The 70,181-nt window shown below is 41.4% G+C and overlaps 3 protein-coding genes across 3 annotated transcripts; 2 read left to right on the forward strand and 1 right to left on the reverse strand.

Annotated features, from left to right (window-relative positions):
- The first annotated feature begins 20,886 nt into the window (after positions 1-20,886).
- agt (angiotensinogen) lies at positions 20,887-24,263 on the forward strand. The gene is made up of 7 exons (XM_030106928.1): positions 20,887-20,906; positions 21,819-22,270; positions 22,356-22,722; positions 23,120-23,244; positions 23,393-23,541; positions 23,654-23,810; positions 23,910-24,263. The coding sequence occupies exons 2-7, from the start codon at positions 21,854-21,856 to the stop codon at positions 24,084-24,086; spliced, it is 1,392 nt and encodes a 463-aa protein (XP_029962788.1). The 5' UTR covers positions 20,887-20,906; positions 21,819-21,853; the 3' UTR covers positions 24,087-24,263.
- A 2,274-nt stretch (positions 24,264-26,537) lies between these two features.
- On the reverse strand, positions 26,538-33,208 carry cog2 (component of oligomeric golgi complex 2). Its single transcript, XM_030107367.1, has 18 exons — positions 33,058-33,208; positions 32,357-32,518; positions 31,914-31,979; positions 31,743-31,823; positions 31,482-31,585; positions 31,208-31,316; positions 30,796-30,975; positions 30,464-30,588; positions 30,118-30,244; positions 29,819-29,958; positions 29,071-29,132; positions 28,837-28,988; positions 28,557-28,742; positions 28,303-28,375; positions 28,055-28,197; positions 27,569-27,708; positions 27,288-27,471; positions 26,538-27,159 (listed from the first exon to the last, which is right to left on the reverse strand). The coding sequence occupies exons 1-18, from the start codon at positions 33,112-33,114 to the stop codon at positions 27,061-27,063; spliced, it is 2,190 nt and encodes a 729-aa protein (XP_029963227.1). The 5' UTR covers positions 33,115-33,208; the 3' UTR covers positions 26,538-27,060.
- Positions 33,209-35,307: 2,099 nt separating this feature from the next.
- On the forward strand, positions 35,308-54,517 carry pgbd5 (piggyBac transposable element derived 5). Its single transcript, XM_030106868.1, has 7 exons — positions 35,308-35,843; positions 41,544-41,974; positions 45,907-46,041; positions 49,540-49,720; positions 51,320-51,517; positions 52,882-52,987; positions 53,194-54,517. Exons 1-7 carry the CDS (start codon positions 35,483-35,485, stop codon positions 53,387-53,389), a joined length of 1,608 nt encoding a protein of 535 aa, XP_029962728.1. The 5' UTR covers positions 35,308-35,482; the 3' UTR covers positions 53,390-54,517.
- The last annotated feature ends 15,664 nt before the right edge of the window (positions 54,518-70,181 follow it).

Consider the following 70,181-nt stretch of genomic DNA (forward strand, 5'->3'; position numbering starts at 1 on the left):
AGTGCTCTTCTGTACCTTTGTGCCCTTCATTCATGCCATTGACATGGTTATCTGACTGACATCAGCTGTTGAGAACAGGCATTTCAAATTCATGAAACCATGAGTAGGATTTCTATTGCAACAACACATCATCACGCTGATGGATCTAAAGAAGTGCACTGTCAAAATAAACATATATTTTTGGCTTGATACCAAATGATCATGGTGCTTGGGGACCCTTGGCGTAAATGATGCCAAGTGGACAGCAAAATTCCTGTCCTTGCTGGTTAGCAGATGCAGCAGTTCAATGTAATGTTCCCAGTTTAATGAACTTACAATTTTGTTGTTCCCATTGAAAACCAGCGTTTGTTTATTGAAGAAACACACAACATCTATACTCTTCAGGATTTCTGTTCTTTCCATTGACTGTATGTAAAAGTTGGACAGAGCTTATTTGACATCACTCCTAACATTCTGAAATCTCATTTTTAGGTTTCAAGGAGTTTCAAGCATAATGAACACTTGAAAGTGGATGTAAATGTGATTGGTTAAGCCTGGCACGTGACCGCATCACATGGACAGAGGAGGAGCTATGATCCAGTAATTTATACAAAACTTTAACTAATAAAAAAAATCAATAGATACATTTTATGGAAAATGAAGTCTGGTCCAAGCGGCAAACCTCAGGTGGTAAAAAATTAAGCCTACGTGGAAGTGCAGAAAAGCTGTAATTCCAGGGAAATTCCAGCAAGGGGCAATGAAGTTCTTAAGGAATACAAGTCCCATTAAAAAATTCTGATTTCAGAGTGCAAATAAACATAAAGCCTGGTTTCAGAAAACGTTTTGATCTCTATCACTAGTTTCCACAACTGTGTATTCATATTTTCAGCAGATGCTGTGGTTTTAGTGTGCTGCGGCTCCTTTGGGCCAGACTACTTACAGTGATAATCCCGGCAGCAGTTTCCATAGTATCGACAAGAGCTCGAGCAGGAGCAGTTCCCCATGTTGTAGCCACAGTTGTAACGACAGGAGGGCTGAGCTGAGAGACACACGTTGATGTTGATATTATTCTCCAGGCATACCAACGCATATGAATTACTTCAAGATGAGTCAGTCTTCAGATTCATGTACCTGTCGTTGGAATATGTGGAGCCCGTGTAGTAGTTGTAGTGGGGCAATAATCTGTTTGACAAAGAGACAAATGTAAGGATTTAAAGGAACAGTAAGTAAGAAATGTACTATTACCAGGGGGACCCAAAAGTCCCTGGACTGTGGTTATAACTTTTCATTTTTTTATTTTCACATTCAATCAACACTGTCACCTTCAAAGTACTCTCCTTCAGCTTGAATACAGCGCTGCAGCCGGGATTTCCATTGCTCAAAGCAGTCGGCAAACTCGTGCGTAATGATCGCTTTAAGAGCGTTCTTCGATTTTTTCTGCACCTCTTCCTCATCATCAAATCTCCACCCCTTCAGTGTCTTTTTCATTCTTGGGAAGAGACAGAAGTCGCAAGATGCTAAATCGAGGGAGCCACAGCACTTCGACTTAAAAGTCCTGGTTGACGGTTTGCCCCAGCAGCACAAACTCGCTGTGAACCATCCCTTTGACGTCAAAAAAGCAGATCAGCTTCGATTTTGCGGACATTTTCCTCTGTGCGGGAGGTGGAGGGTCGGCCGGAGCGAGGCGGGTCTTCGATGGACATCTGACCACTCTTGAAGCGCCCATAGACCTGTGTTCTCCCCAGAGCCTCATCTTTGTACGCGGTGTGGATCATGGTGAGTGTTTCTGTTGCCGTTTTTCCCAGTAGAAAACAAAATCGGGTTCTGCCATTTTCGGATTTTTTGAAGAAGGGAGCAGGACTGTAATAACATAAACACTGCCTGTGAGCTGCCTGTGCGTCTTTGGGAGGTGAAAATGTTCACAGTTATGCTTAAGGCTATGCTATAACGACATATAATGGCCAAAAGTCTGAAATCTTTCTTGTTTTTTTTTTTGTTTTTTTTTATAACCACAGTCCAGAAACTTTTGGATCTCCCCTCGTATATTACTTAAAATCATTCAGTGTTTTCACTTGTCATTGAAGAAACACGCTGTTGATGTACTCACAGTTGTAGTTGTGGCAACAGTTCCCATAATATCGACAGTTGCTTCTGCAGGAGCAGTTTCCCATGTCTCTGCCACAATTGTAACGACAGGAAGGTTGATCTGAAAGACATTTTTCAGTTTTTTATTTGAATGGAATACACAAACATACAAATAAAATAAAGTGTTTGCTGTCCACAAATCCATACCTGTGGTGAAGTCAGGGGTTGTGTGTGATGCTTCAGTAGAACTGGTTGTATTGCTTTGGTCCGGCTGACTAGTTGTGTAGTTGCAGTGAGCTAAAAAAGAAAAAAAAAATCCATAACATAGATCAATGAAAAAGCTCACACATCTTCATGTTTGGAACAAAATCTATCCCATGATGAGATATATTTTGTTTCAAACATGAAGAAAAGTCCCCACAGACAGATGGGATTCCTATGTGTCTGTGTGGACTTCTCTGGGCTTTCTGGTTTCCTCCAACCTTCCAAGTAAAGTACATATTTAGTTAGCTGGTGAGTAAAAATGCATCGAAGTGTTAATCCAGTAAGTGTTTAACTGTCTCTCTCTGTTGACCCTTGGTGTGCACCTTTTCCATTGAATATCCATATATTGATGGATGAGTTTTCTGTTTTAGAAGAACAATGAAAGATACAAAATTCCAACAAATTAATGACCAGTTTCTCGATGTCATGTGGGACCCTCTATGCTTCCAATGTGCAACAAACTGGGATATACTGAATTTTTTTATTTTTTTTTCCAAGAGGAGCTTTTAAGTATAAAGCTTCTCTTGTTAACATGCTTTTTTTTTTATTTCATTTTATATTTATTTGAGTACTGATACATATTATTGCTGGACCTGACAGGGGGACAGAAAGGGAAAGAAAAACAAGTGAACAGACAAGCCGACAACAAGGGGGTGAAGAGAGGAGAAGGAAGAGTGCAAGGACAAGACAATCTTTTCTTTTTTTTCCAGACAATCGACTACTGCACGTATATAATGATATGAGAGAGGGCATCTTACGGACTTTTGTTGGAGAATATAGCTGGTAGCAAATTAGGGCGTGCAAACTGAGGATTCAGGTATGAAATTACACCAGAGCATTCAGGAGAGATCTGCTACAGATCACCATTAGTCTAACCCACCACAAGAAAACAAGGTAACTGAGTCCACATGTAGAGTGTGAAGAGTAATAAAAACATCAGCGTGATCATGCAAATGTGATAGTGATAGTGACCATTCATATATGACCTCTGACCCCTGACAAGAGCAGAAGCAGGACAGAGAGGCCTTCAGGGCCCAGATAACCGGCGGCCATCCCAGAACCCAGAGCCAAGCTGCTCCCCCAGGCAGACGTCCACCGTCCAGAAGAGGGCAGAGGAAAGTTACTGTATATAATGAGCTGTGTTTTTGTCAGCAACTATATTTCTGTAATGTGTTTCTTGTGCCATACAATCGGTGGCATAGAAGCATTAGGAAGGCCGACAATTCTCCGGCCTCATGTTAGGGGGGTAATGATGCCAGGCGGTGGCAGTAGAATAAGCCATTTAAGGGTAGCGTGTCAAGTGCTGAGTCGTCAATTTTTTTCTTTTCACCTTGTCATACATTCCGGATGGAGGATTATATTCAGAAGCAAAAACAATTCTCAACTTTGGTTCTGTTCAAAGGAGGAAATAATAGCGAAATGAAGACCGACGCCAGAGCGATGAAGCATTGTTCAATGTCTAATTCTGATTTTTACCTCAAAATTTTCTGAATAAATTCATAAAAATTTGAGAAGGAGTATAAATGTGTAAAAAACATATGATGTGGATGGAGACAGTGAAGCAAAATCTCACAACAATCATGGTCTTTCATCTTCTTCCTTTTTATTATTTTATTCTGATGAATTGACTTATTTTTTATTTACTCCTATGCCTTACACTTCGTTTGCTCTAAGCATAGAGGGGAAATCATTTTGTGAATATTTTAATATTTTTTTCCGAAGTGACGTTCAAGAAAAAAATCAGAAATTGTCTTCATCTGGCTAACCTGTGTGATAATATTAGAGTGGCTAAATTTGTGAATAAAATGACTTTCTCACTTCTGAATTATTTTTTGTGTTATTCAGTATAAAAGACAAAGACTCTCCAGCATGTCCGAGGTCTTCCCCAGGGTCTCCTGTTAGCGGAGATCTGCTTTCCCGAGGCTCCCCAGGGAGGCGTCCAGGAGGCAACCTCAACAGAAGACCAAGCCACCTCAGCTGGCTCCTCTTCATGTGGAGGAGCAGCATCTCTACTCCGAGCTCCTCTCTGGTGACTGAGCTCCTCACCCGATCTCTGAGGGAATGCCCAGTCACCGTACGCTTGTATCCACGACCATGTCATTTTGATCATGACCCCAAGCTTACAACCATAGTTGAGTGTCCAGATTTTCGCCTAGCTATCTGTCGTAACTAGCGAACTCCAAGAATGTACGGCAGATACAACTCACACAGGAAACACACTCAGCTGCACTACATAGTCTGCTCCCCATGATTCCTGCACTACTAAAATCAGATGATAAACGCCTTGACTCTCTCTAATAGTAACAGTTGATTTTGCAGGTTGTAAACCTAAAACACAAACATATATTCTAGCATCAGTCATTCAACATTACACTTCTTAAGAACATTATTGTTTTCAACATTAACTCACTGACACCATGTACAATCTTGATAATGAACCCACACTAATGAACACACCACGAAGCAACCCCCCTTGCAACAAACTTCAATATACATCCCTCATACAATTCCAAACACACACATTAACCATTTTCATATGTGAAAAAACAATGATAATCAAACACAAATATGCAATCTTTCTCATAAAAATAACATAAATAATATTTCCATCTCTTTCCTCACTGGCAAGTTATTTAGTGAGAGTATTAGTAAAAACTGACCCGTAAATCTGGCACTTTGCCTTTCGGCTCAGGTCCCTCTTCACCACAAAGGACCAATACAACAATTGCATCACTGCCGCTGCACCAATCTGCTTGTCAATTTCATGTTTCATCTCTCCCCCACTCGTGAACAAAACCCCAAGATACTTGAACTCCTCCACTTGGGGCAGGGTCTCTCCACTGTCCTGAAGAGGGCAGACCACCTTCTTCTGGTCAAGGATCATGGCCTTGGATTTAGAGGTGCTGATCCTCATCCCCATCGCTTCACACTCAGCTGAAAACCACCCCAGTGCATGCTATAGATACGGGTTCAATGACACCAATAGGACAATATCGTCTGCAAAAAGAAAAAGATAAAACTAGGATTTCAAACTTGGTGATATAAAATAATGCATCATGTCTGTGTGTCCCTGACTCCTTTTGTGAGTAAGATGGCAACTGTGTTAGTGCTGTCGATGTACTCACAGCTGTAATCGGAGCAACAGTCTCTCATGCGTTGACATGCAGTGTCGCACCAGCAGCTTCCCATGTTTCTGCCACAGTTGCCACGACAGGAGGGCTCAACTGGGAGACACAGGAAAGTAATTTGTTGAAGTCATACATACACAACAGGGGTGGACTGGCCATCCGGCATAGCGGGTTCTGTCCCAGTGGGCCAGTGCCTCCATCGAGAGGGTTGATCAGCAATGACTCTGCCTCAACATTATGTTTAGTTAATTACAAAGTAAACCAGAACTGTTCAGTTGGCGGCCCTCCCATGATACATTGCAGTCCAGTAAAAGCAACCAGCTCTGTGATCGCCACAGTACAGTGAGGAGCAGTCATCAGAAGCAGATGAAGCAGAGCCTCAAATGTTTCAAAAATGTTATCATGTTTGGCCTGAATTTCCAAACTTTAGCCGAAGTGCAGAAACAATGGAAAAGACAGGCAGCCAGTTTGTCTGTATCATGGTCGAGGGCGCTCGACAGTCACTCTTACTCTACAGCTGCAGAGAAAGACACCACCCGATAAATGTGTATTTACAATCTCCACTTTTTACATAATAAAGGATTGTCAATTCAGGATCAAACTATTTTCTAAACTGGACTTTCTCTTGAAGCAGGAGGTAATAATGTAAGGGATCTTTCTCCAGAAGGACTTTCATATGAATTCCATTTCATTCCATTTATAAGTAAAAGTCAGACCATAAGAACTTTTTTTTTCCACGTAGTCAAAATATCTAACTAGCGAAGTTGGCTGAGAGAGACAGAAATTCTACAGGCACTCTCTGGTTAAAGACTAATGTCCAAAGGCCGACTCATTTGTTAACGTGCCTCAACAAACCCGTTAGCAGTCCCATATCTTTTGCTCACTTATATTTTTTGTTGGCATCTTCAGTTTGATCGTTCCACTTTAATGTGTATTAATGATGTCATAATGCCATGATATTGAGCTGTGTGTTTCTGATACCTTTGTCCAATCCATTCACGTTCATTAATGGAGAAAAATTATTACAAACGTTTTTCAAAGTGCTGCACTCCAGTATGCCACTGCAACCCATAACAGCCTCAGTAACAAACATCAAGTAAAATCCAACTTTTCTGCCAGTTTTAATCCTTACGTTTCAGAAATCAGTGCTTGATGGAGTCAGCTGATCATGTTGTGGGCTGGCGTGGGCCACAAATGCCAGGGATGATTTTTTGCCATAGTCCACCCCAATATGTGTCATGGTATTATAGATATCTTTTAGTTTTTCACATATTGTTAGTGAAGGAAATCCCATACCTGTTGTGAAGTTAACTGTGGACCATTGACAGAAAAACAAAGAAAAGACAGATTATTTTTTTCGATTTGTGAATGACTTCACTCTAAAATTATGCTTGTCAAGTCAAAGTTAATTTTAGAATATCTTCATACACAGAAATACTTACCGTTAAATTATATAGCTGGTCAGATATTACTAATTAGGTGGAGTTTTTTATTCATACTAACTGCGACATGGTTTATTCTTTCAAATATACAGTTCGAACATTTGCTTTTATGTTGACTGACATCACATTACTTAACTCTGGAGCTCTCCAAAACTTCCCTGTTTCTCACTGGGAAGTTTCCAAATTGATAGCATACATATATATCTTTCCCACTGCACAGTTGGATTTCTTTCACTTACAAGTTATTCATCATGACTGCATAACACATTATCTTTTCATTACACAATCTCCTTCAAAGACATTTTTCAGTTTTTTATTTGAATACACAAATATACAAATAAAATAAAGTGTTTGCTATCCACAAATTCATACCTGTGGTGAAGTCAGGGGTTGTGTGTGATGCTTCAGTAGAACTGGTTGTCGTGCTTTGGTCCGGTTGACTAGTTGTGTAGTTGCAGTGAGCTGAAAAAAAAAAATCCATATCAAAGATCAATGAAAAAGCTCACACATCTTCATGTTTGGAACAAAATCTATCCCATGATGAGATATATTTTGTTTCAAACATGAAAAAAAGTTCCCACAGACAGATGGGATTCCTATCTGTCTGTGCAGACTTCTCTGGGCTTTCTGGTTTCCTCCAACCTTCCAAGTAAAGTGCATATTGAGTTAGCTGGTGAGTAAATTTGCATCAAAGTGTTAATCTAGTAAATATTTAACTGTCTCTCTCTGTTGACCCTTGGTGTGCACCTTTTCCATTGAATATCCATATATTGATGGATGAGTTTTCTGTTTTCTGATGATGTCCACCACCACGGCAGTCACGGGAGAGCTTACGACCACAGCTCCGAGCAGCTGCTTTGACAATGGAGGTTGAGAACACGGTCCACTCGGACTCAATGTCCCCAGCCTCCCTCGGGATATGAGAGATTTTCTCCAGGAGGTGGGAGTTGAAAGCCATGCTGACAGAGGTTTCCACCAGACATTCCCAACAGACACTGACAACACTTTTGGGCCCACAGTGAGAAGTGGCATGGTGTGGGTTGCATCCCTACACTTTTGGATTGGGGATAGGTGCCTCACAGCTATTTCAGCTTCAGGGAGTTTTTTCCTTTCCACAGTCGCTTATGCTTGCTCACGTGGATCTGTTGGGTTTTCTCTGTAAAAGTGTCTAGAAATGACTATGTTGTAATTGGCACTTCATAAAGAAAAGCTGAATTGAAAAAAGCTGAATTGGGCCTAACAGCAGTGTAGAGTACAGGGCCTTCTTGGAGTCCCTGGGAGGGGTGCTGGACAGCGCCCCAACTGGGGACTCCATTGTTCTACTGGAGGACTGACGCCGGGAACGCACTGGACGCGGAAGCGTAGCGGAGGCGCCGCGCGCGCCGCGCGCGTCTCCGCGCCGGCGCTTGGCTGTTCGCACTGGAGGCGCCTGCGCTCTCCGCGCTGGTCACACATCGGCTGCACTCGGCTCGCTCCGTCAGCTCTCGGTTTTCACGTTTGTTCCCTGTTCCCTCTGTCTCGCTCTGCCAGTATGGATGTGTGTGTTTTGGTGACCTGTGGAGAGACTTTTTCTCCTCCTGTCTTTTTTTCTGCATCAAGTGAATGTCTGTCGCTGTGTGTGTGTGTGTGTGTGTGTGTGTGTGTGTGTGTGTGTGTGTGTGTGTGTGTGTTTGGGTGCGTACATGTGTATGTCTGTTTGTGTGTCCATCTGTCTTGTGATTAGACCCAAGTGACAAATTATAGACGGACGAGCAACACCGTCCGTAACTAATCGTTATTTAATTTGTTATATTTTGAAAATTGACTGGATTCTCTTGCCTTTTCTGTTTCCGACTTCCTGTCTGGTCCGATCTGCTTGATCCAGCTTGACACATGGCGCTCCCGGCGCTCGCGGCTCGCGTGAAAAATAGAACGAAGCGGAGCGGGCGCGCTGCAGAGCGCGAGCCGCGGCGTGCGCGGCGCTCCACTGCGCGTTCGGTGCGGCCGGTTAGATAGGTTAACATGGGAGGCGATCAGAAGCGCAGTGCGCGGCGCTACCGCGCGCGGCGCTTCCGCGTCCAGTGCGTTCGGGCCGTTACACACCCACGTGGGCAGCGACAATGAGACCTGAAGGGGGTTGATGGAGAGACACAGCTTCCTCTATCTGAACGAGAGTGGTGTTCTTGGACAATGATAAATTTTGCAAGTCATTTGTCCAATAGGTCTCATGTGCATCTCAAAACAACACGACACATTGAGGAAGAGTGTCACAGCTGTGAAGTATCCAAATGCAAAATGACAAAATAATCCAAAAATCCTTTGGCCAGAACATGTAATGAGAAATTGTGCAGAAAACCAATGAAGTCTTCATATTCTTCCACATTAAAGGAGAATTATGCAACTTTTGCTCTCGCGCTCCCCCTACTGGTCTCCTGGGAAAGCTCACAGTGAAAGTGTAAAAGTTCTCTGCACCCCCCCCCCCCCCCCCCCCCCCCCCCCCCCGCCCCACCGCATGCGAAGAGCGTCCCACTCCTGTTTCCTTTTTTTCCGCTCGTCAGACAAACGTTTTCTCTGTCTTTTGGTTCGGCTATCCGTGATTACCTACAGGTGGTGTTGCTAATGCTAGCGAGGGTTTCATGTTTGTTTTCTGCGCTTTTATGCTTGTACTTATGAGCGCCGTAAAGCAGGTTTGTTCTCGCGAGATTTACTCGGGTCTGATCCTCTGAAAGTTGCAAGTGCTGTTTTCAGGAAACAGACACCGGGGGGAGAGGAGGGACCGGCCAATCACCACGCCAAGTCTTTGTTTACCCAACAGGGACTCTGAAAAACATTTATTGAGGTAAAAAAGTTGCGCAGTTCTGCTTTAACTGAGCTATTTGACAGAAAAAAGAAAAGATAAAACTTGGATTTCAAACTTCGTGATATAAAATAATGCATCATGTCTGTGTGTCCCTGACTCCTTTTGTGAGTGAGATGGCAACTGTGTTAGTGCTGTCGATGTACTCACCGCTGTAATCATGGCAACAGTCTCCAGCGTTTTGACATGCAGTGTCGCACCAGCAGCTTCCCATGTTTCTGCCACAGTTGCCACGACAGGAGGGCTCAACTGGGATACACAGGAAAGTCATTCGTTGAAATCATACATACAAGACAGGGGTGGACTGTCCATCCGGCATAGCGGGTTCTGTCCCAGTGGGCCAGTGTCTCCATCGAGAGGGTTGATCAGCAATGACTCTGCCTCAACATTATGTTTAGTTAATTACAAAGTAAACCAGAACTGTTCAGTTGGCGGCCCTCCCATGATACATTGCAGTCCAGTAAAAGCAACCGGCTCTGTGATCGCCACAGTACAGTGAGTAGCAGTCATCAGAAGCAGATGAAGCAGAGCCTCAAATGTTTCAAAAATATTATCATGTTTTGGTTGAATTTCCAAACTTTAGCCGAAGTGCAGAAACAATGAAAAAAGATAGGCAGGTAGTTCATCTGTATCATGGTCGAGGGCACTCGACAGTCTGCACAGTCTTACTCTACAGCTGCAGAGAAAGACACCACCCGATAAATGTGTATTTACAATCTCCACTTTTTACATAATAAAGGATTCTCAATTCAGGATCAAACTATTTTCTAAACTGGACTTTCACTTGAAGCAGGAGGTAATAATGTGAGGGATCTTTCTCCAGAAGGACTTTCATATGAATTCCATTCCATTCCATTTATAAGTAAAAGTCAGACCATAAGAACTTTTTTTTCCATCTACTCTCAATATCTAACTAGCGAAGTTGGCTGAGAGAGACAGAAATTCTACAGGCACTCTCTGGTTAAAGACTAATGTCCAAAGGCCGACTCATTTGTTAGAGCAAGTGTGCCTCAACACACCCGTTACCAGTCCCATCTCTTTTGCTCACTTATAGTTTTTGTTGGCATCGTCAGTTTGATCATTCCACTTTAAATGTGTATTACTGATGTCATAATGCCATGATATTGAGCTGTGTGTTTCTGATACCTTTGTCCAATCCATTCACGTTCATTAATGGAGAAAAATTATTACAAACGTTTTTCAAAGTACTGCACTCCAGTATGCCACTGCAACCCATAACAGCCTCAGTAACAAACATCAAGTAAAATCCAACTTTTCTGCCAGTTTTAATCCTTGCATTTCAGAAATCAGTGCTTGATGGAGTCAACTGATCATGTTGTGGGCTGGCGTGGGCCACAATGCCAGGGATGATTTTTTGCCATAGTCCACCCCAATATGTGTCATGGTATTATAGATATCTTTTAGTTTTTCACATATTGTTAGTGAAGGAAATCCCATACCTGTTGTGAAGTTAGCTGTGGACCATTGACAGGAAAACAAAGAAAAGACAAAGATTATTTTTTTCAATTTGTGAATGACTTCACTCTAAAATTATGTTTAATGTTAATCTTAGAATTTCTTCATACACAGAAATACTTACCGTTAATGGTAACGCTTCCGTTTACGGTACTGTAATTACCATGTATTAACATGGTAATTGTAAGGTAAGTACCATGTAATAAGGAGAAGTTACTGTAAAGTTACCATGTGATTACAGGGTACTATGTAGCTAATTACCTAGTACTTTTAGAGTAATTACCAAGCCAAATCCAGGCAAATACCAAGTAACTACCTGGTAGTAAGTATTAATTACTGGGTAATTATAATGTATATAGCAACTCTGTTGTTAATTGCCAAGTACTTACTAAGTAATTGCTAAGTAATTACCATGTAATCACTGGGAAATGGAAGACTTTTTACCAGGTATTACTAGGTACTGCTAGGTGTGTACGCTATGTATTTCCCTAGTAGTCAAGTGGTTTTTACTACTTACCCGGTAATTTCTTAGTGTTTCCCAGTAACTACAACATTTACCTGGTAATTACGGTTGAACTGTACTGCAAAATGAAGTGAGGCCTGTTTCTACGCTATTATCTGGTAACTACTTGTTCGTTACCCAGGAACTGCAAAAATACCTACCTCGAAATTGCATAGTTATTAAAATGGATTTGTACTGTAAAAGGAAGTGAGGGCTGTTTCCTTGTTATTACATGGTAATTACTCATTTGTTACCCAGTAAATCGAAAAATATCTACCTGGAAATTACATAGTTATTAAAGTGCAACTGTACTGTAAAAGGAAGTGAGGTCTGTTTCCATGTTATTACCTGGTAATTACTCAGTATTTAGCCCATTACTAGGAAACTTTCACATTACCCCACACACTTGCACCAAAAATGCAGCAAACCCGATCAGTATCTGTGATACAGTCTCTGAAAAGCACACTGTATCTGTCAGGAGATCAGTTTCCAACAAAAACCACCATCACCAGCCATTGAAGTTAAACTCCATTTGATTAAAATGTTTATCTTTGGAAGCTCTCTTGTTTTTGCATGTCTGTCACAGTGAGGTGCTTGGAGTGAGGAAGTGTAATAATAATGCGTTCATCTTAATGTAATGTGATGGCTGGTGATGGTGGTTTTTGATAGAAACTCTGATCTCCTGACAGATACAGTGTGCTGTTCAGCGACTGTATCACAGACACTGATGGGGTTTGCTGCATTTTTGGTGCAAGTGTGTGGGGTTATGTGAAAGTTTCCTGGTAAAGGGCTAAATACTGAGTAATTACCAGGTAATAACATGGAAACAGACCTCACTTCTTTTTACAGTACAAATCCACTTTAATAACTATGCAATTTCGAGGTAGGTATTTTTGCAGTTCCTGGGTAACGAATAAGTAGTTACCAGGTAATAATGTGGAAACAGGCCTCACTTCCTTTTACAGTATAGTTCAACCGTAATTACCAGGTAAATGTTGTAGTTACTGGGAAATACTAAGAAATTACCGGGTAAGTAGTAAAAACCACTTGACTACTAGGGAAATACATAGCGTACACACCTAGCAGTACCTAGTAATACCTGGTAAAAAGTCTTCCATTTCCCAGTGATTACATGGTAATTACTTAGCAATTACTTAGTAAGTACTTGGCAATTAACAACAGAGTTGCTATATACATTATAATTACCCAGTAATTAATACTTACTACCAGGTAGTTACTTGGTATTTGCCTGGATTTGGCTTGGTAATTACTCTAAAAGTACTAGGTAATTAGCTACATAGTACCCTGTAATCACATGGTAACTTTACAGTAACTTCTCCTTATTACATGGTACTTACCTTACAATTACCATGTTAATACATGGTAATTACCATGTTAATACATGGTAATTACAGTACCGTGAAAGGAAGCGTTACCTCCAAAACTTCCAAATTGGTCACAAACATTATCTTTCCCACTGCAAAGTTGGACTTCATTAACTTACAAGTTATTCGTCATGACTGCATAACATATTCTCTTTTCACTATACAATCTCCTTCAGTCAGACACTGGTTGAAACAAACATACACAGTGAAAATTACATTCCAGCCACATGCGTGATGGTGACAAACATGACAAAAAAATATATAGGATGTAAAACACCTTTCCATAAAGAAGGGGAAAAAACAGAATTAAACACTGACTAGTTTCATGCTTCCTGGCTCATGTTGCAGCTATAAATTCAAAAATATGACTGGTATTTTGGATGGAAGCCAAACACAGCAAAAGTAACAAGAGACAGTGACATACTGGAGGGCAACATATTGGAAAGCGTTTGTAATATTTTATCTCCATTTATGAAAGTGGATGGATTGGAAACTGACGATGCCAACAAAAACTAAAAATGTGCAAGATTTGTAAAACTAGAAATTAAGGCATATGAGTTGTATTTGTTTGCATTAGATTGCACAGGTCTACCTGATGCCATGGCCAGTGCCTTAATTTCTATTTCTACAAATGTTGCGCATTTTTACTTTTTGTTGGCATTGCAAGTTTAATCATTCCACTTTAATGTGTATTTTTGATGTGACAATGTCATTACATTGAGTTGTGTGTTTCTGATACCTTTGTCCAATCCATTCACTTTCATAAATGGAGATAAAATATTACAAACGCTTGTCAAAGTACTGCACTCCAGTATGTCACTGCAACCCATAACAGTCTCAGTTACAAACATGGAGTAAAATCCAACCTGGCCACAAATGCCAGGGCTGATTTTTTGCGATAGTCCACCCCAATATGTGAAAGTGTATCATAGATATGTTTCAGTTTTTCACATATTGTTAGTGAAGGAAATCACATACCTGTTGTGACGCCAGCTGTGGACCATTGACAGGAAAACAAAGAAAAGACAAAGATTACTTTTTTTAATTTGTGATTGACTTCACACTAAAATTATGCTTGCCAAGTCAATGTTATTCTTAGAATTTATTCATACACAGAAATACTTACCGTTAATTCATTTCGCTGGTCAGATTGTACTAAGTAGGTGGAGCTTTTCATTCACACTGACTGTGACATGGTTTGTCCTTTCAAATATACAATTTGCACATTTGCTTTTATGTTGACTGACATCACATTACTTTACTCTGGAGCTCTCAAAAACTTCCAAATTGATAAAAAAAAAAAACAAAAAAAAAACATATCTTTCCCATTGCAGAGTTGGACATTTTTCACTTACAAGTCATTCATCATGACGACATAACATATTCTCTTTTCATTATATAATCTCCTTCAGTCAGACACAGGTTGAAACAAACAGTGAAAATTACATTCCAGCCACATGCGCGATGGTGACAAACATGACAAAAAAAGGTCATAGAATATATGTGAAACACCTTTTCATAAAGACTAAATATGAAGGCGGAAAATAACGGAATTAAACACTGAATAGTTTCAATGCTTCCTGGCTCATGTTACAGCTATAAATCCAAAAGTATGCCTGGTATTTAGGATGGAAACCAAGAAAACCAAAAGTAACAAGAGACAGTGACATACTGGAGGGCAACAGATTGGAAAGCATTTGTAATAATTTGTCTCCATTTATGACAGTGGATGGATTGGACAAAGGTATCAGGAACACATAGCTCAATATAACAACATTATGACATCAATAATAGACATTAAAGAGGAATGATTAAAATGACGATACCAACAAAAACTAAAAATGTGCAAGATTTGGAAAAATAGCAATCAAGGCATAGGAGTTGTATTTGACTGCATTAGATTGCACAGGTGTACCTGATGCCACGGCCAGTGCCTTCATTCCTATTTTTACAAATCTTGCACATTTTTACTTTTTGTTGGCATTGTCAGTGAAATCATTCCACTTTAATGCATATTTTTGATGTCATAATGTCATGATATTGAGCTTTGTGTTTCTGATACTTTTTTCCAATCCATTTATTTTCATACATGGAGATAAAATATTCATAGCGCTTTTCAATATACTGCACTCCAGTATGCCACTGCAACCCACTGCAGCCTCAGTAACAAACATCGAGTAAAATCCAACTTTTCTGCCATTCTTAATCCTTGAATTTCAGAAATCAGTGCTTGATGGAGTCAACTGATCATGTTGTGGGCTGGCGTGGGCCACAAATGCCAGGGCTGATTTTTTTGCCATGGTCCTCCCCAAAATGTGACATGGTATTATGGACATGTTTTAGTTTTATCACGTATTGTTAGTGAAGGAAATCACATACCTGTTGTGAAGTTAGCTGCTGAACATTGACAGAAAAACAAAGAAAAGACAGATTATTTTTTTCAATTTGTGAATGACTTCACTCTAAAATTGTGCTTGTCAAGTCAATGTTAATCTTAGAATTTCTTCATACACAGAAATACTTAACGTTAATTTATATAGCTGGTTAGATTTTACTAATTAGGTGGAGCTTTGTATCCATACTAACTGCGACATGGTTTGTTCTTTCAAATATATAATTTGCACATTTGCTTTTATGTTGACTGACATCACATCATTTCACTCTGGAGCTCTCCAAAACTTCCCAGTTTCTCACTGGGAAGTTTCCAAATTGAGAGCATATCTATATATGTTTCCCACTGCAAAGTTGACTGCATAACATATTCTCTTTTCACTATATAATCTCCTTCAGTCAGACACGGGTTGAAACAAACATACACAGTGAAAGTTACACTCCAGCCACATGCGTGATGGTGACAAACATGAAAAAAAGGTTGGAGAATATATTTAAAACACCTTTTCATAAAGACTAAATATGAAGGGCAAGAGCCCAGAATTAAACACTGAATAGTTCGATGCTTCCTGACTCATGTTGGAGCTAAAAATCCAAAAATATGACTGGTATTGAGGATGGAAACCAAGCAAAGCAAAAGTAACAGGAGACAGTGACAACAGTGTGAAACGAGGGGACAATACCTTGCACTCCATGTCGGATCAGCACACTGCAAAGAAACAGGAGAGTCTGCATGATGAGTCTCTGCTCCTTCCGACCTGCTCCAGGTCTTGGACCTCACAGCTTTTATACTCACACAGCAACATTTGACCCCTTGTTATGGCACCAGCAAAGACACCAATGTCAACAGACGTTAATGATACATTTCTGAGTAATCAATGGGCATAAGAAAGGAACACTTGTGTCACTGTAATAAATGACATGTCATACTTTCTTAAGTTACAGATACAATACAAAACAGTACACCACGATGTTATCGGGTTCAGTACACATTGAATACTGCTTTGAAGTTTCTGTTGAAGTGTGCAACATACAATTGTTACACAATCACTTATGTAACCATCTCATCGTGATGCTTAAATTAAAATAATGTTATGCTGATATACTGTTCAAAGAAAATGTGTTTCAGTCATTCAGTTTTTGATAAGTAATACACTTATTTAACTGCATTTAGCTTCGTCTTTTTTATTTTGTTCAATGAAACGAAAAAGGTAGAGCCTGGTCACTGTGGCAGTGCTGCTGTTGTCGTTAACCGCTTCTGGAGATGAAACAAATGCTTTATTAAGGTGCTGATGCTGGTCATTCAGTTCATGAAGCAGCTTTAGTTCACAATGACAGCATTTGAAATGTGAAGCAGATAGTCGCTGTGTTTTTATCAGTAATTTTTACATTCCTTTTTGTGCTTCATGCTTGTGACTTCTGGCCTGTTGCCACTACTTATGATGCAATGCTTAAATAATGTTCTGTTACCAACGTAATCTATTGCAGGAGGGTTCCATCTGATGGGCTAAATATGCCAACAGTGTGTACAAATAGACAGTATTTTTTCATGGTTCTGTCAATATTTTGTTATCTGTACATTGTGATTATTGACATTGCAGTGATGATTAATTTGTCAGACATCCTTTTTTCCCAACAATTGCTGCCTGTCCTGGGCTTGCAGCAGGGCTGCACTGTCACTGTCTCTGTGCACTTGGCATCCCTGCAAACAACTGTTCTCTGTGGCTGCTCATGTGTATTCACACCCCAGTCATTGTTGGAGTCGCCGTGGAGTCCACGAGGATACATCTCCAGCATTAAAAGTACACAGAGCTGGTTGTGAAATTCCTCAATTGCTTTAATGAGAGTATAATACATGGAATATTCTGGATGAATATGGTAGAAATGTGAACTCAACAGTGAGGACTGACAAGTCAAGAAAGTCAGCTTCAAATCCAGTATGTCTGTCATAAACGGTACAATTTTCTTCAGTGCTTTGAAAACTCTGCGAGACGATCTGTGGTTTAAATTTGTCGTAGTTACTCTGTCAGTGATCGTCACATTTTTGTCGTGCAAACATCTGAGCATCCACAAACTGAAAGCCCAATACAAATAACATGGGGACAGAGGAGAAAGAAAGCTTTAAAGGAAGTTTAATAAAACAAAGTCAAACAACTTTTTATCTTCATCAGTGTTACGAAATGTCAAGTGTGAAGTTTAACCTTTTCTTAACTGAGTCATTCCTGCCACTAAATATTGATGTAACCATGTTTGCAGAAGATAATGCCAGGATTGTAGAACTTTTTTTTTTTAAGTGTGTTTCTCTTCCTCATGATAAAATCTAATGTACACCGCCCTGTTGAATCAGGTGTGAACACTACACAAAGGACTTTTTTGTCGTTATTGTTTTACGTAAGAGTACACTTGTAACACGTGTCACACGGTGTTTGAACATTTGACAAGTGTTTTCTCATTTCCCAGAACACACTGAGTGGTTATTTGATTTTCATTTTAATATACAAACATATTTGAAATACAGGGCATTTTTCTTTTTCATGATCAAAAAAGGAAATGTGAAAATCGAATAATGCTTTGAATTTCATTTCAAATTAGAATAACAAAAAAAAAAAGAAAAAAAAAGTCAGACAGAAATGAAAAAAGTTCAGGATTTTTTTTTTCTTTTCATTTTCTAAGACCAAATGTTGTCATCAGCAGGTGTGGCAAGCGTACAGTGGGTTCCGGCAAGATGTCCGAGTGTCGCTGTAACTTAACAAGCTCTCGGTGCCAAATTTGAGTTTATCTTAGTGATTTTATTTTTGTTATTCTAAATATAAATTCAAAATCAAAGCATTGTTAGAATTTTGTATTTCCCTTTTTGATCATGAAAAGGAAAAATGCCCTGTATTTCAAATATAATGTTTGTATTTTAAAACAGACTTTCCAGCGTATTGTTACGACTGCTCGTCTGTTATGTGTGTTTGTGTGACTGAAGGTGTACCTGTGCATTTTTCTGTGCTGTGTGTGTGTCTTGTGTTTCCCCTCAGTTCAACATGCAAATTGAGCTGTACTGTACCAAAGGCAGGATTGGCTGATTGGGAGAAGGCTGGTTACTTAAAGCGATACTTCAACATTTTGGCAAATTGGCCCATCTAGGGCAATTCGGTAGTCATTTAGAACAGCATACTTACTTTTTTTGTGAGGGCGAGCTGTTGTTTATTCAGCGGTGCGTCTGAGGAGAGCTTCACGGCGGACATAATGGAAGTGGACGGTACAGTTGCTTCCCCTCGTCAAACTCATCAAATACACAATCCAACAACCCCAAAACACACTTTGGTGGACACGTTATAATCCGCACATTCACTACGCTGTGAAACACCAACAAATAATATTGTAGCGTTACGACATTGAAGCAAATATTGGGAACTACTTTTTCTTTTGAGATCACTACGCCCAGACGCCATGTTTAGTAAGTAGTTCCGTCTTAGCAATCTTCGCAAAAAAACGCTCAATCTCGTAATTTTGCATTAATATTTCACAGCGTAGTGAATGTGGGGATTATAACGTGTCCACCAAAGTGTGTTTTGGGGTTGTTGGATTGTGTTGGATTGATGAGTTTGACGAGGGAAGCTACTGTACCATCCACTTCCATTATGTCCGCCGTGAAGCTCTCCTCAGACTCACCGCTGAATAAACAACAGCTCGCCCTCACAAAAAAAGTAAGTATGCTGTTCTAAATGACTACCGAATTGCCCTAGATGGGCCAATTTGCCAAAATGTTGAAGTATCGCTTTAAGGTGGACTGCTGACATTGTAGGCGTCAGAGATTTAAGGTGGGCCCTCTTTTGCTGCTTTCAACCAGCTGCTGCACACTGCTGAGCTTTGCTTGTGTCCCATTAGAACACTCAGAAATATTGGTGTGAGTTGCTCCTTTTGGGTTTAAAGGTTTTCTGTTGTTTAAGTTTGACAGGGACGCCAGATTTTTGTGTTTGTGTGCTTGTTTAATAAGTTTTGACCCTCTAAGAAAAGTGTGGATTGTTGATCTGTTTAGTAGCACTCACTACTGCTTTAAATGTGTTAATTGCTGATTATTTCTCTTTAATATTGTGAATAATATATTCACTTTCTCTTTGAAAATGCTTTCGGGTGGCTGTTTTACAGAGTAGTGGATGGCATTTCATGCTGCATCCCAGTAGCTTCGAGACTGGAGCCTAACAACATCGTAGCAGGGTGTAAGTCACAAGCAGGATCAGTGTACGTTGAGAGTCATGGCCAAGTGACTGGGATAGTGTATAGAAACTCCCAGGCCTGTGGTAGAAGAAGCAAACTTGAGGGTGCATCAGATATCGATGGAAATTACCCGCTGGATAGTACAATGGCCCCTGACCTCCACCTTCATCAGTACAAAGTTGAAATCCTGATGTCGATTAACCTCTTCTGGTGTGGGTCCTTAGACTCGTCCTGCTATGACAGTCCACCGAAAGCAACATGACGAAAGTGGAGTCATACCGGTTCAGACGTCACCCGGCTCAACAAGGTCAGCAGCAGTTACTAGGGAACCACGGCAATCCAGTGACAAATGGGTTACTGGAACAAGGCAAACATGGACAGGGGTACACAATGCAGAACTAAGAGAGCATTCACCCATTTTGGATGCATTTTAAAGATATATCGAATGGGATTAAATTGATATGCATTCATGTCTTCATTTTATGTTTTGGTAAAATGAAAATAAACTGACAAATTGTGCATTAAACCATTTTTCACCACATTATCTGTGGAATAATAGGCTTTTTTTTAATCAAGTTTATTCCACAAAACTATAATTTTAATCAAATTATATTGAATGGTTTGGAAACTATATACAAAGTTATCCAGATAAAACAACAACACAGATATATTTTCCTTTATTTAATACTGGTTTGGGACTTCCTTTACTTCACTCTTGCATGACCCACCAAACAGAGTGAAATCACAGAACACCTGTGATCAGTCCAAAGCACGAGTCCCCACATTCACAAATAAACATCCCTAACAGCATGAAGATATCAGTGAGTCACTAAAAAGTGGCACACACACACACACACACACACACACACACACACACACACACACACACACACTGAATCCCTGTCATCTGTGTCCTTTGTGGAAGTTGAGCTCTCCCTTTCACCCCCTCCAGGATGAGCTTACATCATCCTCCCCTAAGTCAACATGAAGAGGGACATTGGGTGGTCTCTGTCTTCTCTCCGTCAGACCTATTTATCTTCAGGGGGAGTTTGTCCGTACAAAGCGAGCCGTGAGTCATTGGCAGCGGAGCCCCTGATTCAACGCTGCTTTGGTTAATCAGTAACCTGAGTGAGAGCACTGCGGTCGACTGGGAGGGTTTAAGTAAAGGAGCAGAGGAGTCGGGACCTCACTGAACAGCAGCAGGCGCATCTGGTAAGAGCACATTTTCACTTTGTCTCTTTTAATCTGAATTGACTGCAATTTTAAGAGTTAAGTCTAAATTTGTCAATTGAAGGCTGTACTGTATAGTTAGATACATCTTTTACGATCTGTAAGAACCGAAACAAAAAGTTCTATTTGTTTCAGCTTTCATAACTGTTTGATTAACACTTGATTTGTGGTGATGTTTTAACTGATAAACTGACCGCCGTTTAAACGTAGTCTTTTGTATACTGGGTACTTAAGAGGTCATTTGTGTGAGCTGCTTTTATTGATCAGGGCCCAAGGCCATGTCCTGCAGGACGTGCAGCATTTAGTGTTTGCTCACCTCCTCTGAGAGTTCATCAGTCCACTTTTCTGCATGTTCCAGTAAGGGTGATAAAGCTCTAATTTTGCGTAAGAGAGGCGTCACTGATTCAGTTCTTCCAGTGATTGCAAAGGATAGTATTTTAGATCCCCAACTTTGAGAAAATTGTGTTGGATGAGGGGTCTGCGTGTGGAAAATCCAACTTGTATGAGGCTATCTGGAAAATAGATACAATGTAAAGCCAAACTTTCTAACTAAAATCCTATTTTGCAAAGCTTTGGTCAGTAAATACATGCAAATGAACGTACGCACAGTGGCGCACGTAGATGCATCTTCATTATCTGTGTGACCCCTGTTGCAGGGGGCAACGCCTGCTCCCATTCCCTGACCAGCAGAAGAAGAAACAAACAAAGAGAAATCAATCAATCACTGACATGTTGGTCCGTCTCCAGTGTTCCTGCAACCAATCCCATCAGAGGCACAAAAACCAGATGGATTTTCATGAAAACATAGAAAATGTTTGGCAGACTGATACACTGAAGATAGTGTAATTGATATTTGAAAAAATATATTGATATATCTGTCTCCCCTCACAACAGGGTATTGATCGAAGTAACCACCACTCAAGGATAAAATGCAAAAGCTACGCTCACTTCTCGTAGCCCTCCTACTGTGCTGCTGCCTCTCCGGGAGCCAGAGCAACCGGGTGTACGTCCACCCCTTCTATCTCTTCGCTGCCGAGAACGTCAGCTGTGTGAGCCTGGACGCCGCCACGGCCAAGGCGCTGGAGACGCTCCCCGTGGCGACGCTTGACATGGAAGTCCTGACGCCAGACAGCAGGGACCTATCAAAGCTGGACACTCAGAAGCTGAACGTCACGGAGAGGACTGGGGTCCTGGCAGAGCTGCTGAACTCTCTAGGCCTGAGGATGTACCAGGCTGCCAGCGCCAAGCAGCCGGGCGCCAACACCCTGCTCTCTCCAGTCAACACCTACGGGTCCCTCGCCACCTTCTACCTGGGAGCTTCCACCAAAACAGCGAGCTTATTCCAGGTCTTTGTTTATGATTTGTTGAGATAGTTAAATATAGCAAATGGAACAACGAACTAATCAAATCTTTATTTTGCTTTTCTTTCAGGAATTACTAGGCCTTAGTCGAGGCACCATTGAAAAGAACTGTGTGTCTTTGGTGGACGGACACAAGGTTCTTCAGACCCTACAAAGCATCAACTCTTTGGTGGATGATGGACCCAAGGATGAAATCGTCACCCAGGTCTGGGCCTTCACCCCTCAGGACGCTCAGCTGTCTGACGACTTTATCCAAGGCACACAGGACTTCTCCGACACGTCCTTCGTCCGAGGCGTGGACTTCTCCAGAACACTGGAGGCCGAGCAGCTGCTGAACAGCTTTCTGGAGAGAACATCTGGAGAGAAGGTGAAGGATCTCTTCAAAGATCTGAATTCCAGCAGCAACCTGCTCTTCGTCTCCTTCTTCCACTTCCAAGGTCTGTCTCAGTTCAGTTCATTTTACTGAAAATGAATAGAACCAGATATTTTTATTGTTGAAGTCCAAGATTTCAGTTGATTCATCAAATATTCCAACCTTTTACATCCTAGGCGTGAGAATACAGTGAATTTGTGATCAATACATTTATGCAGGTTGTAATTGTTTGAATCTATTTGATTTTACACAGAAGTTTTAAAGAGAAAATAAAAATATTGACTCCATGCACCTGATATTTAATGCACTTACTATGGAGTCTAAACATCACTGTTTCTGCCCGTGACTTGAAAAATTGCAGCTTTTAACAAATGGACAATCTGTAAATACCACTTTACAGACACTGCTTCTCTTCACATCTTAGGTCTGCCTGACAATATAATGTTACTGTGTTTGTTTAGGCAACTGGAAGACAGCCTTCCAGCCTGATAAGACTTCCATGGAGGAGTTTCATGTGGATGATACAACCACAGTGACAGCTCCACTGATGACCCACACGGGTCAGTTCTACTACCTGAATGACAAGGTGAATCCTAAATGTTTCATTTTCCCTTATTTTGCGGTTTTGGACCAATTTGTTGCTGCATGGCTCATTTACTCCATTGAAATGAGACCTAAAGTTGACTCGCAGTAGAGTTAATCTTGTTTTGATTCATGCTTGTTTTGTTACACAGAGGCGGCGGTGCACCATCGTGAAGCTGCCTCTGAGCAAGCGATCTTACATGTTGCTGGTGCTGCCTCACGAAGGAACCACCCTCCATGATGTCGAGTCCAAGTTGCAGACCAGCGTCATGTCTGACTGGCACCAAAACCTCCAGGAAGGGTGAGCGTTCTTCTTCCTCCTCACCGTGCTCCAGTGTCCTCTCCAAGACATGTTTGATTTTAATTGAGCAAAGTTTTCATTGAAATTTCATTGAAATGTGTTTTTCTTCCAGACTGTTGGAGCTGTCACTCCCAAAGTTCTCCATGTCTGCTGAAATCGATCTGCATGAGCTGCTGACCTACATGGACCCAAAGATTGAGGCCGCACTGCTGGGCTCACAGGCTGAGTTCAGCCGACTCAGTACCGCCAGTCCCTTCACTGTGGATAAGGTCAATAAAATGACGACTCAGCCATTTTTTTTTTATAGATTTAAAAACATATTGCTTGAATCTGTTAATAATTAAAAAAAATCCCTGCCTTGTCAACAGGTTGTCAACAAGGTGCTGTTTGAAATGTCAGAGGAAGGAGCAGAACCACAGGACGTGAGGCAAGAAGCAGGCATCCCTCTGAGAATGCCCTTCAACAAACCCTTCTTCTACGCTGTGATAGAAGGACACTCTAACTCCATCCTCATTCTGGGCAAAATCACCAACCCCACTCTCTGAGGAGTCGCGGTGCTCAGAACGACGTGCCTCGTCGCCACGGCTTTCCTCTCTGCAGGAGATGAAATCAGTCACCCAGGCGCATATACTGTGTCTCATTTAGATCCCAGCCGTGTTTAGAGGAGAAATGCAGCACTGCCTCCCTCCATTGGCCGAGGCCAACATTCACCAGTGTTATTACACTTCATCCCCGAACTGGTCTTTTCCCAGGCTCGGGTCAATGAGGACATCTGCATCAGTATTTATGAAAACATGTTACTTCTAAATGTTTGATTTTTTTTTTCCCCTGTAAAATGTGCTTCAGAGTTCTGTACATTACTTTTCAGTAAAGTACAATAAACCACAAGTGTTTGTGTTAATTAACAGTGTATATTATAAAAGGGTTTATTTTTGTCTTGTGACTGCTGAAATAAAACATTTGTTGTTGAAATGCTGCAGTTTCTCATTAACGCTCTAATGGTTGTATTGAGATTTGTATCTGAAATATCATGAAAACAGAACAGGAGAGAAAATTCCTAATAAAATCAAAATCAGGGATTTTTTTTTTTTTTTTTTTTTCAGATTTTCCAGTACCAACACTCAAGTTGAAATTCAACAAACTACTGAATATTGACATAGGAATTGTTTGTTTTGAGTGCATGTCATGGAGTATAACATAGATTCTGGTTAATTTATCAAGATAGAACCCCTAATGCTCACTGTGCAAATGGTTTGGGTTGGTATAAACAGATAAAACTATATGATTAACACTGAAACGGGAAAGTGATCATAAATATATCGCCTCATGCAGAGGCCGAGCGTGAGTCTCAGTACAGAGGGGGCGGAGCATTCTCGACGGGCCCTTATGATAGTAATTTTACCATTCAAACAATCCCTCATGCTACCATCAAACAACACACTAATACTCATTTTAATTGAGCCAAGCAAACCTATATGCCTCAGAAAGCAGCCAGTGCTGCGTGAGGGCTGCGACCGTTCCGCGGTATGTGGGCGCTGGCCGGCACAGGTGTCAATCTCAGAGCGTTCGCTGTCCATGGTGCTGAAATCTCAGATAACGGGCTAAATTTGTACCATCTTTGATACAGCCTAAATATAAAATGAACACAGCTGGTCTAAAATTACACAATCTATTCATATAGATATAGACACAGCTATCTATATCTTTTGGAATTCACGTATATTAGAAAAAAAAAAAAAAACTCGGCAATCTCTTATAGTTGAGAGCAACACAAGGCACATTCAAATAGGCAGGTGTTTAAGACCACAGCATTCTGATAAAGATAGTATTTTGAAGGTTTCACTGACTCACCAGTGGCTCCGATGTTAGGTTTTGGGTAGTACCGCTAGCGGCTAGCATAGTGTTTAGCTGTTTAACTTCCCCCCAAAGAGTTCAGATCAAGTGCAAAAGAAAAAACTCGTTCATGCCGCACAGCCAATCAGCGCTGGCTTACAGCTCTGATGCATTCATGGACAGTCGTAATGTAAGAATTGGCAATCGGAGCCCACAATCATGTGCGTATACCTTCTCGCACACACTGCACATTTTATTATAAGAATTTATTTACGAGGAAATGTGAACACACCACATGAAACTGGGCCCTATGACCTTGTGGGCCCTGGGCCGCCCCCTTGCCCCCACTCTGGCGCCGCTACAGGCCTCATGCCTGTAAAATGGATAAGATTTTCACTTTGTGGGCGTCACACCATAATTTCCCAGACCCTCTTCCTTCATATCTATGCTGAAGTTAGATCTAAATCAACAAACGGCTGTATGTATAGGATAATTTTCCTCTGCTGTGGAATAAATCTGGAGCCACTCATGATGGATATGTAGCATTATTTTACATCCATCTAAAGCTTTTGCACAGTGAAGAAAAAAACAAATATGAAACACAACATAATCTCAAAATTAATATTTGGAAGTAAAGCTAATAGTGAAATTATTTATACATTTCAAATATTAAAGTGTATAGCATGAAACTATCAGCAGGAATGATAAAAGATGATCTAAATTAGAAATTTAGAATCAATGTACAGATATAAAGAAAAATAGTTGAACTGTCGTGATCAGAACATTTGTGATTTTCCATGGCTTGTCAAAATTTTGGTTGCTGCACTTGTAAGATACACAATATTTTAAATTGTACCAATAAATATGACCAAGTTACTCAATGGAAACATGAATTGCATGAATTCACATTTGCATTTTGACATTACCATTCAAGGAAATGCTGTTTTCAGCTCTTTCTTGATTCTATTAGTCAACCGTCTAATTTTAACAAACTTATTTGTTGATTTACTTTGTTTTTTTTATTGAAATTATGGGAAGACCAGGCTTGGAGTCCAGCTCTCAGTCACTCTCCTGTTATGGACTGGTAGCCTTCCCATTGTGTGTAGCTACTCAAAATGTAGTAATTTAAATGCAATAGCAGTTCAGTATACAAGACCTTTATTAGAAGAAAATTCTTTGAAAATGAGTCCCAAATTCTTCATTTTATTCCCAAATAAATTATATTAAACATATCATTTTGTTACAAATATGTACATGTTACAAGTTTGGTACTCAGAAAGTCATCTGTCAGCAGAAAATGTCCTTATATGATCTACACTCATGCGACAACAGACCGAAGACTCTTTCGTAAACATCAGACCCCAAGTTCAGTTCAGAGCAACAATTTTGCACAACTTTATTAGTGCATATCGAGAGCATCCAACATCAGTCCCGATTAAAAACATCTGACAAACATAACACCACTCAGCCCCTTTCATCCTAAATGTTTGTACACTGTGTCTGAAACAAGCCACCAACTCAGGCCCTTTCAAAAACATAATTTTATATATTGCTGAAACACAACTTGTTTTTTTTTTCTTGTTTTTTCCATCTTCCCCCACATAAAGCTGGCTTCCCTCCAGTCTGCATTAATATAAAGACGTGCGCAGCATGTCAGAGGCTTTCAGTCACTGTGGAGTGAGCTTCTCAATGGTTTTGCTCAGCGAGCTCTCGGGCTTCATTCACAAGGTCCATCAGTACTGAGAACATGGAGATGTCATGTGGCTGAAGCCCCATCTTCTGGATCTGAAACACAACAGCATTACAAAAGTTAGTAGTGCAAATCTTAAATTTCAATAAATCTCCCAATAAATCTATCATTTTCACGTCTTCCGAAGTCATTGTAAATGCATATGATCTCCGGCCGCAGCTACCTGTTCCCCCAGATACTCCACATCCAGAGCCAGCTGCAGTCGAATCTTGCTGTCATCCGTGGGACCGCCATTTGCTCCCGACGTGGTAGTCGAGGCTGCTCCTTTTCTGGCCTGCTTCAAGCGCTTCAGACTCTCTTCCATCTTTCTCACTGAGCTCAGCACCTCTGAGATGGTCTCGTAGTACCTGAGGGTGGGATGAAGCAGTTAAACTCTGGTTCTAAATTAAATCAGGCCAGTTCAATTGACATTATTAACACAGGCGTGTTTTTGTCTCATCTCACTTTTGCGTGCATTCAGACAGTGCGACACGCAGCCACTCCTGAGATGTGCTGGGGGTCACGAGTCCAGAGGAGTCGCTCACTAACTGGTGTAACGGACGCAAGGCATTGTCCATATAGGCCGACGCACGTACTGGAAGATCCTACACAAGAAGGGAGTGGAAGGGTAGAAACATCTGTTTGTATAATGTATGGATTATTCCTGCTGATTTGAAAGCCGTTATTTCATTAATTGAAAGGCTGATGAAGGCTTTTCCAAACGGCTTCTGTCTTAGAAAGAATATTATTACGCTTAGACAATTTAAGAGTCATTAAGGAGTTTCAAATAGAAAACCCATCCAATTCAACCAGTCCGTGTATTTCAGATGTCAAACCCTGCCCTTTAATTCAGGCAGTTGCGTGAGGGAAAAAAAAACCTTGAGGAACAATGTGTGAAAGGCTTTTTGTAAATCTTAAATATCATGCACGCAAGTCTGCAGCTTTTCTTACTTTATTCGTCCTGCGGTAGAGTCGTGGAACCTCAGAGGCACTTTTCAGGAAGCGGCAGCAGCGCTCAGTCAGATGCTGTGTCATCCTGGTGTTTAAAGTGGGAATGCTGCTCGACAGGCACTCCTTGGAGTCGGCTAGAGCCGCTGGCATGTGGGAAGAGGGGCGGTAAACACACAAGTACACTCAATCCGGCTATCCTGACAAAGTACAAGAAAAAAGATCAAGGAGACAAGAAATTTTCAGCTTACCTTCCACAACGGCAAAGTTCTTGAATCCGATGGCATCAAACCGCTGTTTGACGATCTCGAACAGCTCCGGGATCTGTCGGGAAGACGAGTCGAATGTCAGAGGAGGAAAATGAAGGCAGCAAGAAACAAATAGTAATATGTAAAGTGGCAACTGCTTTCCAAACTGATGAGGGACATGTTGTGGAAACAAAAATGAAGTCTCAGAGTGGAAAACTTCAAAAATATGTAACTGATGACATGATATGTGTGTGTACCTGCTCCTGCAGCTTCTGGATGTCCGCTGCAATGTGAACCAGTTGCTTGGTGGACAGAGAGACGGGGCTCCCGCTCTCGCTGCCAGCCTCGTCCAGCGACGTGCGGCTGGACGTGGAGGAGGCGGAGCTCGGCAGAGGTCTGATTGGCTCCTTCGTCACTTCAGGGGGCGGAGTCTTCGTCAACACCTGCGCAGAGCGCGGCCATCGTGACGACGCGAGTGAAAAAGAGGCACCTGGATTTTCATTTCAACTGTTCTTTTACGCTCTAATTTAAGTTTACCTCATCGAGAAACTTAGCGTATCGCGAGTACAGCTGCAGAGTGAGCTTCCAGAAGCGGTGGGCCAGCGGCGACAGGTAGACCTTGTCTGACCAGCACCTCACTAAGCAGGACCACAGCACCTCTGATACCTGCAGGTGGTATGCACTGCCAGCTGGATGGGAACACAGCGACTCAGAGTTAGGGTTACAAGACAGAGGGTGAGCTGCTATTTCTGCTGAAGATTAAAGTCAAACCTGGTGCCGCCTCTAATCCATCACTTATAGCGCTCTCCAAACGTCCTGCTATTTCCTTGTATCTAGTACACAGTGAGGGGAAATCAGAGAAGAGAAGAACAAAACAATCAATTTGTTATCAGCTTTTTTCCTGCATCAGCTCTGGTATGCACGTGCTCTTTGAGTGAAACAACACTGAAGGAGAATTGTTTTCACTGCGTAGAAAACCGAACAGGCAGCTTGTATTGTGAAATACGGACAAACGGTAATCTCTGTGCTACTGCGCAATGCTGAATAATCTCTGTGTTTCACAGTGTGTGTGTTTCAGGAGGTCAACAAACATCTCTGTTTTGTTCCACGTACATCAGCGGCCATTCAGTCAATGGCCTGTGGTTTCATTATATGCCAACACATTTCAGTTTATATTTTGCCGTTTGTATTTATCCTACATAAATGGATCAGCTTTAAGTGATTTCCTCACATTACATTGAAAAATGGCTTTGTTTGATTTGGGAGCATCGATCAACTCGTCTTTTCCTTTATTGAAAAAATACAGACTGGATGCTATTTTAACCCAAAGACAGTCAATTCTTCAAAGTGGATGCTGCGTAAGACTGCTTTAACTAATGACTGAAGTGTAACTATTTTCTACAACATGCATAGTAATTATGAAACTCATGGCTGTGTGTTTTATAATAAATAAGATCAACATGTCCAGGATTATACAGAACATCAAATGTAGCATAAAGCCTATGAATGTGATGTGCACCTCAGCTGGAAGTAGACAGGCAGGTTCCATTTGTTGTGGAAGCTGGTATAGGACTGGTGCACTCTCAGCCTCTTCACACTGGCCTGCGAGCTGCACTGCCGCTCGAACCTCCGCACAAACTCCATACTCACACTGTAGCGCTAGAACAGGATGAAGACATGACAGAAGACACACGAGTCAAGAGTTGCCCTCTGGGATGAATAAAGGAATTTCTATTCTAAGTACAAGTCAATCCCTGAAGCATGTGGCTGCATATAATAAGTTTAATCTGTGCCTACATAAACCAATTATGGCCGTACCTCGTAGAATATGTCAGGGTTCCCAGGGTTGAAGAGGTAGGCCAACCTTTCCTCAATCCCTTTGATAATCTCTGGCCACACTGAGTTCACCAAGAAGTCATAACCTGGGACTGTGTCAGCTTTGTCGCTGAGGGGAGAAAACATTTCAGTTGTCTTATTAAACACTTTCTTTTCTGGAGCCTAAGTTTTTCCACATATGTGTACACAAACTGACAGTAGCGACTGAAACTGTAATAAAGATTATCATTATTTACATTTGCCACTTCTACAATGTGTTTTCCTGATTTAAAAAAAAATGTCAAGGAATAACTTAATCTACAGATATTCCATGACTATGCCTCCATACCTTGATATTGCTCCTCCAGTCACCTCTCTGAGCAGTCTGCAGTGGTGAGGGACAAAATCCAGAAGACGAGAGTACATCAGCTGGAGACCGCTTGGATTGGACTTCACCGCTTCTTCAACAATTACCTAAACATTAAAAAAAAAAATGCCAGTTTAAAGAACATTTTTAAAATTCTGTATTTGCAAAGAATCCTTGCTGTATCACTAAAATTAAATAAAAAGAATATACATTAAGAAAATAATTCAAATTAAGAAATCTTGCTTTGTGTTATATTCAAACTACCATTGGTGCAACTTTGTAACAAGCAAATTACAGTTTGTTTGTTTTTTTACCTGATCCATGTATGGTTTGACCAGCACCTGCCCCACCAGGGCCTCAGCATCGCGTGTCTTGTCTATGGTGGCATACGTCCTCAGGCAGTGACGCACCATGTCCACATTCGATGTCTGCAAGCCCTCAATCAGCAGGCCCTCCAGAGACTGCTGCAGCATGGAGGTGATCCCTGCAATACGCTGGCAGAGGATGTCAAATAGGGTCAATTCTTTTGTGTCTTGTTACGCAGTAAGCACAGATGTACAGAAGTAAGAGAAGCTTCCTTGGCAATGAAAAGAAATGCACATCAGAAGCTGATTATCTTGGTCCAGGAAATTATGACACAGATATGAGGAGCTACTCAGGCTCACTCATTGACTCAGTGAGAGGCTTTTTATCAGCTGGCTACCTGCCTGACTTGTTCACACTTACAGGTCTGACTTTATCCAGAAGGGGCATGCCTTTGCTCTGCACAGCGTGGAACTGCAGCTGGTTAAATTCTGTGGCAATCCTCTCCAGTATCTGCCCTGCTAACAATGGGCTGCATACAGACAGAAACACAGATATAGACATGTATGAAAAGAGGCATCACTATCAATTTTGCCTTAAGCTACTGTAATCACAAAACTCAACAATTCTCCATTTCTGAACTTTAATTTATCTCCTAAGCAATGCCAGTAGCTGAGTTAGCATGCCGGTTCTTTACCTGCTGATTTCCAGAGAGCTGGATTCTTTAGAGGTCTGTGAGTTGAGTATTTTCTCAATCTTCTCCACTGAACGGACCACCTGAATCAGCCTCAGTACACACACCTGATGAATCAAAAAATTACATTATGTCTAGGATTGGAAAACAGTTGGTGAATTTATTTATGATACTCTATATAGAGGTGTACTCTATATATGTGTTCCATTCACATGAGGGGTGTAAAAGAGCACATACTCAAAATACAGATGGAAGGAATCAAACCTTTTTGTTCTGAAGGTCCTCCTGTTTGGAGAGCTGGTTGTCGATAGACTGTATTACCTCACTTACACAGGATCGCAGACTCTGCGTGGAACAAGAGACAGAAATTAAATTAAACATAACATTTGCCACAGAAATTAATGACTTCACAATCCCATCATAAAGAGGACTTACCATAACCTCCTCTCGTAACTGTCCTAACGGCACAGAAAGCTGATTGAGAGCTTTATCCATTCCCACCTGAGGGAAGAGAGCAGAGGTCAGATTACAGTCTGTCTTCTGACTGTAGGAGCTACATTAGGAAATTAAAATTTTGACATACACAGTTAGAGATAGTGCTAAAAGCTAAGTGCCACTACTGGATCCTTACAACTGATGATGCAGTTAATGCCTGAGCAGTAGCTACCGTCCACTAAAAAATCTTCTCTGACGATTTGGTAAAATACTAAATAGGATGTGAAAATACAGAGGATCTGAAAACCCCTTTCATCCATATTTTACAAAGGGAATAACAGAAAGTTTTTACATTCAACTAAACCTTCTAAACATCCTAGATCAAATTTCATAGTTTCAAAACTTGCAACCACAATGACTGAGCAGTGTTAATAGCAACTGACCAGGTTGGTGGAGAGATTAACAAAGTCTGCGTAGTCCTTGTTGATGAGCTCCACCATGGCTGTTTTCAGTAGCTTGTAGTAGAGCTCCAGGTCTTCTCTCATCTCCTCCAACTGGACCTGCTTCCGACACTCAGCCACAAACTGGTCGACATCAAAATCATCCTGAACACACAGAGAGGGAGGGAAAGAAGTGGAGTTTACTCATGTCTAATCTTATTGGATGATCAGGCAGGACTATAAGGTGCTACATTTAATGTCAGTCTCTGAGTAAACAGAAAGCCAGCACAGCAGCTTCTAAAATCAAGAGTGTTATTATTTCATATGCATCTCTCAAGTAGAATCCGCTTTTAAGCATAAAGGATTATGCATGCTTTTACCATTTCTCGCTTACAGCTACTGCAAAATATTTTCGATCAGAGAAATCACTCAACATGGACAAAACTTGAGCAGCATTAAAAGATTAGAGGCATACAGCTATTTCAAAGTGTATGTTAAAGTGTTAATAGCTTTATGATCCTCGAAGTTAAACGGACCTCCTTATTTATAAAAGTAATTGTCAATAGATAATGTCTGCAACTTACATTTATTAAATCTTTGTTCGTAATATCCATGTTAATCTCTATGAAGCTAACTAAATGCTAACTAGTTCACCATAACACCCTCACGACAGTTTCTTTCAACACACGTGAAGCAACGCATACCTTCATGAAAACATCTTTGTCGAAGCAGAGAGAGTCCGGTCCCTTTGGTAGATTCATTTTGGAGCTCAAATTTGCGAAATCCACATAAAAATATATTAAAAAGAGTCGATGAGCCGACAACCTGCAGCCGCTAATACACTTCCGCAAACATGGCAAGCAAACCAACGAAGAAGAAACACAGCAGCGTGGCGCTGCAGCGCCTCCCAGAGGCCGGGACTGAGCTGTGCTGTCCAATAAATTCAGAGCTCTGGTGTGTAATTCTGCAGACATGCATTTGCTACTTGTATTGCTAAAGTATATACATTACTTTTACAATGTATCTTTTCCTAATTTTGCATTTGATATTGTTTTCTGGCTCCTATTTGCCCTCACTGTAAAATGAATGTGACACTTTAAAGCTGAATCTATGAATAATCTGATTACAAATATTTACCCTTTGTTTCAGTGCAAATGTATATGAATATATGAAAAATTGATACAATATTTCTTTCTAAAGCCTAAAAAGGTTTAAATCTACAAAGAAAGACAAGGCTAAATTTCAACATTGTATCATTTTGACAGTGCCTGAAACAATGTTTCTTTCCATTTTATTGCATCAATACAGTGTTCTCTGTTTTTTTGTTTTTTTTAAATAATGTGGATTTTATTATTTTTACACTTTGCAAAGTCAATCTTCAAGTCAGGATGAAAATTCTGGTGAGCTACATATTTGATGCCAATGTTTCAGATTTAAGGTATAATTATATATTAAGAATAAATTTAAAGGATAGCTATCAATAGCAGCTATTTGCATCTATTGATGAAAAGCCCCAGCATGTGCTTTGTGGTGGTAGAGAGACCACTATCCTGATGCTGTGCTTTTGTTTGATATGCATTATACATAATGTGACAGCAATTATATATATATATATATATATATATATATATATATATATATATATATATATATATATATATATATATATATATATATATATATATATAAAATTCTGTATAAAGTCTTTCAAAATAAAGTGAACTTGTTGTCGCTTTAAATATTGACCTTGCTGCAGGCCTGTGTTTCCTGCACAGTGTGCAGGTGGAAAATCACACTGTTGCAGTAGGCCAGGAGGCTCTTGATAACTGACTGGTACAAGTTAACCAGCAGAAGATGAGGGAAGTGAATCGGCCACAGGTTCCTGTCAAAGTACAGTACAGCCTCAGTCGGACCTCCTTCACAAGAGGTTCAAGCTGGGTCAGTTGACATGTGAGTGCCTATAGGAAGTTTAAGTTCTCCTTGAACTGTAAGCTGCTTATGTGTGTTCAGTGTGCTTCAGTTTGTAAAGTCTAATAAGGATCTAATAATTAACAGAAAGATGATTGGAAAATATATTATGTTAATTATAACACAGTTTTATGATAGGGAAATATCACAGAAATTGAAATTATTCACATCAAGGTTGTTTTGAGATTTATAGTGGGATTCCTCTGGGATGAAAGAAATTCAAATGTTGAAATTTGTACTGATGCAAAACCATAACAGTAATGCTTACAACAATTACAGACTGTAAATAAAGACGATCTCACCTCACAGTGAGAAGGTCATGGGCTTACTGACTGGACCTTTCCATATGCAGTTTGCATGTTCTAGCCATGTGTGTGTGGCTTACCAGGCATTCTAGTTTCCTCCTACAGTCTAAAATCATGCAAGTGAGGTTAGTTGGTGACATTAAATTGCCCATATGTGTGCAGTGTTTCTCTTCGCTCTGTTTGTCCTGTGACTGAGTGGTGACCATATGGTACATCCACAGCTGAGATTGACTTCAGGGCTCCAGAAACCTGTACAAGTATAGAAGATGGATCTGTCCAAATTTATATCACAAAAATAACACACAAAAAAAAAGATTTTAATTCCTGTGGATCCTAAATCTTAATGAAACGTGTAACAATCACTGCAATCTACATATAAAGATCTACCAAATTTCAAATACTGTGCATGTAAAGCACTAAAACAGCATTACATCTGATCATGAGTTTTGGGTCCAGAGTGCGTCTCCTATTGGATGACAGTGCAGGGTGGTCAGCTGATGCGGCGGCAGCCACTACTCGCTCCTTTCCTCCGCGATCCTCAACCCGGATGCTGCTGCTGCGGAGCCCTGCGCGTGCTGCAGCCACATCAAGGGGGATATTTTAATATCTCTGCCCGGATCCACACGTTCCTCTGACCGCCGGGTCTCCGCATCCGAGCCGGCAGGTGGAGGAGGAGGAGGAGGAGGAGGAGGAGGAAGGCGCTGCCGCCACATTAAAGGCACACGCGCGTCGCCTCTCCTGCAAGATCGTGATCACTTTCACGGCGCCGGAGCCGTAGTGAAAGGGTGAGACAGGCGGGGGGGGGGGGAAGACCGAGGAAGGTGGGGAGAGGAGAAGAGCATCACTACGGTGAGAGATGGCGGAGTGCGGGCGGAAGGCGCTGTCCCTCCTGGAAGCGGCCCGCTCCCGGTACGAGAGCCTGCAGATATCCGACGATGTGTTCGGGGAGTCCGGCGACGACAGCAGCGACAACCCCTTCTACAGCACCTCCGGGGACTCCGACTCCGACAACTACATAGCCGAGGTGGGCGAGGAGGAGCCGCAGCAGCAGCAGCAGCAGCAGCACCAGAAACGGGAGAAGGAGAGCGGACACAGCGGGGGAGCGGGCAGCGGCGGGGCCGGCCCCCCGGGCGCCCTGTCCCGCAGCCAGGCGGAGGAGGAGGGCTGGACGGAGAGCCTGCAGGATGTCACCGTGCCGCCCTACAAAGACACATACGGTGAGACGCGCCGCACGAATAAGGTCATCCGTGCGTCGGCTGCCTGGACAGGCGTGTAGAGACCAACGGAGCGTCTCGCGGTTTCCAGGTCAAGCAGGCCGTTTCTGCAGCGCGCAGAAGGCTGCCGGGCTGCACACATGCACGTTTCATCCTCATCCGAGGGTGCATCAGCCCTTTGTAGTGACAGGCTCAGAGGCATGAGGCTGCATCCTTCCATTGCTGTATTAAGTTAATGACACACGCTTAGCCTTTGATACTTCCCCCCTTGGTGCTGTGGTACACACGCTGCCTTGTAGTGTGTGTTCATGTTGCAGAGCAGTGCATGATGGGGTGCATGGTGTTTGATTTAGAGAAACAGCATGCTGCCTCTCCTGGATCTACATGAATATATAAGTATGAATATATATGTGCAGAACCAATGCACAAAAGCTGGATCTTATATCTGCCTTTGTTAAATTAGTTACCATAAATCTAAATGTATTTCCGTCAGCTAAATATGCTGGGTGTCTTGATTTCGTATGATTTCTCTCTGTGTGCAAACAGGAGACGTTTGTATGTGTGAATCGTGACAGTGAAACAACAGCATGCACCCACACTGCTCCCTCGCTCTGTCTTTCTCTCCTTGTCCTCTCTACAGAGCTGCCTCCTCACAGTTTTTCTATCAATCATTAACCCTAGTGTACATCAGTAACTACAGTTTGGATTAACAGCGCACCAGCGCTGGATTTGTTCAGCCTTTTTTCCTGTTTCTGTTGGTGGGGATCCTGCATCCACCATGACATGTTGCGCTGTTGCAGACTTGGATCTGGACCAACATCATACGGCTGTAACAGATATGGGCCAGGCCCCAGTCTGCTCTCACTCACAACCCAGAAGCACACTTAAACAAATTGATAAAAGCCCAAGCACAAAACCAACCACAGATAAACTGGCAGGAAGTCGAACCAACCAGAGTCAGATTCGTTTTACACTCCATCTTATAAACTGAAGAAGACGTGAATGTCCTGTTGTGACGTTGAGGTTCTCAGTTGTTGTGTCTGCCACATGACCTGGAAATTAAAAGTATTAAAAGTTCTGACTTTAGGCTTTTTATCACACAAAAAGGCTTTTCAATTCAGGTTTTTCTCTTTTCTTTTGTTGGTTTTCCTAGCATTATTCCTCCGCCCATCTTTTGTAATCCTGCTTTTTATAACCCAAGTCCTAGTTATGGAGCGGTGCTTGTTTTAATCTCCTCTAAATAACCTGAAACAAACGCTGCCAATCCAGGGTACCCTGAGTGGTTCTTTAATCGGAGGAGGCTTGCGGGATGTTCAGCGCTCCCACGTCCCGGCTGTGTTGACCTAAGCTCGGGTGGCAGCAGGTGTGTCTGCCTGCTTTGTACGTTCTGGTCGGATTTGTTAAAATGCAGTAAGTGTGTGTTTGCACAAGCGTGGCCGGCGGGAGTGTGAGCCTGTTAGCCCATGTCAGGGCTGAAATGGTGAAGAGCTGCCTGGATGTGGTGCTGCCAGAGAGCATAATCACACTTCAGACCTCAAGAAACTGGAGCCATTTTCGAATTTAATCAGCCTGAACACTCCATCCTGAACATCAGCGTTCATCCACACATCCATCCGTCTTCTCAAAGTGCTTCATCTAACTCAGGGTCTCGGGGTGCTGGAGCCAATCCCGGCTGCTCAAGGGCAAGGACAGGGTACATTTATACCATTTAGCCTGAAATGTATGTTTTCTGGACTGTAGGGAGGAAGACAGAGAACATTCATACAGGCAAAAGGAGAGCATGGAAACTCCAATAAAATACCTGCAAGTACAGGTTTTTAAGGCACAGGATTCTGCTAGAAATATTTATTCTGGACTGTGATTCACAGTGACATATTGTTATCGCGAGTTAGAATTTTTTTTATGCAGCTCACCACCTGTCTGGAGATCTTTTCGTGGCTTTCCTGTCTGCCTCACAGCCAATTTGAATGTCTGTCGATGTGCTGACACAGACGCAGTGTGGATGTGACAGCTGCACTCCTCGGACACCGTGCACCCTGTACATAACTCATCAGCCACTGTCAAAAAGCATTGAGTCAACCTCTCGCAAGCGCTGCGACATTCAGACTGGATGGCGATTTTTGTGCATGGAGCCAGTCGGAGCTGCGGATCCTCCCTTTGTCTCTCAAACAGGTGCACAGTTTGGAAGTCATGCTGAATTCTTGGCAAAAGCAAAACAAATCTGGCTTCCACAGGGGGGCGGGTTCACTGGTCAGTGTTGTCTTCATCTCAGTGTGACATGGTTTATCGTTCGCCGTGTGGCTCGTTATTTTATCAGAGCAAGGATTATGATGCACACATGCACATCTAAGATTATATAACCACCGTGTCGTGATGTTGAAGGGTATTAAGAAGCTATTTATTCATTCACTTTGCTGGGCGTGGCTGAGTGCTTGGTAGATTAGTGGTACCCTCCATATGTCACTGATCCGTCTGGGCATGGAATTCTGCTCATCTTGCCCATGTTTAGTTTTCAGTTCAAGAAACAAAAATTTTAAATGAAATCAAACCGGATATTTTGAATGAGCCACAATGGCCGTAGGACGACGTTAAATCCTGGTCCAGCAAGCTTTTGGATCACACCTGGCTTTCAACCCTAACTCGAACCTTACCTTCATCTGGACAGAAGACAGATGTCTTTCAGAGCTATTAACTTACTCAAACTTTTGTGTTTTCTTTTTGTGTCATAAAGTTCTACAGATATCCACAGATATTGTTTGCTGCTTGTCTTACTTTGTCAATATGTGACACTGCACGCTGAAAAAGACACATTTTATTTCTGAAAGCCTCTTCCATTAATGACGGTTATTAAATTTACTCTCAACATCTTAAGTGCTCTCTTTTTAATTTCCTCTATAAACTGAGCTCGAAGACCAGTTTTCCTGTGTAAAGGGTTTATTTGCTGCAAACACACAATAATCTCTCGCTGTTTAATCCATAGTTATAAAAGCCCTGCAAGACAGATGTCTGTCCCTCGACAATGGGGGAAAACTCCAACAGCGGATTATCGCGGCATCTGTATGTATTTCCTAGATGAACATTTGTAATGAGAAAACTGGGAGACGAATATTTTTAGGTTTGTCTTGCAGATTTAACAGTGGATAATATTAGTTAAGCCAAAGAGGAATTATGTAAATGTTTAGTCCAGACTCATCACAGCGAAGCTGGCTGTGCTGGAGATGAGCTGTACCGGAAGAAGTCTGCAGAGGACGGCTGTATTTGCTCAGCAGGACATGAAACAGTTTCATTATCTATAAAAATGATGAATTCTTCCTTAGGTAGTATTTTTGGCTACCTTTTGAGGTATGGTGAATCACTGCCTTGGCGGACCTTCAGTCTGAATGTCTGATTTTTTTTTTTTTTTTTATTGAGGAGTGGCCTGAAAGTCATGCTGCGTTTTACTCTCAACTTTCAAGCCTAATGGGATGCAAATGAGTGAATTTCGAGCCGTGCCCAGGCTGCTCCTGCCGTTTAGTCCGCAAGCATCAATTGTGTGGGCGCGCTTGTCCTCCAAGTCTGTTTTTCTTTTTCTGCTTTGTTGTATCGTCCTCCTCCACGCTTCCACAGTGTAACATTAGGGATGAAATCTTGTATGTGTCAATATTCAAAGAATGAAGAAAAAAAAAAAGCCTTTGTTATTTAGTTTGCAGCTTGCTGCTCAGGATGAGAGGGAGAGAGAGTGAAAACCTCGCTCGTGGCTGTTCAGATATAATGAGATCGTGCTGTTCAATTGAGCCTGAAGTTGTTCTGCTCAACGTCCAAATTCTCTTTCGCGGATTTAACAACCTCGGAGAAAATCTCTAATTTACTTGAGCAAACAGAAGCCAGTCATCGCTTTGTGTATCGACTGTGTGGCTTCCAAACAACAGCCAAAAGCTTCAAGGCACGAAGCCTTTAAATGGCATGTAAATATCAGGATCCCCTCGTCTTGTGACAGTCCAGGGTAAAGCAGAGAAGTTTGAAGTTCATCCTCATCAGTTTCACACTGTAGTGAACTATTTCAGCTGTCAAGCATTTGATTTCACTACTTTAAGCACCTATTATTGTTACTGGTTGTTTTGTTTTCTTTATCCTGTTTTAAAATTAAGCTTCTCCTGTGACTGTTTAATGATTAATCCAGTCCTGCATGGTGTTAGTAGTTGTGATCACTTTCTCCTCATAGTTAGAGCGTTGCTGGTTTCCCGCTTTCTGCCTAGTTTGCATGTTCTCCCTGTGCATGTGTGGCTTTCCTGCCTCCCACAGTTCAAAAGCATACACGAAGGCTCTAAATACCTCTAAAGTGTGATGTTGTTGTTCATCCATTGCTCAAGACGTATATTTTCTTCTTTTTTTTTTTGTCACAGTTAGTAGGTACAGTTATTTATCTTTCTCAGAATTTGAATTCCTCATTCATTGTTTTACATAAACTCTAAGTGATTATTACTAGATTTTACAGCAGGTGTTTCAAACTCATCTCAGTTTAGACACCATATTCAGCCTCATTTAGCGTGAGAGCCTAGAAATAATGTCAACTATAAAATGTGTCCTTTTTCTTAGTGCCATAAATACAAAATGTTCTGAAAATATTCTTGTTGCAATTATTTATCCAGGTGTAGCTGTTAGTATTGGCTATAGATTTTGGATGCTACAGTGGATCCAGTCCCGAGTCTCTCAAAAATGCAGATATAGTAGTTTTCAGACTTCAACACCGTCATGCCACCAGCCTTTTGGTCGTGATTGGCTGCAACCGATCACAGACGACACTGAGCCACAAGCAGGGAACCAGCTGGACAGGTTAGCATTCATCACATGGCGAAGAAACTCAGTCTGAGGATGTAGCGTATTTATTGTAATGACTCCAGTAATTCCTCAAGCTTTCCTCATGGAGCTGCAGATGTTTCCCCTGCAGTGGGAGTAAAGGTGGAGATAATAGGTCTGTTAGCTCCATGTGTGAGTTTTCTGGTTTTGATGGATCCTTTTAGTTTAAAGCATAAACACAGCTGTTTAAGCGAAAACCATCTCTCATAAGCTGTTGTTTCTCTGGAGGTTTTCCCTGACGTGGTGGCACTCGTTCATGAATGTGACTCATTTGCTGCCATAACACTGAAGCAAGGAGACGCTGAAACCTTCCACGGGCGTCGATGCCCCCCCGCTGTGACGGGCACATCGCAGTGTGGCGGCTGTCATGTTGTGTAAACTTTCCAGCTCTGCCCTGGGCTCCTGACATTAATGCCAAAAGCCGCAGCGGCTGACATATGTAAAACCCAGGCGTCTCGTGTGTTTCTGAATGCAGTGCATTCTTCCAAGATGGATAGATATCCATCCATTGTGACTGTTTCTGCTTTTCTTTTCAGATGACAGTGTAGTTTATGTGTGCGAGGAGCAGTTTGTATGCATCCCACCCACCCCTGACAGTGATGGCTCAACAAATCAAATTCTGTTGTGTCTCGCTGTGTCAAAAGTGAAACCTTTTATTCAGCAAAATCAATCATTCTGAAGGCTCAGGACAAAGTTTAAAACTCGGTACTGAGGGACGGTTTTTGTCTGTGACTTCAGCCTATAGGGGAGGTCTGATTGTCACTCAGTCGAGTTTCCATCCATTCGTCCTACTTTCTCCAACTTTGGAGGCTGAAGCTTGAAGCTTGTACAGGGATCTTCAATTTCCTTTTGTGTTTCTCGATCCAGGCCCTGCTCAGAAGATGACCGCCACTGCCACGGCGTTGGACTTCTTCCAGCTCTTCGTCCCGGACAACTGCATCCAGAACATGGTCACCCAGACCAACATGTACGCCAAGAAGTTCCAGGAGCGCTTCGGCTCCGACGAGGGCTGGCGCCCCGTCACGGCGCAGGAGATGAAGGCCTTCCTGGGCTTCGTCATCTCCACCAGCGTGCACCGCTGCGAGTCGGTGCTCAGCATCTGGAGCTCGGGCTTCTTCAGCAACCGCAGCATCGCCCTGAAGATGAGCCAGTCGCGCTTCGAGAAGATCCTCAAGTACTTCCACATCGTGGCTTTCCGACCGTCGCAAGGGAGCAACCAGGGCCTGTACAAGATCCAGCCCTTCCTGGACTCGCTGCAGCAGTCGTTCGGCTGCACCTTCAGACCCTCACAGACTCAGGTGTGTACAGATCACACGCACACATTTTCTTAAACCTGTCTGTGATTCCATAAATATATGAAACCTTGTTGCACACTTGTCTTCAGCTTCACTGCAACACATGCATTTCAAATATAGTAGTGAAGACATTATTGTATGAATTCAGAATTGATCTTAAACTAGGTCAAAGTATCTTAAACAGCTCCTGTTTGGAGTCCCAGCTTGAAAACTGCCGACACAGCAGGATTGTGGAATAGCTCTCATTTTTAACAGACTTCTCCTTGTTCGGCGTTTCACTGTATCTGCTGGGAGTCACATTTATGCAACTGGGGCAGCGGGGCGTCAGCCTCGCTTCTCTATTTTTGGGCAGGCTGGACTTTTTTTCAACTCCTACTTCACTTTTCTTATCTGGATGAGCTGCAGCACTGCATATTTGAAAAGACCCGCAAATAACCAACGGGGCTGGAATCGTACCAGGCCCTCTGCGGTGCTGGAGTTCAGTACTTCTGTGTCAAAAAGAAAGAAACAAGCAAACGAAATGTGCTCTTTCTGTCAAAAACTGAGTGTGCAAAAGAAGCAGAGACCTGAAATGTAAGTGCTCGTGTTTTCCACCTTTTGTCATTTGACTTCTTTTTTTATTTTTTTAAGAATAATAAAAAAATATTACACCAGATGTTCAGAATCTAATTAAGAAGAGAGAAAGAGAGGTGACTAATCGTATTCCCGCAGCCCGTCTTGTCACCTGTGTAGCCAGCGTTTCACCTTTAAAGTTTAATGAAGTACTGGAAAGAGGCTGATTCATTTTCTTTTGGTCCCTTTGGAGAATAAACGCTAAAACACGATTGTGAAGGTGACGTGAGAGTTGGAAAGTTGCGTTTGGGGAAAGCAGACGATTCCTTCCTCATACAGCATCCACAAGTAATTCAGCTTTATAAATTCACCAAATAAACACTTTCAATAAATATTGTTGAGTTCATTTCATTGCCATTTCATTGTTCAGTGATTGGCTGGAATGTATTTCTGCGCTCAAGCTGAATCCAATTAGATCTGGAAGTGTGTGTGTGTGTGTGTCATGAGCAGTGGATGTGTATCTGGGCCAGCTTGGTTAATCAGTGCCAGGGGCAGAGTGGGCACAGCCAGACAGAGTGGCACAACGCAGACGGAAACTGTTGCTCCGCCGACAGTGGAAAAGTAATCAGCTCATCTAATGACTGACTTTCTGTGAAGGCAGGAAAGGAATTGATGAGTCTGTTTGATTTCGGACTGCAGCTAATGACGATTTCAATCAGCTTTTCCCAAGAAAAATGTTGATAATCTCCATAAAGTGTGGAAAAATAATGACACCGACCAGATGTAATATCATGTAGTGGTCAAAAAACTAACAATATTTACAATTCTTCCCCACTGCAATGAATATGTGAATGTATATAGGTTAAAAAAAACTGATTCTGTAACTTCTTCTTTTTCTTACCTGTACTAATCCTGTTACTAAATCATATTAAGGGAGTGTGGAAGGTCAGTGTGAACAGGATTAGCAATTTTTTGCGACTCCAGAGGTTTTCCGAGTGTTGGAAGATGAGTTAATATTCATATGCACAAATTATTTAGAGGGCTAGTGATTCGTTTCTGTGAGGAAGTGAGGTCATTCTAATGCTTGGTCGTAACACTGAGTTCAAATCCAGAATATTTCGCCACACAGACCTGAAGTGTCTGTCACTCTGCGTGACTCAGCATGTCTCTGGATGTGACAACACGTTTTGTCCACAAACTTGCCTTGCATATTAGCATGAAGTGTCAGCTTTCGTTTGCAGTGAGCTTTCACATATTGTGCCAGTCTGGTGTCACTCAAACAACCCGGTGACGCTTTGCTTTGCATCGACTTGCAAGTTGTAAAATCTTTAAGAGCATTTGTTGGAGTTCTCACTGGATATCCACTGAGAGGCAGGAAGCCGATAAATGGATTTTCCTGCTTGCTTTATTCAATATGAGGTTAATGAACCTATGCAAATGATTTACTTTGAGGATTTGTGCAGTAATGTTGCCACCTCGAGTGTGTGGCTGCTACAGGAAGAGATATTTCTGAAAAGGCCGCTGTGGTCTGGGTGATCTCATCCATCCGCTGGCTTCACAGCCTCGTTCATTTTCAGATGGAATAATCCATAAGGCCGTATTTGACTGGGAAATTACTTATTAATATTGGCGCGATGGAGGAATGCTCACACGTTCGCTGCTGCTCTCCTCAGCTTTAGTCAAATCACGACTGACCTGGATGACAGCGGGGGAAGGAAGGAAGGATTTGAATTGCAAATATTTGTTGTGCGTTATTGGTTGCGTTTGCGCAGGTTCAGATTTGTGAATTTGTGGGCCAGTTGATAAATACTCCCAGTAATCTTCATGTGGAGATTCATCCTCCGGATCTGATCTCAGTCCAGGCTGATTATTCAGAGACAGCGAGCCTGTCTGGGAGATGGTACCATGAATTAAAGAAGGATCGGTTTTTCTCTACTTCTGAAACAGTCACTGGACCTTCATCCTGTCCACACAAGGAGCTGCAACTACTTCTGTTGTAGCAACAGTCAAAAAAATCCAAATGTTTTTATTCATTTGTATTGAAGGTATTCTCTCGTATTCGAGCAGTTGGATCAAACCGTTTCTTGACCTTCCGAATAACCATTTTGTAGCTCTGCCTGCCATGTGTCAAAATGATTGTTTAAAAGGTGGGGAGTCATTAAACTTTAACTTTGTGCAATGCTGATGCATTTTTTATGTATTCCTGTCTTTAATTTTTAATCAGTTGGCACCAGATTTGGCAGGCACCAGATCGACTGCTTCGTGTTGATGATTCTGTTGTCACAAAGGCTGCTTTATGTGAAAGGTCTGCTCAGTCCACCACGTGAAGGATCACACGGTTCTTTTTCTCTCTTTAAACACAATTTATTCATATACAACAATAAAGCCACTGAATGTGCAGTATTAATTTGATGTCCTTGATGTTATGGAAGATTTGTTGCTGCAGATACAGAAAAATCCCTTCAAGGGAAAACCTGTCTCAGACATTTGTTGCATTTGTTGCATGTTCCGTTTCTTCTCTGTCAAAACCCTTTGTGAGATGGTGTCGCTCAGAAGGCTGTCAGCTGGGAGTTTTGTTAAATGCTGTAAAATAGTGAGGCTGTTGCTTTTAACAGTGACAGAAAATATGAGATTCATGGTCAGCTGAGAAATGTCTGCTTGGTGAAGTTTTCAGACAGACCTACTGTGTTTCAGCCACCAGCTTTATCTTTTACAGATCAATGATTTCACTTTGTAAGATGAGTTAAAATGAGTCATAATTACTTACAATTTTTAGCATGTTAGGTTTACTTTTTACATTTTTTTTGGCATGGTGAAACAGATTAAACCTTTCTAACTACAGATTGTCCATGCATACACAGGTAGAACATGCAAACACTGCATGAAAGTCAAACTGGGATGTTTTTCCTTCTCTTTTTATTCCTAAAATAGAAATCCAAACTGCACACAACACGGCATAAATCACTTTTCACATCATTTCAATTGTAATTTCTGTGAGCTTAAAACTAAACGGATGGATTTGCTTCAGAGGTGCTTCAAGGACAAAGCTCCATTTGAGACAATGGAAAGAAAAAACTCTTGAGGCTTACGGGAGAGGAGTGATTGTTTCAGAGGGTTTTTGCATTCGGAGCAGCCGCACAGCTGAGGCTGCGTTTCTTCCTCTCACACAGAATCACACTCATGCAAGACGTGTGAGGCTCTTCAGTTGGCAGCCTTCCGTCTTTACACTGTAACTGTACTGTTACATCACGCTCCATGTTCACACACTAAAAAACCCGTCCAGGCTATTTTTCCTCTAACACCTTTTGTACTTGTGACATGATTATATAAAAATCTTCTTCCTCACGTGTTACGGAAGCATCCTCACCTTTGTGTGTCGGCAGGTTCTTCACGAGCCTCTAATAGACGAGGACCCAGTTTTCATCACCACCTGCACAGAGCGAGAGCTGAGGAAGAGGAAGAAGAGGAAGTTCAGCCTGTGGGTTCGACAGTGCACGTCCACTGGATTCATCTGTCAGGTGAGCGCCAACAAATTCCACTCTCTGAGCCCGACTTGACACATCAGTCAGTTTGATTCCAGGGTGCAGAGTCAGAAACGATGAGCAAGGAGAAAATAAAACCTCTTTGTCTGCCTGCTTTGATTCTATTTTAATTTGCTGCTTGCAAATGTCTTGGAAGACATTTTATATATTTATATCAAATATGAAAGATGGAAGTCTGAAGACTTTGATCCTCAGAAAATCAGAAATCAGATTCCTTAGTGGTAATGCTGAATCATTTTGAACCAATTACTTGCTTGCAAAAAGAAGAAAATCGCTTCTCATGTTTGTTATAAGCTTGTGGAACTTTTGATTGCAGTAAAGAAGAAGACAGAATATGTTTTTTTTTTTTAATTTATCAAACTTATATTGACTTGAGAAGTGCTTTCTGGGTAACACATTGGTTGTCCGATGCTTTTTGGAGGTTTGGATGTGCGCTGTTGCATCAGAAACAGAGAGGCTGTGCACACCAATAACTTCCTAATAACCTTCATGCAACCTTCCACTTCTGCACTGGTCAGGACGTTATGTAACTGCGGTCCTGAAACCACAGGAGGCCTGACCGAAAACCAGACAGACCTGTCTGATCTCTAACCAGTACGAATACTGTTTCACAAGGTAAACAGAGTCCTCCTTAGGTTTCTTCGGCGTTTTATATTTCATATTTCATAGCAAGTTAAGTGAGACCATGTTTAAAAAAAAACTCCATGTAACTTAATTTTCCTTCTTCTTACTTTACTTTTTCTTGTTGATATCAAGGCAGCAGTGATGCTGTAGGTTTTGGAGCTGGGAATTAAGGGAATTTAAGGCCATGTTATATTGCACCAGGAGGCATTGCCAAAAAATGATATAATGTACAGTAATTTTTTTTTTTTTTGACATGATCAACACACTCAGGTTTGCTGAAATAATATAAAAAAAAAAGCTTCTTTTTTTTTCCCGGTGAGCTCATAGTTTATGGCACTAAAAAAGGTTCTACAGGTTCAGGAAAGCTAAACTGCGGAACCAGAGAAATGAACTCTGATCAAGATGCTCAGAAAAGAAATTTGAGCAAGTCTTGTGCTCATAAAACTAGTGAAACTGAATTTACTGTCAAACACATGAAAAGTGCATCCATTAAGTCATTTTTTTCATGAAAAATTAAACTTATTTTGTTGGAAAATGTAACTTAATATTGTTGTGAATAAAGTAAGAAGATCACATATGAAAATATATCACATTTAATGTTATTTTTAAGCTTAAAATCATGAAATGGGTAGGATTTATGTCAGTTTAACACTTTAAGTAAATTTCAATAAGCATTTATAATTGATAAATAAAATCATTTGTTGTTTACTTTTCATTGAATTTAAAAAAAAAAACAAACAATAACCCATTTCCAAGTTTCTCTAAAGTAAAAAAGGGCCCCATGGAGAGTTTCGTAGATGTCTTGCCAGCCCAATCTTTGAATGGAAGCTTTTTTTGTTGTTGTTTCGTATATCTCCAAGTTTGTCAGCTTGAGTCTCTGAGATTTCTCCCGTCTGGACTGGAGGTGCGTCAGATTCCACTGAAGTGCCGAAAAATCCCATTAAAAATTCAACATCAACACCTCTTTTTGGAAACGGTGTCCTAGTTACTCAGACATCCCAGATCTGTGAGAGGACGAGGAGTTGGGTGATCAAAAATAGCTCTGGGCCTAAATGTCCTGTCAATAACACACCGTGTGTTTTTTTTATTGTTTTTTTTTTTTTTTTTTTTATCTTTATCTGTTGCCGTTGGTTTTGTTGTATTTGGGAACCTATTTTTTCTTCTGCTCTAAAGAGCACAGAATGGAAGCAAAGATGAATGAAATTCTAATAATTTTTCATCTTTCTATTGTCTTCGCATTGCACTGGATTAGCAATAGATTTATTGATTGTTGAGATATTGAACTCAAACCGTTTGTTAAGATTGCTAAACTGATGCATATGTAGCGATGCATAGTGTAACATATGCAGGATTGGATGAAGAGATCGGCGGCCTCAGGCCTCAGAAGATTCATGGATATATGAAAAGAGGACATAAAGATTTGATCAACAGTAGAGCAGGCGGAGGATCCGGTAGACACATGCATGGGTATAGTGCTGCAGCAGATGCAACCGGTCTCAGCTAATTTATTTGAAAAACGGACGCACAAATTACTTTGGGCTGCAGCCAGCGTCCGAACATTAAACCATAAACCACAGTCAAGTCAGTTTTATGTATAAGCTGCATATCACTGGTCGTTAATACCCGCACTGCCTGCAACCCTCGATTCAGAATGTCACATGAAATCTGTTGCACGAGCAGAAGAATCAACCTTCTGTGGGAGGGGGAGGGGCATTTTGCAGAATCTACATAGTATATTTATAGATTTTAAACATTTAAAAATTGTAATCTGTGAGACGATCAAGCAACCTCCGTCATGCATTATCTGATCTACATGTTTGTTTTTTTTAATAATGGGAAATGTTTTTGATAGTTATCAATTTCATGAAAGGGATCAAATGCATCATTTAAACGCCCAGCAGGGGGAGAGACAAACACAGGAGGAGCAACAAGGGGAGGAGACAGTTGAATAGCCTTGGATGTGAACCAGAACAAACCCAGTGAGGAGAAGGGAAATTTGTCTTTTCTTTTACCGAAATGACCTCATGTGAAATAGAAAGTGATGATTGAACCGTTCCTGTCATGTCTCCCGTGTGAAGCAGCAAGTTTTAAAGCATGTTCCATTATCAGATCCATTTACCAACAAGCAGCCATTTGGCAGTCGCTCAGTGTTTACCAGCCGCTGTGCGCTCACATGTGCCTCCATCGAGCGCTCTGTCGAAATGATTTGAGAGAGAGACAGAGAGAGAGAGAGAGAGAGAGAGAGAGAATCCAAGACATAAAATGAGTTAATGGAGCGAATCAATGAGATTCCATTAGCCAGTGCACCACACAGACATGCACAAGACATGCACGCACAGACACACATGTGTGCACTGATTACTTAGTCTGATAGCTACAGGTCCTGTATGGATGCTTCCTGATCAGACTAATGCCACGCTGCTCCTGAGTCGCTGCAGATCGAGCCAGAAGGACACCGTGCTCACCATGTTGGTCAGATTGGGTAACGACTGTCTGTGAAAACCAGCTGCTGTTTCTTACTTTGTCTTCTGCATCTTTTAAATTTATGATTATGCAGAGTGGAAAAGCAGCTCGAAGTTTTTTTTGAGAACCGAAATCCCCCTGCAGGTATTTCAGTGCGGAGCTGAAAGGTAGAAAGAGAAAGTATCCTCACAGAAGGGGATTTGGGTCATCTAAAATCTTATGAAAGTCTTATAAAATATTGTGGAATTAGCACTGAATCTTCCAGAAAGTGATACGTTTCTAAATATTTGATAAGATGGCACTTTGAAGTGAAATCAAAATGGTGTCCGCCTGCTTGAGGCCCGTTTCCACTCTCCTCTCCCATCTCTCCATCCGCCCACTCCGCAGATCTCGGTCCATCTGAAGGAGGGCCAGGGCGCAGACGGCCTGGCCACCTTGAAGAACAAACCTCAGCTCCACAGCCTGGTGGCCAAGCAGCTCTGCCAGAACATCTCCGGCAAGAACACCATCGTCTTCACCGGGCCGTCCATCACCAGCCTCAGCCTCTTCACCGAGTTCAGCAAGCAAGGTGTGTAAGAGAACGGTCCCGTCAAGCCGAGAGCGCGTCGATTCTCATCCGCCTCACAACAACAACAAAAGCCCTCTTCCTCCTCCTCCTCCTCCTCCTCCTCCTCCTCCTCCTCCTCCGCTGTTCTCTTTTATCCACCCCCTCATCTTGTTCCTCCACATACCGATTGTAATCTCTCTCCTCATCTCACCCCTCGCTCTCGTAACATTTTCTATTTGTATATTTATTTTTAATGGTGGCGCGATAAGAACGTCCCCGGGCTAAACTGCGCAGGGGATCAAGCCGTGCTCTGATTGGATGAGGCTACATCATACAGCTTTTGTATTTTTTCTCTCTTCAGATGATCAGTCATGTATGTGCGAGCGAGCCTCGGTTTTGTCTTCCACTGTCGTAGAATCGGGCGTTCATTGTGGCATGCTCCTAAATGGTCACACCTGCAACGAGGAGAAATCAAAGATTGATGATAAACTCGGTTAATGCTGTTGTTTCTTTAAAGATTAAGACGGATGATTTTCAGATGTTTAAACATCGATCACAGCTGAGCTTGGAGACACTGCTGCCGGCTCGTTGTCTTTAGGAAATAAAGCAGCCGTGGCTAATGTCATGCAAAGATGCAAGCCTTAATGAAAGATATAATAAATCTTGTATAGTCTGAGGATCACAGAAGATCGATGAGGAAATCAGTCTTCTCTGAGGTTGATATTTCATCTTCAAAGCTTTTATTTTTTGGGCACATTAGATTGTTTTTGATTCTGAAAGAGTAGATATTTCATGGTCGAATTTTGATGTGTTTACATGTCAAAGTTTGATTCTTTTCCTTTTTACAAATAGTTTTTGTTTCCAAATATCACTGCAGTGACTGTTTAACACTCAGCCAGAGACAGATCAGTATGCATACTAAAATAATAAGAGCGATTAAAATTTCTATGTCCTCATTCTGATGTGTTGAAGATGAATTGATGATCTGATAAAGCAAAGCAGTTCTGAGATCGTAAAAGCACTGTTTGTTTTTCAAATTTATCTTTGCAGGATTAATTAACCGAGTTAATTACTAGGCACTTCTCTACAGCAGCTCCTGTAGACACACACACACACACACACACACACACACACACACACACACACACACACACACACACACGCACGATGGCATAGACTCACAGTCCCGTCCAGATAGAAATCGGTCTGCAAATTGAAAACGTTACTGTATCACATGATTGTTTCTTCTCTGTTCATCCATGTAGGAAATAAAGACTCAGAAAGTAGACAATGCGATGTAATGTGAAGGAGAGAAAAAGCCTTTTACAGCGGTACAAGAGATAAGCAGACCGAGCACTTTGACACACAGCTTTTGGTACAAACAAAAGAAAGACTTCATCGGACGCTGTTGCATTTGAGACAGTGTTGTTTTTAAAACTCCTCAGCTGTCCTTCACCTTTGAGACCCAACAAGAATGAAATCAGTCCATTTTCATTCTGAGTTAAATCGAATTCACCTCATTAGTATTCTGTCAGACGTCATCCTGACTGGCTAGTTGAACTTGTCTCTTGTGTAGAGGCGAGTCGTTGCATTTTGTGATCCCCTTTATATTCCTTCCAGACATATATTGCTGCGGCCTGCTGAGCACCAGAAAGAGCGACTGCACGGGCTTGCCGCAGAGCATGCTGGTCTGCGGGTCCACGCCAGCGCAGCGCGGACAGTCGCGCATGATGATGAAGGGCAGCATGTCCCTGATCAGCTGGTACAACAAGGGACACTTCAGGTTCCTCAGCAACGCCTATTCCCCAACAAAAGAAGGTCCGTAACCTCCTCTAAATGTTATTTTATATGAAATATGAGTCAGTGTGCACGGTGTGGTCGTACCGCTGCTTGAAGTGAGGTGAAAATGAGAATAAAAGTAGTTCCACAGCCGTCTTTGGGTTGGAGTTAGCATCAGGTAACGTTTGGTATTCATGTCAAGGAGATTTAATGAAAGCTTCTAATCCATGATAATCCATTTCCAGGAGGCAACAGGATCATGATACTCCCATCCTCTTATGGCGTAATCCAGTCAGTTTTGTTACATTTTAAGCTGTGTTGGAGATGTGTGTGTGTGTGTGTGTGTGTGTGTGTGTGTGTGTGTGTGTGTGTGTGTGTGTGTGTGTGTGTGTGTGCGTGCGTGCGCTCGTTCACTCATTAAGTCATTAAATGAGCTGTGTGAAAGCCAGGCTCCACATCAGTTAAACCATTATCGTCCTGTATTGATTTTCCACTGTGTGTGTGTGTGTGTGTGTGTGTGTGTGTGTGTGTGTGTGTGTGTGTGTGTGTGTGTGTGTGTGTGTGTGTGTGTGTGTGTGTGTGTGTGTGTGTGTGTGTGTGTGTGTGTGTGTGTGTGTATGTGTGTGTTTGTGTGTGTGTGTGTGTGTGTGTGTGTGTGTTCACCGTGTGCTTAAAGAACTAAACACTTTTTCCAAAGCTGTCAATAACACCAACGTGGTTTTTGTAGTGAGGCATGAAAAGACAATGTACGAAATCAAATATTTGGTGCACGGGCGCAAAAATTCACAGCAGAAAGCTTATAGAGAACACAAGAAAACTATATATTCTCCAAAAAAAAAGGGATACTTTTACTCCTGTCTATTATATTTATTTCCCCGTTTGATTTGTTTTCCAGATCGCCATAGAAAAATTGAATGTCCAGATTAGCTGAGATATTTTATTCTAGAAAAGTTCAGTCTAAATTTTCTCAAATGAGCTTAATGTTAATGTTAAAACCAATTCAATCAACTGCTGGGAAAAAAATCCCTCTAGACAAAGCTGGTGTTTGAGGGGTTAAAGGTACAGTGTTTAGATATTTGGTAATACCACTAGTGTGCATTAGGTGGCAGCATTAAGTCACGTTTACATCCAGCTTCTGTCTTTAGTCCAGAGTTTGTGCTTCAGCTTGTAATTTCCATGATCAAAAGATTTAAATTAAGAAAAGATACTTTATCTCTAAAGAGCAGAAGAAAGCATTGAAAAACAAACTGTGTGTGAAAATAACACAAAGCTTCACGTTTGCGTGTTTCTGGTTTTATGTTGAATAAAACACTGAACAAAAAACCTGAATCCCTTGAGTTGGATCCCGTCTTCTCCCTTCACGCCTCCCGCTCTCAGTTTGTGGTTTCTTTGTGTTTCGGCAGGAATGATCATCAAGAGGAAAAGTGGCGAGATCCCATGTCCTCTGGCGGTTGAAGCCTTTGCGGCGCATCTCAGTTACATCTGCAAATATGATGATAAATACAGCAAGTAAGTCCTACCTTTTGCTAGAAAGTGTTCAAGATGATGCGCCTACTGAGTAGTTTGAGGATTATTGAAACACATTGTGGATTTGCTCTCTGATCAGAGAAGATAGGATCGTTATTTAACCTCACAGTAGCATTTACATGCTCTCTGTGAGTTTTCCAGTATTTAGATAGAAACTCCGTTGTAAGCTGTTGTTTTTCCTCACGCAGGTACTTTATCTTCCACAAGCCCAACAAGACCTGGCAGCAGGTGTTCTGGTTAAGCATTAGCATTGCCATCAATAACGCGTACATCCTCTACAAGATGTCCGACGCCTACACGGTCAAGCGCTACAGCCGAGCGCAGTTTGGAGAGAGACTGGTCAGGGAGCTGCTGGATCTAGACGACTGCTCCCCCACGCAGTGAGGGAGCGAGCAGGAGGAGTCTGGCCGAGACAGAAGGAGCGGCGCAACAGAAAACACACACAAACACGATCCCACACCCCATACACACACACACACCCGGTTGTACAGACTCCGCAGTCTGTGTCTTATGTGGTAATACTGAAGCAGTGCCAAGCCTGTGTGTGTGTGTCTCTCCGTTCCTATAGTTTGTTTTAGTGGCTCTGTAAATATTCATTAAAACACAGCTGCACACTAAACAGAGAATCGTAAGCCAAGGGACACTTCACACGCCTCAGCCGCAACTATTAACTTCACACAGATTTACTAAGGATTTGTCAGCCGGAGCTGTTCGACACGCAGAGACGGAGGAAGAAGCAGCGAAACCCGGAGGATTTCGCTCCTAAATGATGTCACCTCCAAGTTCCCGAAACTGTTGAGACGGGCCTGAATGAACACCCGACACCATCGTCTTCAGGCTAAACGGCTACCTGTAGCTCGACGTTAACACTCTGCAAACAAAAAAAAAACAAAAAAAAAAAAAAAACACACAAACACCTGCGTCCCTGTAACAGAAACTTAGTAAACAAGGACTACGGTGTGTTCACATGCTGCATGCATTAACAATCTGGATTGTGATGTTCTATTGTTCAGTGTGGAAATGGTTTCTGCTCCAGGTGAGTGTTGAAAAAAAATGTCTGTGTGCGTGTGCGTGCGTGCGTGTGTGTGTGTATTTAAATAAGTGGAACTGCCATTTGTGTGCGCGACTTTGAGCCTGAGGATGTAAACGTACGGCTATTGTGACCCAGACGTGTTGTATTGCTGCATACTGTACTTGCAAGAGGGAGATTGTAGATTGATATAAAGCCACATCGACCAGTGTGCCACCAGTTCAGCCCCCGAAAAGAAGATCAGATCGAAGAAAGCATGGGAAAACCTTTCCCACTTAAGAGTTTACTGAAAGAGAAAAGTGTCGGTAAATAAATATCTTTACTTAAAAGTACTTAGAAAAAGTAGTCCCTTCATAATTTTAATGATTATTTTATCTTTTTCTTTGAAAATCCTCTTTAATTCATCCGAACGTATTGCCTAACATATTCCAAAGATCAAAACCCTCCTGGCCACGTATGACCACAAAACCATCACATAAATATTAGTTTGAAACCAAATATAATCTATGTTTGATAGACACAAAATAGATTTTTATAATCATTTTTTTGTTGTTGATGTTCTCAAAGAATTTAGAAGATAAAATTGGAGCATCCAAAGTAAACAGAAGTTTAACAATAAATGTGACTCATGCTCTGTCTAAATGATGTGAAGCAAAATTTAATGCAAAGAAATGAAGACTGACTCTCTGGTGGCTTTTAAAACAGAACAAGTCAATGAAACGAGAACGACTTTTACAAAACGTGGATCAAATTATGTTGAAGTGATTCAGTGATTTTAAAAGACCGGACACCTTTTTTTACAGTCATGCTTTTATAACTGGATCAAAGTGTGAATGTCATATTCAAACAGAATTGCCTGTCTGACATCTGTGTGTTCTGGAATATTTGCTTTCTCCCTGTGTGTGGCTTCATTTTGGACAGTGTGAGCGTTGCTTTTGTTTTGGAGGCACTTTTCTTGCCAAGTGACAGATTCCGACTCGCCGTGGTCCGTCCTGCCATTTGGAGGTGCGAGCGGAGAGACACAGAATACGACCATCATGCCTCAGTCTGTGGCTTAAAAAGCTGGAAACGCGTCACGAGGCCTTCAAGGTTACTTTGTGTGTTTACTCCATCGGCGTGGGTTTGATGAGTATTTGGGCTCATGCACTTTTCCCCCCCTAATCACGGTCTTGCACTTTGACAAGAGCTGTTAAGTTAACAACACGTTTACTACATAATCCTTTTAGTTTTGTGTTAAAAGGAGAAAAATAAATAAATATATATATACTTCTTTCATAGATCAGTCCTGTAAATAGAGTAGAATAATGAAATGGATTATATGAAGAAACAAAAAAATCCACCAATAAGACTGAAATTTAATGACTGTAACCAAAAGTGAAAAGATTTCCACGGTAGATTTAGAGACCGAGGTGCAGTATGTCTGTGTATATTTTGTTTACAAATTACTGTGAGTGTATGTGCATAATCGAAGACTCAAGATTGTGATTTTCGTTTTTTTAACTTTTCCACTAACCCAAAGCATTGTTGTTGCTGTTTCTCGTGTGTGTGTGTGTGAGAAAACCACTGAGTGTCGTCGTGTGTCCGTTCACTGTTCCCCTCCGGAGGCCCTCCCGTCGCGTCACGCTCTGAACACACAGTGACTTGATTACAATATTTGATATCTGCAAATCACACATTTGTCATGACATCTGGTATTTTGCTTCAGCTGTCACCTCTCCAGATATCGTCTCTGTCCCATATTCTACGCCTCAGCAAAGTAAAGAAAAGAAAAAATCCCCACTAATAAAATGCTTCTTCTTGTTTTTATGAACATTTTTTTTTATTTGCTGACATAAAATTGGAATAACTGATGAAAAAAAAAAAAACGAGAACCTGAGACTGCCCCTCTGTTAACTATGCACAAAAATATACTTCTTTTGCCGCAACAGTCCTGCTGCTCATCCCACAGATGCATGTTCTTTATGAGTGTTCCATCTTTTTAAAGCGTAAAAATCAGGCTTTCAAACACAAGCTCCATTACTCTTTGTGCATTATTTAATTTCCTGCTTCCTGTGTTCTTGTCTGCTCGGAGCTCTTCTTGTTATGCCCTCTTTCTCTGCTGCGCTTTAACCTTAGCTGAATGGATAATTACTGCCACCATCTGTTCATCGCGATGCGCCCACGCTCCCGATAATCCCATCAGAGAAGAAGGATGGAAAGTACGCTTTAATTTGGGTTCCTTATCTGACAGATTTCCACAAGTTCAGTAACTCCTCTTCACACTCTTATGTAACGCCCTGCTGACTTCAGTGTTTCAGAGCCCCTCTTGAAGATTGCAGTTTGTTTGTTTTTACGTCTCTGATGCTCATGGTGGTCGTATGTGTTCAGAAATGCGATGTGATGAGACACTCTGGAGGTGCTCATTCTGTCTTCGTCGTAAAATGCTAAACTGAAATCAAGTTTTTTTTTTTTCTGATCACAAATTCCTTCAATGATTGACAATCTTGCGTCTATTTTCTGTGCAGCTTGAGAGGTTCGTTCAAGAAGCATTAATGTCGAAAATCCAAGATTTTAACAAAAAGAACCAAAACATTAGCTTCCTTCCCATTCCGCACATTTCCTCTGACATCTGACGATCAGATATGGAGAAGTGCTTCATGTAACAGTGGGAGAAACCAATATCTCCAGCGAGACTGAACTCCGAGGCCCTGATGTGAGCGTTTCTGCCTGCGGGGCATGGATGCAGTCATTACAAAGCGAAGCAGAAATAGAAGAGGTAGGCCGAGGCAGAGTGAGTACGCACGGAAAATAAAAAAAAGAATCTCCAGGACTGCATCGCAAGTGGCACGCACGAGTGTTTTCCGAACGCGTCTGTGAAAATATGCACCTGTGAAGGTGGCTGCATTTGAATGTTATGATGAATTACACACACACACACATTAAGATGACACTCTCCAAGAGTGTGTGTGTGTGTGTGAGAGAGACATCTGCAACAGGCTTCTGCAGTGTTTATATCATTCAGCTCAGACCACAAATGAGGAAAAAATATGTAGCTGAGAGTCTGCAGGGCCTCGGTTACTCAGCAACAAATTATATATACTGAACGAGTCTCAGAGGCCAGTGAGAGGAAGGAAGGCAGGTTTGGATTTTTCTTTCTTTCCCCTGCCAAATATTTTGATGGTTATCGTTTCAGTCGGGGAGAGAGCTTCACTCGTCCTCTGTTTTACCATCAATCAAGAAAAAAAGCCAAGTGGCGCTTTGTTCACGCCGTTACAGAGGCCGTCTGTCGAACCCCCTCATTAATCAAATACACGGTGTCATTTTTAAATTTCTCAGGTTGATCTTTGATGTGGTTTTTAAGTGGGCGAAATCTCTTTCAGTGGTTATTGATCAGCCATAAATGTGAAGTTTCTACAGTGCCTTTTCTGCTCATTAACCCCCGTCGCTGCAGTGGTTCGGTGTTGTTGATGTCCTGTAATGGGCCCGATGCAAACTATCAAGAAGTATTCTTTTTCTTTCTTTTTCTTTTTTTTTTAAAGGGAAATGTTATGTTAAAATTCTCTCCTGCATGTTATGAGTAACAGACACTAGATGAGTAAATCAAGTCACTGCTTTCACAGTAGAAATTGAGATGCTGGTAGTGTGTTCTGCAGCTGTGTGTCCTTGTCCTGCTGTGACGATTCAACTCTAGTAAATTGTCATTTTCACACAAAAATATGAACCATTTTCTGTCATTTAGGTCTGGATTGGCTCATCTGTAGATAGTAACAATATTTCATAATAACAAGATCAGAATACTGAGTGTCAGTTCCTTTTCTGTTTTTATATCCATGGGTTAAATAATAAGAAGGAATCTTGTTTGGTAAATTGAAGGCTAAAGAAATAAAAGAGCCAAAGTGAACAGTAAATAAAAAGTTAAAATGTGAACCAGAAGAGAAATCTCCCTCCAAACATAGTGTGGAAAATGTGTCTCAATTTAACAACAAAATAAATAAATAGATGCAGGATCCCTTCCTTTACTGTTAGATGAAGCAGAAACAAGACAGAAACACAGATGAGCAACACTAAAAACAAACAATTGTTGTCTTACAGTTTTAGCAACTCTATATAAACTGACCAAGGAAAATTAGCAACTAAAGTTCATGTGTTCCATGTGTTCGCTGTCCGTCTCTCATTGTGGGTGAAGATGTTTAGGAGTAAGCATGTTGGATTAAAACGACTAACCTCAGGGCTTCATAACTAACTGCTGTTTGACATATTAATTCAATAAAACCACATACATACAGTAAATAAACTTCTCAAATCATATCAGGTGCTATCAAACCCATGTAAAATGAGCAGTAGAACAGTATCGATGTTATTAGCAGCTTGTCAGTAGTAAACTCCAGGGTCAATTATCACAAAAAAAAAAAGAAAAATTACACAGCTTAGACTCATCAGAATGGTTTAAAAAATAAAATGTGACAAGCACTGATAGTTCCACACTTAAAGAAATGGAAAATGTATTTCATTTCTCCTGATTGTGGTTTGAAGTGGTGGCTGCAGGATGCAGAGCGCTCCAGCGTTATCTGGCTTCACAGAGGAGCCAGAAGGTTGTGTTTATGTGCATGAAATGCTGACGCTGGGGTGGAATAACATGTGTGAAATAACTGGTGTATGCCGGACCAAATAAGTTTCGTAAAAAAAAAAAAAAAAAAAAAAATGTGTGTGGTGATAAGTTGTGCAAGATTGTTGTGTAAATGTATCTTCATTAAAAAAAAAAATGACAGATTGGAGAACCTTCTTGGTTGGCAGCAAATTATTAGAATTCACATCAAATGGTTATCACAACATTATGTGTCAAACCATCTTTAAACATGAGCTCATGTGGTGTGAACGCACTGAACAAGTGATCAGCTGCTGTGTTTAGTCATCATGCGGTCGTCTTCTGCCTGCCATAAACCCATTTCCCACTGTATGAACGCTCCATACAGACACACGTACCAGTTACCGTTTGAGAAAAGCTCCACTTCCCAATTAGAAGTGAAAACATAGCAAAAAAATAAAGAATCAACACAATAAAATCGCATTTTCCAGTTAGGATTGTTCACAAACACTCCCTCCAAGAAATGTTTGCACCACAAAAATCAGTAGATAAACTGCAAACATTGTCATATAAGTCAGCAAACAAGTGTAATAATACTCGTAAAGCCACTGTTCATGTTGCTTCCATACAAATTGAGATATTATTACTTTAGGTTCCTAACAAACTACATCGATGGGCTTTTGCACTTTAACTTTGACGACATTCAGTACAAAAATGTCATATTGAGCGACCAAAACAATGCCTCCTGGGAACTCTCAGAAAGTTCCCACTTTCCAGTGAAAAGTTCCCAAATGTGCATAATTTAGATGTAATTTAACCGCTAGGCAGGAGAACCATTTCCAAATCATAGGTATTTATTAAAGCTTATTGATTTGAAGAATGTGAAGAGGGGGATGGGAACAAGGAATGCAGGCTGCCATCGAAAGAAGTGCTGAACAGAAGATTGTGGGATGAATCAAGTAAAAACACTGGTGGAAGATTCAGGGTCATCATCAGAGGTAAGGCGGACAGACGCCAGGAAGACCCTGCCAACAATATCTGAATTAAACTGGACAGTGCTCTTCTCGCTGGCTGTTTGTCCCAGTTCAGAATGCGGATGCAGGGTTTGCTTCTTCTCCCTTTATGAACACATGATTTTCACGTTGTTTGGTGACTGTAGCTCCTGGGGAGTCTGTGGTTTTCTCTCTCTGTTCTCAGTCAGCTGAGATTTGCTCCCATACCCAATTCCTGTTGTAGCAAACATCCTTTACCCTAATTAATTTAAAAAAAATCTGTTGAACTTTGTACAGGGTGACACACCAGGAAGATTCAGCCAGCTTATTTGAAATGTGACATATATAAAAAGGAAATTTGAAATGTTTCTCCTTGGCTTTTAATAAAATCGGCCCTTTTGTGACTCTACGTCTCCCATGATAATTCTCACCCTGTTTTGCAGCTGAAATCCAAAAGTCATCGTTGTGTACACACGTGAAATGCAAATCTGCTGCGTGAAATCAGATCGCTGCATACAGTCGTGAACAAGAGTTGTGCAAACGATCTGTGCCGTGCAAACATCTCAGATGTTGGCACGCTGCCGGAGGCTGTTTGCACGGTGGAGACTGCGGTCTAACCTGGAGAGGTATTCTTTAATGATCTGGCCGAAAGCCAATCAGATGCTTTCCAAACCGGCGACTGCCTCAGTACTTGCCTCCGGGGCTCAAATGACCGAACCTGCTGGATAACTTTCAAAGTCAACAAGCTACGCCAAACTAATTGCTGGTGTCTTATAATGGAGGCTCCTTTGCAGTGGAGCTCACCTTGTTTGAACCCACTGTAAATACTCTATGATCAAGGACTGATTGCTGTTCGTCACAATCTCTGTCACTCCTCCGATCACCGATCTTTAACAGCTTTGTTCCAGATGACGCTCACTCCTGGCTGCTCTCTTTATCTGGGTCACGTTATGAAAACAGTGTTAACCAAGCAATGATCCAGATTTAGTTTCCAGATAATTATTCTGTTTACAGATGATATAATTGGGCTTGTCAAGAAACAATACTGGAATTAGTCTCTATTGTTGAGCCAGGCATGCAGAGTAAGAACATGCAAACTCCATGCAGACAGGCCCAGAAGGCCAGACTCAAACCCGAGATATTCTTGCTCAATGGCAACGATACTGGTAGTAATAATGACAAATGGCTTTTAATACTGCTCTGCAGCTTTCGCCGTATCTCTTCAGGTCAGCTAATAGATGCTCTCAGAAGGAGACCAGAGCTGTAGTATTGCAGTATATGTGCTCACCAGTAGAGGGCAGCAGATTCCCTCCCTCAGTCCAACCATCTGCCTATTGATCATCACTGAGGGTAAATGGATTGCATGGTCTGAGCACCAAAGTGAGACGATACAATTGAATTATTTTTTGCCACTTATTGACGACAAGCTCCATAACAGACTGTCTGGCTGACCTCCCAAAAACCGGAGGTAAAATTTCACCTCCAGGAAGAAACAGTTTGGCAAAAAATAGTGGCATGTTTTCCCATCTGCTGAGTCCGAGAAGCTTTCAAGTAAAATATTGTTTTTGCCTCTTACTGTGTGTGTGTGTGTGTGTGTGTGTGTGTGTGTGTGTGTGTGTGCGTGCGTGCGTGCGTGTGTTTAGAGGGTGAAGCACATATGAGCAAGTGATGGAAAATGACGCAGGTCTGAATCTCTCGCTATGCCTCCAGGGAAAAAAAAAAACACTCATAATGATTTCCGAAGAACCGGGATGCCTGTGGCGAAGTTACACAATAGAAAGATCAATATAGCTGAGCACTGAGCTGCAGTTTGTCTCCCGGGGCTGGCGCTGCCACCAACAGCTCCCTGGAGAAGGCGAGGCCTGATCAGCAAACAGGTCGTACATGAGACGAAAACACAGCAGCGATCCCAGCAACACTCCGAGGTCCAGCTTCAGATAAACCAGTGAGCGAATCAAGAGCGAATCTCTGTTTGCCCCATGAGCGACTTCCTGCAGTCAGCTGAGATCTGCTGCAGCCCCATCAGCTGGATAAAGAGGTCGGAGATGGGTGAATGGATGGATGGATTTGTACAAAGAAATATTTGAAGAACTGAAAGTTTGCTTAGAGGATTGCTTTTTTAATTTTTGTTGGGTTTTTTTTTAACAGCAAAAGAAATTAAAACTAACTTTACTGTGGTGTTGTGTTGTCTGCTCCCAAAATAGTTAAACACACACACACACACACACACACACACACACACACATATACACACACACACACACACACAACATGAGGACTTTCACTCACACAGTTGTCACACATCCTTCAAATACCGTAGAAAGTTTGCTGTGCGGCGTTGTCTTTGACTTGAGGCTGTTGGGCCCTGGTTTCTAGAGGCCTTCTCTCCCCACTGATTGGTGGTTCAATTCCCCTTCTCAACTCATCCACATGTCAAAGTGTCCTTGAGCAAAGCACTGAATCCCAAATTGCTTCCAGTGGATGGAGCACCTGACGTGACAGTCGTCAGTACCGGTGTGAGAGTGTGTGTGTGTGTGTGTGTGTGTGTGTGTGTGTGTGTGTGTGTGTGTGTGTGTGAGTGTGGCTGACAGTGTAAAGTGCATTGAGGCAGCTGCAGTGGTGAAAATGGAGTGTTTCAGAGAAGTCTCTCAATCGTCATTTTTGTCATGTTTACACACTTCATGGAGTTTGCTGAAATTAAAAAGTATTTATTTATTATCTCAGCTAACATCAAACCACTTACTGTTAGCTGTTCCCACCTAATTCTTACTCCTTCGCTCACGCAGAAATGTATTTTTTCTTTGTTGTATCCATAGAACGATTAAATAAAGATTCTTAATTGCTTGCTTTAATGTATTTCTTTTACTTCTTTGCAAACCACTGTGATTCGCCTTGTATCGGAATGGTACTGCAGAAATAAATTGACCTTGCTACTGAACAACAAATTAACTTAACAAATGCATTTGTTATGCTAAATCATCATTTCCTGAATCATATGTACATGCCTTCCACTTTTCAGAAATTTGCACTCCAAATTCAGAGACTGCACCAGAAATCTAGTGTGTCCCATTTGGGACAAGTGCAGCTTGTCAGTCATGTTCTCTGCAGCCTGTGAATCAAACCCATCGCTTTCACATGGACTGAGGTATCGACTAGAGTTACTAGAAGCTGCATTAACAAATTCATTTTAGAAAGAGAAAAAGCTCAGCTGTATGAAATGAATTACATAAAGTGATTTATTATTTATGACTGATATTTTTACAGCTGTCATCACTAATTAAGATGTAGATTCCTGTCGATGAGCAAAGAAGCTGCTGAAATAAACTATTCAGATTCTTTTTTTTATACCCTTCATTTAAGGATCATTTGGAGTAGTATTTTTCGTCTTTGGTTGTTGGTTATTATTATATCAGTGAGTTTCTTTTCCCCAAGTTTATGTTTAGGTTTCATTTTCACATAAGATCTCAATACCCAACATGTGATACACAGCAAAGAGATCTGCTCGGTGTTTCTCCAGAGTCTGTTTGATTCATTACTCAAGTTGATCTCTACAAATAGAAAGAAATTCCACCAACAATAAAAGAAAACATATAAATATGAGAATGTTTTTTTTTGTTTTACAGTAAACTATATGTAAATATAAACACATTTTGAATGTGGCAGGAAAACAAAAGCACATCCAAATCACAGCGTGTCTTTGTGAACTGAGAATAATCCTGCTTCTTACAGTAGACGGTGAAGTCAAGAGATTTGTTATTTGCATATTGAATCCCAATAGAATTGGATGTTTATATGACAGAAATGTAAAGCACCATTTCATCTGTGTGTCATCGACTCATATTGAATTTGTAGCACGAGGGGCAAATCCACCGCGCAGTGAAAGAAATGTGTTATGCGGGAATGCCAGAGCTCATTTGTTGGCCGGGTTTAATTAAATAAAACATCCAGTAACAGTCAATCAAAGTGCTTGAGACTTGTTTGAAAACATATTTGAGTGAGCGACCTGTTTAACCGGTGTAAATACCACCGAGCGCCGCGCGCCGATATGAATGCGCCCGTGGTTTTCTCAAGGTCACGTTATAAAATATTACTCATCTGACATATAAAAGGGGACAAACAATGGCGCTTCATGAGGAATATCTCTCTCAAGTTTATAGCCTGTGTCTCCACAATGTCTGGGATCTCCACCCATCCTATGTGGTGCAAGGTTATGACATTCTCAGCCCACGCTCTTTTAATCAAGCCTGCACACACACACACAGACACATGCACACACGCACGCACACCTCTGCTGAATGTCATTATGCTGTAATCAGTGCTCTAATGATTATATTCACGGTTTTCTTTTTATACCTTGCCTTGGGAGGCGAGTGCAGAGTCAGGAAGGGTCACCTGTGAATTGATGCATCGTTGTACCGAACCTCCTTTTTGGACGTCGCATAAAGACACTTTGATCAACGTGACCCGGTTTTTGTTTGGTCGGGTTACATATTCATTTGTGAAAGAAAGGAGCTGATCCTCAATCATTAACCGCCCGCAGACTGTCGCAACACTGTTACACGTGCCTGGAGGTAGACCTGTTTGGAAAATGTCAGACCCTCGTTTTGAAGTGAAAAATGATTTTACGAACACGGCCTTTGGACTCCAACACCCGATAAGGCTGCTGGTGGACTTTTGACACGGGCAGAGATGATGCTCATCAGTCTTCTATAGTAATGAGTCCTTCTTTGCACGAAGGTGTGGAAAAAAACGTTGCGCATGCTGCATGTGGTGGTCTTTTTTTTTCCAGTCAGGCGGCACGAGCGTGTGCGAGGGGATCTGACACCTATCTGCCATGTTTCCTGGTGACTGCGCGCACATGACTCACCCGCTTTTCCTGCAAAAGAAGTAAACCCCAAAACCTCCGGATTAAAAGCCCTTGTTTATCATGAGAAACGTCTTATTTGACTGTCAGGAATGAAATGTTAATTAATTGCACATAAAATACAACTGTGTGAGCCTGACTTCCAGCTCCATCTCCTAACCCTCCAACCCAACAGCTTGAGTTTTGTCTTTTTTGCGTTAGATCTTGGTTATAGCAGCGAGTGTCGGATTAAAACTCAGTAAAATCTATACAGTGCAACTTACAGCAACTTGTTGATGATCACTAAAAAATAAATCATTATAATAATTTCTATTTGTTGAAAGACAATCAAATTAAAGATGACAGTAGATTAAAGTAAATTGAATTTGAAAAAATGTAATGAAGTAAATGCAATCAGTTTTTAAGACCAAAATCACATTTTTAATCCCGGAAAATTCAAATCAACTTTCATCAATAAGTAATCCTAGCACTTTAATGCACATTTAAGATTTTTACTATCATTATGTTGACAGTCTCAGTAAATAAAACTCTACACTGGGATCATTCTGTCGTCCGGTACATCTGCACACAATCCGAGCAGCGATAATGATGTTTTAACTACATTTACGAGTAAGTATTTAATTGGGTGTGCGGATTAAATGTGTGGGCGCTAATTGGAAACAGATACAGGAAACGGGTTATGCCATTGTTGTCGAAATGAAGAGATAGATAGATAGATAGATAGATAGATAGATAGATAGATAGATAGATGGGAGTCAGACTGGCCATTTTCTCAGGGAAACAATGGCTCCCAGCTGTACCGTGTTCATGTGTGTGTGCGTGTGTGTGTGTGTGTGTTGAGGGAGCCTCTTTTCTCCCACTCAGGTCACATCTAAACAACAGGACAGGGTCAGGACCGTGCAGATTAAACTGTTAGCATTATGATGTGAGTGGGACTCGGGGGCGGAATCAGGACCGGCAGTTATGAATACCAGGTTTCACAGAAAATACTTAACATGACGCACAGCTGCCAAAGAAGAAAGGGGAGAGAAAATGACGGAGGAGGAGGACGGGGGGGGGGGCTGCGAGGTCGAGGATGTGTGAGTTTTAGCCTCGTTACCCATGTGTGTGTGTGTGTGTGTGTGCTGTAGCCATGTGTTCAGCGACTGCGTGTAGGTGTTAGGGGATATTTTGGCTGCAGCAGGGGGATTCAGGCATGAGAGAGGCCTTCATCATATAATAGGATAATGCTTTATCTCATCGGAAGAAAGGGGGAGGGGAGAGGGGCAGCGGGGAGGTGGGGGGGGGGGGGGGGGGTGCTGATTATTTTCATACAGCAGATCCGTCATGGTTGTCCACCCACTCACCTTTAAACCTGGAGGATGTGTGTGTGGCCGCTCTGGCTTCCATGTACATATGAACATGACACAGCATTTTTTTAAAACAAAAAAAAAGTAACTGTAAATCAAATATTTTGGTGATTCGCAAATTCTTAAAGTCACAATGTATAAGGGTTAGGGTTAGGGTTATATAGTTATGTTCAAGACAAACTGAGTTTGTAGTCTTTTTCGAGTTTTCTCATCAATTTTGATGATGAATCAAACATTCCTCTTTTCAAACTGCAGCTGAGACACTGACCTGAGCCGTTTCACACTGATACAGCTTCTCATATGAAAATAATTGGACTGGATTTATAAGGGATTTTTTTTTTTTTTTTAAAGAGTGTCAGGAATGCTCTTCAAATCAAATCAGAAAATACTTTTTTCTGGCTTCTGTCAGTGACTAAACAAACATTTTTACCAACATTTCTCCATAAATTCAAGTCTGGTGTACCCTGGATGACTTCTAACTGCTTTTTTTTTTTTTCTTTTTTAATCACGATTCCTTTTTTGTTTCATCAAAATATCAAGGATTTTCCAAATAAATATGTGTTCTGTCTCACATTTCCTCCTTCAACTGGACAGGAATTAGCAGCACAGATCACATTTCTCACATCGTGGTTTCTCTTCACTGGCTTCCTGTAAAATCCACAGTTTAATATTCTTCTTGACACACAGAAAATTCTCAGCAACGAGCTGCGATCGTATATTTCAGCCCTGATTCCAGTTCCAGCTGTGGGAGAGCAGGACGCCGTCCAATCCCAGAGTTAGAGGTTTGATCCCTTATTTTGCCCTGGTCGTGCGTCAAAGTATCCTTGGGCAAGATTACAGTTGAGTGAGCGTGAATGGATGAATATGAGACAGCTGAAGGCAGCATGAGTACAGCTCCCTTCACCACTAAGGATCCCATCAGAACACTTCGTCCTCAGAGAGCTGCTTACTGAAGGTTAGAATATGAGGTCGATTTCCCACTTTTTTGTGGAAATAACACCCAACATCAACCTTAAAACCTTCAGATTTCATAATTGTATATTCTGCGCTGACTCCGGTCACCCTGGGCCATTTTCTACCTCAGCCGCTGTAGGTCTGAGCAGCTGTGAGACCTTTTTAAAGCACTGCGCCTCACTGTTTCTCCACTGTATGGTGTGAATTTTATGTTTCTTTGCTGTAGTCTGTGCTTTCTCTTCTTTGCTCTGTCCTTCAGGATCTCCCACAGTGCAACTGGAAGTTCCTGATCGGCCTGCTGTCCACACCAGGTCTAGACTGCGTGGACTAGTTTGCTGTCTGACGTCAGCTTGTTTGTTTGATTGGTTTCTGTCTTTGTTCTATATTTTTCTGTGTTTCGAATCCCCAAACCAAAGAAAACCACCTCTGAGTCTGGATCTGGACAGGGTTTTTTTTTTTTTTTTTTTTTTCACCTCGACACTGTCTGCTACGCATACTGATGTGGGATTGTTGTTGTTTTTTTTCTGCGAGGGCTGTCATGCTTGATGTTATCTAGAATAAAGATTCAGTTCAATTGAAAACTAGAACACCCACCTTGCAACAGAATTCAACTAAAATAGAAAGGGAGTGCATTTTCTCCCAAAAAACTATCATTTTCTATTTCCATTGCATTTGTCTTTATATCCAAAAAAAATGTATTACAAAAATGTAAAGTTTTATGAATCCTCATGTTTTTGTCGTCAATAATAAACGAAACGATAAAAATAAAGAATATTACATCAGAAGTTGCATCAACACATTAAGCCGTGTGGATATTTTCAACATTGCTTATCAGTGAGATGATCAGAAGACTGATCCACCCAGATAAATGACCTCGACTCCCACGGACATCTGTTTGCTCTGTGGGAGGAAAGTGGAGAAAAGCTACCAGAAGTTTTGAGAATCTACCAAAACCTTATGGGTTTTAACATAATGTCTGACGTCCTTTGATGCTTTTTTTTTAAACCTAACTATTTACACGGTTTTGTGACTTGATGAAGGATGAAAATATTTGAAAGCGCAGCACAAACCAGAGGAACCAGATCGAGTTAGACCCCTTCGGCAAACTACAAACAAAGCAATACATGTGGATTTCTCACAGATGCCAAAGCAATGGAAAGACATGGCACGCCTTCCCAACAAATCCCTCAAGAAACACCTTCGCATTTATTAATCCTTCTATTTTTTTTATTTTATTTTTTTATGTGGATTTGGAGTGTCATTACTTTGTGCAGCTTAGAAAACAATAGATGGATTATTCTGAGATGGCTCAGCGAGAAGACCAACACATTTTTCTAACCTCACCCATAAAATTACCTCAGTTTTCCCACTAATATTTCTGAAGATGTGAGTACGTCTTGATTTATATGAGGCCTGAACATATGTTTCAACTGAAACACATCAAATTATAACTGTCAAGTAGTCTCAACAGTGCAGCCTCGCTGGGACTTTAAATTTTCAAATTGAATTCGTCTTCAGGAGAGACGAACGGTCAGACTTTAACGAGAGAAAAAAAAAGACAAAACAAGGACTCTGTTGTATTATATAAAGTCTCTTTGCTTGAGAAGAACTTAAGGTTTCCCCTCTGAGGTTTTCGCTGAAATATAAGGAATGAATTCCTCATGCAGAAACAATAACTCCTGACAGCACAATAAGGTGTTTAAGCCGCAGGTTCAAGTCGTCATCTGACAAGTCGCTCGCCCACAGCGCGTCTCCTTCATTAAAACCTCTCACTCTTTCAGGCTCGACATGTCTCAGTTTGAGATTGTCTCACATTAATCACTTGTAAAGCAGGGACGGTTTTACATATTTTGGTGGGAAAATACAGTCTTGTGGTTTACAGGAAGCAGAAGCCTATTTCAGCTTTTCAAGGCGTCACAGATTGTTGGCAGGAAGCCAGAGTACCCACAGAAAAACCTCACAGACACAGGGAAAACATGCAATCTCCATGTAGAAAGACCCAGAGACGGGATTAAATTGCAAAACAAGACGACAAATAATTGCAAGGTACTGCCACTCATGAAATGCTAGATTAAAACAAGAATAAATACAGCAAGTACAAAGAATAAAACATTCATAATAACATCAGGAGAATAATATGATTTGCCAAGAGTTGTGGTGCAATCAACCTTGTCTTGTTCTGCAGGATAAACTAAATGTAGGAGATTTACCACCTGGTAGTTTAATGGAGCTTTTTATAGCAGAGAAAAAAATGTTACCAAAGGCAAATTTATTGAAATACTGCATAATAAAATTGTGTTCAACAGTATCAAAGGCCTTATAAAAGGATTTATTGGATTTGAGAATTAAAGTCGTCAAACCTTGATTCATAATAGTGGGAAGTTCTTCTTTCACTAAACTTTCTAAAAAGACCTCAGAAAGGAAAGGAACTAATTTAGTAGCAAACTCTTTATGGCACATAGATGGCAGCCATGAGCACAGGCGTTAACAGGTAGGGATGCAACTTTACATAGATGTATTAAGAGTTGTTTTACAATAAAATTGTGCCCTCTTGTGTGCTCATAATTGTGTGACAGGTTGACATTTGTTGTGGACTGATTCAGTCGTTTAGTCGTCTATCTGGATGTATGGCGATAATCGAGCGAGTACCGTCTCACTGCTGTTGAGCTGTATGAGGTGCCATCAAGGGTGCGGTCTGATAAAGCAGGAGAGGTATGAGGCAGAATTTATAGTCAGGAGCAGAGGAATTCACACATCACAGGAGGAAGTGTCCACAAACAGGAGAGATGTCAACTGGAGAGATGTCTATGAACTCATCCTGGACCTCTTCTATCAGACCTTCAATTCACTGGACCATCAGGGAGCTGAATCCACACCATGGAATCCACCTTTCGGCTCTGCACCGGATCTTCTTTCCACTAATTCAGTGGACTCTGGACTCTTTCAGAGAGGCTTGGAACTTTCATGTTCTTAGAAGTGAAAGGAATCAGTCACTACAGCAACTCTGGAGCAGATGCATTGAGCAAAGCCTTATGGAGGATCTTTGCCAAGGTCAAACAAAGATTAACTTTTGCTTCTTTTTTTTTAATATGTCCATTTTCCCAGAGGAATTTGACAAAAAAAAGTGCTACTTTGAATTAGATATATTATGGCCTCTTCCACGTGTTAGTTTCTGTGGTGCATAACTATTTTACAATGCTGAATCTCTAACATATATTCCTAGATTTAATTTCTCACCTTCTCGGTGCTCAAAACTAATCTTCCACCTGTGTAATGATGGACTACTTTCAAGTACAACCCAGATCATGATCAACCTCCATTCAGGTTGAAGGAACTGTGTCAGTCCCCGAGGTTCAGCTGAAAATTATAATAAATAAACAAAATAAACAGTTACTTTGTATCTCTAATATAATCACTGCTCAT

Source organism: Salarias fasciatus, chromosome 13 (genome assembly GCF_902148845.1).
Source record: "Salarias fasciatus chromosome 13, fSalaFa1.1, whole genome shotgun sequence".
Lineage (NCBI taxonomy): Eukaryota > Metazoa > Chordata > Actinopteri > Blenniiformes > Blenniidae > Salarias > Salarias fasciatus.

Coding starts and splice junctions, on each gene's coding strand:
- pgbd5 (XM_030106868.1), top strand. CDS start 35,483: ATGGCGGAGTGCGGGCGGAAGGCGCTGTCCCTCCTGGAAGCGGCCCGC. Junction 51,518..52,881: donor CTATTCCCCAACAAAAGAAG/GTCCGTAACCTC, acceptor GTGTTTCGGCAG/GAATGATCATCAAGAGGAAA. Junction 52,988..53,193: donor TATGATGATAAATACAGCAA/GTAAGTCCTACC, acceptor TTCCTCACGCAG/GTACTTTATCTTCCACAAGC.
- agt (XM_030106928.1), top strand. CDS start 21,854: ATGCAAAAGCTACGCTCACTTCTCGTAGCCCTCCTACTGTGCTGCTGC. Junction 23,542..23,653: donor CACCAAAACCTCCAGGAAGG/GTGAGCGTTCTT, acceptor TTTTTCTTCCAG/ACTGTTGGAGCTGTCACTCC. Junction 23,811..23,909: donor GTCCCTTCACTGTGGATAAG/GTCAATAAAATG, acceptor CCTTGTCAACAG/GTTGTCAACAAGGTGCTGTT.
- cog2 (XM_030107367.1), bottom strand. CDS start 33,114: ATGAATCTACCAAAGGGACCGGACTCTCTCTGCTTCGACAAAGATGTT. Junction 30,589..30,795: donor TCAAACCATACATGGATCAG/GTAAAAAAACAA, acceptor TTTAATGTTTAG/GTAATTGTTGAAGAAGCGGT. Junction 28,198..28,302: donor GAACTTTGCCGTTGTGGAAG/GTAAGCTGAAAA, acceptor CCCACATGCCAG/CGGCTCTAGCCGACTCCAAG.